General features: G+C 32.2%; 8 protein-coding genes across 12 annotated transcripts; 4 read left to right on the top strand and 4 right to left on the bottom strand.

Moving 5' to 3' along the window:
- The first annotated feature begins 7,111 nt into the window (after positions 1-7,111).
- On the top strand, positions 7,112-13,421 carry LOC106771684 (probable serine incorporator). Of its 3 annotated transcripts, none has more exons than XM_022784870.1 (13): positions 7,112-7,287; positions 7,625-7,863; positions 8,438-8,514; positions 8,765-8,924; positions 9,279-9,303; positions 9,383-9,472; positions 9,759-9,936; positions 10,528-10,601; positions 10,955-11,024; positions 11,387-11,458; positions 11,898-12,031; positions 12,153-12,226; positions 13,165-13,421. In XM_022784870.1, the coding sequence occupies exons 2-13, from the start codon at positions 7,626-7,628 to the stop codon at positions 13,254-13,256; spliced, it is 1,284 nt and encodes a 427-aa protein (XP_022640591.1). In that variant the 5' UTR covers positions 7,112-7,287; position 7,625; the 3' UTR covers positions 13,257-13,421. The 3 variants fall into 3 exon arrangements, with proteins under 3 accessions (XP_022640591.1, XP_014513175.1, XP_022640592.1); XM_014657689.2 differs by having other exon boundaries at positions 9,765-9,936; XM_022784871.1 differs by lacking the exon at positions 7,112-7,287 and having other exon boundaries at positions 7,852-7,863; positions 8,438-8,570.
- A 1,260-nt stretch (positions 13,422-14,681) lies between these two features.
- On the top strand, positions 14,682-15,843 carry LOC106771605 (dirigent protein 16). Its single transcript, XM_014657600.2, has one exon. The coding sequence runs from the start codon at positions 14,925-14,927 to the stop codon at positions 15,660-15,662; it is 738 nt and encodes a 245-aa protein (XP_014513086.1). The 5' UTR covers positions 14,682-14,924; the 3' UTR covers positions 15,663-15,843.
- A 1,427-nt stretch (positions 15,844-17,270) lies between these two features.
- LOC106771515 (dirigent protein 16) lies at positions 17,271-18,618 on the top strand. The gene has a single exon (XM_014657508.2). The coding sequence runs from the start codon at positions 17,687-17,689 to the stop codon at positions 18,482-18,484; it is 798 nt and encodes a 265-aa protein (XP_014512994.1). The 5' UTR covers positions 17,271-17,686; the 3' UTR covers positions 18,485-18,618.
- Positions 18,617-22,637, bottom strand: LOC106771309 (hydroxyethylthiazole kinase). 2 transcript variants are annotated; one of them, XR_002669131.1, is made up of 4 exons: positions 22,088-22,637; positions 19,332-19,751; positions 18,943-19,034; positions 18,617-18,834 (listed from the first exon to the last, which is right to left on the bottom strand). XR_002669131.1 is itself a non-coding variant. In XM_014657263.2 (3 exons), the coding sequence occupies exons 1-2, from the start codon at positions 22,529-22,531 to the stop codon at positions 19,359-19,361; spliced, it is 837 nt and encodes a 278-aa protein (XP_014512749.1). In that variant the 5' UTR covers positions 22,532-22,637; the 3' UTR covers positions 18,885-19,034; positions 19,332-19,358. The 2 variants fall into 2 exon arrangements, 1 of the variants encoding a protein (XP_014512749.1); XM_014657263.2 differs by lacking the exon at positions 18,617-18,834 and having other exon boundaries at positions 18,885-19,034.
- An 8,661-nt stretch (positions 22,638-31,298) lies between these two features.
- LOC106771350 (RHOMBOID-like protein 2) lies at positions 31,299-36,386 on the bottom strand. Of its 2 annotated transcripts, none has more exons than XM_022784987.1 (3): positions 35,379-36,378; positions 35,214-35,282; positions 31,299-31,636 (listed from the first exon to the last, which is right to left on the bottom strand). In XM_022784987.1, exons 1-3 carry the CDS (start codon positions 35,466-35,468, stop codon positions 31,469-31,471), a joined length of 327 nt encoding a protein of 108 aa, XP_022640708.1. In that variant the 5' UTR covers positions 35,469-36,378; the 3' UTR covers positions 31,299-31,468. The 2 variants fall into 2 exon arrangements, with proteins under 2 accessions (XP_022640708.1, XP_022640707.1); XM_022784986.1 differs by lacking the exon at positions 31,299-31,636 and adding an exon at positions 31,643-35,046 and having other exon boundaries at positions 35,379-36,386.
- A 1,987-nt stretch (positions 36,387-38,373) lies between these two features.
- Positions 38,374-41,374, bottom strand: LOC106771090. Its single transcript, XM_014656991.2, has 3 exons — positions 41,138-41,374; positions 39,556-39,944; positions 38,374-39,420 (listed from the first exon to the last, which is right to left on the bottom strand). Exons 1-3 carry the CDS (start codon positions 41,170-41,172, stop codon positions 38,525-38,527), a joined length of 1,320 nt encoding a protein of 439 aa, XP_014512477.1. The 5' UTR covers positions 41,173-41,374; the 3' UTR covers positions 38,374-38,524.
- A 4,253-nt stretch (positions 41,375-45,627) lies between these two features.
- On the top strand, positions 45,628-50,040 carry LOC106769798 (beta-glucuronosyltransferase GlcAT14B). The gene is made up of 4 exons (XM_014655561.2): positions 45,628-46,546; positions 47,447-47,522; positions 47,656-47,771; positions 49,181-50,040. Exons 1-4 carry the CDS (start codon positions 45,937-45,939, stop codon positions 49,690-49,692), a joined length of 1,314 nt encoding a protein of 437 aa, XP_014511047.1. The 5' UTR covers positions 45,628-45,936; the 3' UTR covers positions 49,693-50,040.
- A 1,076-nt stretch (positions 50,041-51,116) lies between these two features.
- On the bottom strand, positions 51,117-57,508 carry LOC106772739 (protein PAM71-homolog, chloroplastic). The gene is made up of 10 exons (XM_014659315.2): positions 57,219-57,508; positions 56,514-56,676; positions 55,645-55,828; positions 54,683-54,730; positions 54,092-54,188; positions 52,479-52,642; positions 52,220-52,285; positions 51,874-51,924; positions 51,678-51,782; positions 51,117-51,598 (listed from the first exon to the last, which is right to left on the bottom strand). The coding sequence occupies exons 1-10, from the start codon at positions 57,337-57,339 to the stop codon at positions 51,533-51,535; spliced, it is 1,065 nt and encodes a 354-aa protein (XP_014514801.1). The 5' UTR covers positions 57,340-57,508; the 3' UTR covers positions 51,117-51,532.
- Between the last annotated feature and the right edge of the window lie 6,572 nt (positions 57,509-64,080).

A 64,080-nucleotide genomic window follows, 5' to 3' on the forward strand; every position in this document is an offset into this window, starting at 1 on the left:
ATGACGTTTGGACAAATGTTGCTCAACTTCCTATCTGGGATGATGCTGTCAAAGTCCACTTAGGACTTGAAGACTTTAACAGATGCTAACTTTTCAATCCTTTCTGCGACATCCTGAGAGGCAAACAAGTAGAAGACAACTACTGGTTGGAGGTTTCAAGGTTGAAGAGAGGATGATCCACTACTTGATTGTCTGGATTCTCTGTCCTAGAGCAACCAACCATGCTCAATGTTCTGAGCAGAATTTACTTCTCCTGTATGGGATTTTAAATCACATACACATCGACTGGCCTGCTCTCATTGCTGATACCATGGTAAAAGCTAAGAAATCTCATTCTTATCAATTTCCTTATGCTCTTCTCGTTTCTAGGATTTTAGAATATAAAGGAGTACCTGTTGAAGGAGAACTTGTTCAAGCCATTGAAGCAGTGGGTTCAGAAATTGGAGATACTACCTTTCGACAGATGGGATTCATTACCAGGGGACGTGTNCTTATTCACAAAGATGATGACCATCCTGATGATGATGAAGATGGTGATATGGATACTCATATGGATACCCTCTTCTTCCTCAACTTCTATGGAAGAACACTTTGCAAGGCTATCTAAACAGTTAGAGGATATGACTATAGCCCAGAAAACTCATTTTGATGACATTCATGAGTGGCAGAAATCTCTTGATGAGTATCTTGTTGATCAATTTCTTGAGCTTGATGTTCGCATCCATAACATTGAGTCTCATCTAAAAATTCCACCTATTGAACGTTCTCCTAGTCCTGAATTCTAGTGTTGTTTTAGGATTCTAAATTTAATTGTTATTGTTTGTAGAATTTAGACTTAATCTTTATGCATTTTCATGTACTTTCCTTTATCTTTAATATAATGAGCTTATTTTGGACATTTGATGCCTTTGTTGAGGGGGAGCTCATTTTAAGGGGGAGATTTTTTTTTCTTTCATTATTCTTTTTGATTCTGATCAAAAAAGGGGGAGAAGAAATTTATTAAGGGGAATAAACTTGAACAGGTACTGCTAACTTTGTGGCTGTTTTTAGTTTGTATGTATTGCAAGTAAAACTGAGTTGCTTTTAAAAGAGGATTTTTGATCATCATCAAAAAGGGGGAGATTGTTACCAATAAGGGAGTACGGGTAACAGTTAGTGTTAGGCTGGATTGTAGAGGCTTGTGAGGAATAAATTTGTAGAATTCATATTCTGTAAAATTATGTAGACTCTCTAGATTAGTATATTCTTAGAAAATGTGCACTGAAATATTTAAGCGTAGGATAAACCAAGAAGGGGGGGTGAATTGGTTTAAGTTAAAAATCGTTTACTTTGAACACTTTTTTGCTTTTAAAAATTTCTTTGGTAAAATTGAAAACTCGCGTTCTTCAAAAGCAAACAATTAAAGTAGATAAGGGAGAAGAAGGATTACACAAGTAATTTTATACTGGTTCGAATTAAAAGAGTCCGTTGTTAATCTCTTTAAAAGAGGGATTAACTTTTCCACTAAATGTAAAACAGTTTACAAAAGGATAATAAGAATGAGATTAGAAAACACCACTCTTAAGAGATAAGAGATGACCAACACCTTCTTTTGACCCACAAAAGAATGAACAACTTGATTCTGGTCAGTAGAAAAACACACCACCAACTTAAACTCACTAAGTAGCAACTTCTCCTTCTTCAAGCATTGAAACAATCAAGCTAGCTTAAACACATAAAGTATTTCAGACTAATCTTTATGATAAGTAACCTCCAAAGAACTTTGAAACACTATTTATAACCCAAGGTTTTAGCTAGGTCAAAAGCTAAATATACAGTTCCCAACTACCAGAGATAATCAATTATCTTAGACCGTTAAAAATAGTTTTATTCGGTAATAATCAATTATCCCAAGTGATAATTGATTATGTGCGAACCTTGATTATTCATGCTTTCAAAAAGTAGATACAAAACTTCTTTAAGTTACATTTGAAAATCTAAAGCTTACTATTTTTTTAGTTACATTTAAATATTCACCTTACTATTTTTTTTAGTTTAGACAGTATTTTGAATAGTAGCTTTTTTATCATAAAAAGATAACAAAATGTTATTGACAAAAAATATTTGTCAGGAGTTGAATATAAAATTATATAATTTAGATGATTTATCAGAGATCAAAATATACTAAATACTACAATTTTTAACAAAAAATTTCTTAAAATTAAATTAATTTTTATGTATGTTTTAGTGAAAAATAAATTTGATACAATGTTTATGTTTTCAATTTTTTTATCAAAAGTGAAAGAGTGAATATCTTTTATAATTGATTTTCTATTTAGGTAGTAGATTTTGACATGATGATTAGTAATTGGTAGCTTCCAATAAATCTTCTCTATTCTTATACAAGTATAAAAGTTAGTGGGTCAAAGTTATGTTTAATTTATTTTTATAATTATATTTTGAGTAAATTATTTATTTTTATTATATATAATAATAATTATAATAAATTTGTCTCATATTTCAATTAATTGTTTTGAAAAATAATAACAATAATATAATACACACATGTACCATTTTTGTTAGTCTAACATATTATCTATTAAATTTTTATAAAATAAATTATTATCATTAATTTAACGAGAAAAATTATATTAACTCGATTTAACAAAGGAAAAGTATGATGGAATAGAATAATATTAATAATAATAATAATAATAATAATAATAATAATAATAATAAATTATTTAAATTTATTTAGAAAGTGTTGTATATAACTAACTATCTTTCATTAAAATTTAAGATTTATTGATTATTTTTATTATAGTCAATACGAGTTAAAGTTATAATTTAAGTAAAGAAAAATAAATAAAAAATTATAATTTAAGTAAAAATAGATAAAAATAATAACACCTAAGAAAAGATTAATGATTTCATCTTGGTTTTCTTCCTTCTTATTTTAATTAATCAAAACACTTGTTAACTTTGGACTTTTTCTATATCCGAAACATATTTTGAAATTAATTCTTATCAACCTTCACCAAACATACTCTGCCTGGTTTCACAAATAAATCCCTCAGTTACAAGTTTTCTGACTCATACCTAACCTCATCATATATTCAAATTCTTTACAAATAAGTTAATTGTGTTGAAGAATTAGGGCAAAGTATACTGCAAGGAAACTTATAAGTTTTTATGCAAATAAAAAAAAAAATACAATCTTAATTTTTCGTATTGATGTTTCTATAATTATTATTTTGATTATCTTTTTCGTTTTCAATAATAGTTTTATTTCTACTTTTGTACATAAATTAAATAGACCAATTTAACCATGAGAACAACTCAGGTATGTTCATGTCATTGTAAACTAAATTCACGCTTAAGAAAAAGTATAAATTAATTTATTCATGAATTAAAACAATATTTAAATTATTCTTAACATTGAGAATCTAGAAAAGAGAATAAAGAATAATAGATATAATTTTAAAAGATGATACTAGATTATTTTTTATTAAAATTATGAAATATAAATAATTTTCTAATAATTAAGTTCCATTTTAAAATATCATTCCATTTTTTTAAAAAATTTCTTAAAATCTTCTCTACCTTTTCTCTAGGTTTCAGACCCAATCAATCATTCATCTTTTAACCATTAGGAATCATCAATAGAGTCCGTAGAGAGTTTTTCAAAATTGAAAACATGGTAATTAATTTATTTTTATTCTATTTTTACAGACATTTTAGTGTTTTGAAGTACATTTAGCTATAATGACCATGCATGTGCCTTAAATATACTCAAAGTGAATCTCGGTTGAATTTTGATTATAATGATATGTTTAGCTTTATTTTTTTTTTTTTAATTTTTTTTTATTTGACATATGCGTAGGTTGTTAGAGGATTTATGTGATTTTAAGGCTTGAGGAGCATCTATAGAGAAATTTTCTACAACATATAAGAAAAATTAGTTTTAAATTAAATTATAATGAGGATTGATTATTTGTTATGAATTGGGTGTTTGAAATCTGTTTTAAAATGATAAATTATGTGTATGAAGAGTCTTGTTAAATTGATTGATTGGTCTGTGATTTTGCAAATAATAATTTATAATAAAAACCATTTTTCAGTTTTATTATTTTAGTAACTACTTTTTAAATTCAAATAATTACTATTGTAAAAGAATTATTTATTCTTTTATGAATCACTTTTTCAAATTTAAATAATAACTCTAGTAAAAAAATTATTTACACAATATTATTTATAACATTTTTCATAATATCTATAACAATATATAAAGCGGACACACCTCTTTTGAGTTCTCTTTTGTTTTTCCAATTTGAGTTTTCTTTTGTTTTTCCAATTTTACTCTCTTAATTACTGTTTTTTAAATTTATATAATAATTCATAATAAAAAACTATTTTTCAATTTTATTATTTTAGTACTATTGTTTTTGATATTTAACATTGTCTATACAAGCGTGTATCTTTAGGCTAGTTTGATTACTTATTTCATTTTTCTTTCATCCCATCATTTATATTGTGTTCACTTGGTGGAGATGATTTGGAGGAGAGTGAGTACATGAAATTTGAAGACAATTTTCTTTTATTGTTTATTTAAGTGAATTTGGAAATAAAATTTATGAGAATTAATTTGATTGATGTGATAGATAAAAAAATTTGATTGATTGATATAAATTAAAAATTACTAAAATGTCCATAATTATTAAAATAATATAAAATGATAATTGTTAATTTAGTATTTAATTTTAAAAATATTTATAGGGAGAAAAAAAATTAAATGTAAAAAAAAAGGTAATTTAGTAAATTGAAATAGAAATAATAATAATAATAATAATAATTATTATTATTATTATTGTTATTATTTTATTATTAATATTATTATTATTATATTTAATATTATAATTATTATATTTATTATTATTATTATTATTATTATTATTAAAGATGAGAACTTCTCATAAATCTCTCCAAATCACACCTCTCATGGGATGATTCAAGAAAAATGTAATCCTGCATTTTCTCGCTCTTATTTCCTTACAAATCAATCAAAACAAACACTACTTTCTTTCTAAATCTGTCTTCGTAAATCGGTGTAATTCCGCAGAAGCGAACATACCCTTATATTTTAGAGAAAGATGGAAATGGATCTTTTCATTTTAAATGTTGGAATGTTTATTATGGGTTCCTACAAGTACTTTATTTTTTCTCTAATTAGCCAAGTTTATGAAATAATGCACTATTATTATTCACTTAAAATTTTATCACTTTTCTTTTACACTTTTAATATAATTTTCATTTTTAACTTAATTAAGATTTTAATACCTTATAAATTTATAAATTTTGATGCCCAATTAAAAGTTAAACCTTTAAATTCTTTTAAAAGTTTTGTGATCATGTTAAAAATTACATAAAAGTTTAATTAATTTTTCATTTACTTTTGAAGCTTAAGAACTTAAAAAAATGGATAATGATATCTGGACAAACATTTTTTTGACAACATTTGAACATTGATTACGTGTCAATCTGTGATTGGTCAAAAATTACTTCACAATAGTGTTTATGATTATTATTATTTATTGTGGGGTAATTTTTGATCAATCATATATTGACACGTAATCAATGTTCAAATATTGTCAAAAAAATGTTATCTAAATATCATTATCCTAAAAAAATATATGTGAATGAAAGATGTGACGCGAAAGATACACTCAACGGTTACTAATCCCTATTGAATACGCGTTAGGGCGTGTTTGGATTGGGTCCATCTATTTTATTCAATCATATAGGGAATGCTGGAAAAGGTCTTCATGTGGCTACCCATTCTTGTCTTCACCTTCTTTGTCATTATTCCAATTTCTATTTTTAATCACCCAAAACTCTTTTAATTCAAACTCACTTTTTCCATCTCATTTTTTCTCCAATGTTTTCAACAAAACCCTAATCAATCAATCACCCATGTGCCACATTTCATCTAGATAACTTCAAACTTTCAAATAAATCAACACTTTAGGATTTAAATATTGAAGTGATAATTAATAAAAAAAATTGATTTAATCCATATTAAAATATATAAATTAATTTGTTAGATATTTTATTTTAAGTTCTTAAAAAATAAGTTTGAACTCAAAATAAATCTAGTTAAGATAAATTTATTATGATTTGACATGAATAAATTTTAAGTTTAATTTAATTTTATAAAATCGATTTATAAAATAAAATTTATATTTATTTATATACAGAAAATCTTTCATCTATTTACTATTTACTAATATGTTGTTCAACAAAAATAAAATAATTATTATCCTAATTTTTATTTTTTTATAGACAAATTTAATGATAATTTTTTGAATGAAATAAAGTACAAGGATAAGTATTTATTTGTCCAAACTCTTTAAATTGAAAATACTAAAAGAAAATGATGATATAGTTTTGTTCATATATTAATTATCTTAGTATGTAAGTCATATAATCTTGGGTTGCAATTTAACAACTACACAAATAAGGTGTATATCCAAAATATAGAATAAAGATTCCTGAAATCTATTTAGTGCAAAAATGATTAGATGATCATATACTATCATGATCCCTAATAATATGTACATGACACATAATTGAATGTTATTATTAACTTTAATCATAAATAAAAAATTTAAATACATGTCACATACAATTTCTTGCTACCACTACATGACATATAATTGAATGTTATTAACTTTTATCATAAACTAAATAGATGTATTGGTTAGGACCATATATAGCAGGATCATAGTTCTAAACCACCCAATACTTTATTGTTTTAGCTGCTATCAAGTTCAAAACACAGCAACTGAGTGAGTCTTACAATAGGAGTTTGAAATAGCATAAGAACTTGTGACAATTTCATCAAACAGCTGGCTTTTTCTACTTGTAGAAGGTAATTAGATTTCTTAACAATATGTTTCTTTGCTGTTTTCTCTGTAACTAAATATTATGGATAGCAGAAAATGTGAAGATTTACTGAAATGATGCAGAAGTCAAAAAGAAAAGACAAAAGAAATATTTGATGTGTAAAAGTATCACAACATGTCAAATGTGGACACCAACAACATTGCTCCTACGAATCCATTCCAACGGGTGTGAACACAAGTTTCAAGATCTTATTCATCACTCATTTTTCTTCTGTCTTCAAATACACTTCTCAACCTGCTGCTTCTGTACCTCAGACTTGCCATTTTCTTTTACAAAACACCCTTTATCTATTTCTCCATTTCTGGTTTGTCTTGCTTCTGAGACTGCACTCTTAACCAAAATAAGGTGAGAACTTTATAATTGGTTCATGCAATAACAGGCATTTCCTGCATTGAGTTCATAACTTTTGCTCCATGATCTACTTGAAATAAGAGGTTTTTTATTTATTGAATGTTTCTTGTATGAGCATCATTAAGTTGGCTTTGTTCTGCTTTAGTAGTTTGTAAGATGAACATGTTTGTTGGGTGTTTCCATCTTTTGAGCACACTTCACTATCTTTTAACTTTGTAGTCTCTAGTGCAACATTAGTACACATTTTGATAGTTGGTGATATTTGGAACACTGGTATTGTTTGATAAGTGCAGTTGATGGTGGTTGATCAAGTTGTTTGGTTTGATTGTAGAATGAGTGCCTCTGAAGTGACAACTGAAGGAACAGCAGCACATGTTAATCTAAGGGACTCAGAGAGTGTGCTTCAGGTACAAATGATTGCTTCTTTGGAGTTAAACAGGGTTCATTATGCAGAGGGAAGAAAGAAATCACTGAGAGCTCGCTATTATTTTGGCATTCTATTCCTGATAATGAATTTTATTGCCTGGTTTTTCCGTGACTATGGACAAGGTGTTCTACCATTTATTCATCGTAAGTCAATTTTCTATCAATCCATTTCCATTCTCCAAAATAATAATATGATGATTTCAACTGTGAGTCTAAGTCTTGTATGAGTCGAAATGAGAAAGTTGATCGAGGATTCATTAACTCATCGTCTTAAGGTTTGTATTGGAAATTGTATCAATCCCTTACGTGGATGATATAAGGTCTCATTTGTATTATATCTCTCCAATGAATTATCACTATGATAGAACCATGAGTGGTATTAGAGTCTGTCTCATTAAGATGAACGGCTATACGAAAGAATATTCATGATCGTGAATGTTTTCCCATGAATCCTCCCTTGAAAGTTTCATCAAATGGTTAATTCAAAGTTGATCAGGAGGGTCATGGCAAATGATTATGTATCTCCTAGAAAAATCATAAAATAAACAGACTTCTTGTTGCAAAAAGTTATATGCTCCAATTTCTTAATGATGAAGCTCTCAAAGTAGAAAGATAATCCATTAATAACTTTTCAGGAACCTGGAGATCTTGAAAGTGAAAGATGTTAGGGCCATTTTGTCACTCACTCTTGTTGTTGATACTGTTCTAATTTCTACAGATATCAAAGCTTGTGGAAAAGAAGGAGAAGACTGTTTTCATGCACTGGGAGTTCTTCGCGTGAGTTTAGGATGCTACGTATCTTTCAGTTATTAGAGTTTCTGCTCCCTGACGAATCATTATATACTGCTACTGTATCTCTGGATATAACCCTCTAAACAAAGCAATTTTCATTCATTAACTTACTATGCAGTAATCTAGCATCTTCTGTGAACAACAACATCCTTAAACTGACAACAGAATTTATAACTTTCTAATTTGGATTCCCAACAGAACATGCTAGAATGATGATTTATAACATGAACTATCTTCCTTAACAACGAAATAGATATTTTTCTCAGTTATGTTTCTCACAACAGTCAAAACAAGAAAATTACATGAAAGTTGGAATTTATGGCATTCTGGCCACTGGGAAGTGAAGTTTATTATACTGCTTGTATCAATGGCACTCCCATTCTTTTTACCTTCAGAACTTGTTCAAATATATGGTAAGTTTCTTGTTTTTTCATAATTTTAACCATTACACACTACTAAAAATAATTGGGGTTATCATTCAAGTAGCTTTGAGTAGAATATTGCCTTTTCCTTGAACATAGTTTAATAATAATCAGAATAACTCGTTTGAATCTAAGTCTCACATTGAATAGAAATAATAAGATGAAACAACTTATAAACTTAATGTTTCAAGCATATTAGATTGAAGTTACATACATATAATCTTTCTCTAATGATAAGAAAAAAGTGGTGTCAATCTTTTATTTAGTTTGAACTCATTTCACATGTTTATATAATTTTTCTCTAATGAATCTCAAAAGAATGTTAACACACCCTCAATCTTGCAGGAGAGGTTGCTCGTATTGGTGCAGGGTAAGCTTCAAATATTTCACCTTTTCGTTTTACCAATACAAGGTTGTTATTTACATGAATGGGTGGTTCATGTTCACAGAGTTTTTCTTCTTCTACAACTTGTGAGTGTCATCCAATTTATCATTTGGTGGAATAAGTACTGGATTCCAGATGAAGAAAGGAAGCAGAGGTAGCTACACATCATTATTGTTACAAAAATTCATAGCTAAACTTGAAAAATCAATGTTCACATGTTTTCAACACTTTCTACTCAGAGATTGTTGACTTAACAGAAAAAAATAATTATTAAAGAATTGTTTAGATGATTATAAAGTTATGTTTTTATTTAGTTATAGAATTAAATAAAAACGTTGCTTGAATTTGTTTTCTAAAGAATCTAACTTTTTATGATGTAATTTCATTTGGATTGTATTTTAACCATAAATGAGAGATAATGTAATATAATAGTGTGTTAGTGACAGGTGGTCCTTTGGACTTTTGATGTCAACATTGTTTTATGTTGCCTCTATGTGTGGAATTGTGTATCTGTACACAACATATGCTCCAAGAGCTTCATGTTCTCTCAATCTATTTTTCATCACATGGACAGCAATTCTACTTGCTGCAATTATGGTTGTTTCCTTACATTCAAAGGTACAATGCTACTGTTATTTCTAACCAGTCTAGATTTTCAATTTGGTTTTTTTACAGTCTTCTGTTGAATATTAAAAATACACTGATGCTGACATCAAAATCATTATCTATCAATGTATTTTGAAAACAAAAAAAAAAAAAACAGCAGAGATTCCAAATTCCTTTCTAAAAATCTGCTTTAGCAGGAAAAGTATAGAATAATGATATTTAGACAACATTTTTTTGACAATATTCGAACATTGATTACGTGTCAATATGTGATTGGTGAAAAATTACTCCATAATAATATTTATGATTATTATTATTGATTGTGGAGTAATTTTTGACCAATTACATATTGACATGTAATCAATATTCAAATGTTGTCAAAGAAATGTTGTCTAAATATCATTATTCAAAAGTATATGACTTTTCATGTTTCTAATTTCTCTCTTTATTCTTGAGAGGATATTAGTTGGACTAAAACATGTTTTTAATGTTTGTATATAGAATGAGAAATTTATGTGTGATAGAAAGCTGTCCTGATATCTTAATTTTCATCAAAATAATTAAAATGTATGGTTTTATCATTTATATGTTTAACTATTACAGGTTAATAGAGGTCTTTTATCTTCTGGGATTATGGCTTCTTACATTGTTTTTCTTTGTTGGTGTGCATTGAGAAGGTAAAGATTCTGAAACATACTCTATAACTGTTCTTTGTGTAATTTTGGACATTACAATCATGTATATTTTGAATAGCTTTCAGTTTTTCACATCAAAAAGTGGATTTTTAGATTTCAAAAGTCCAACCAAACACACTATAATATCAATTTAACTCAAATATTCCTTTATTGATCTATAAAATAAAGTCAAATTTTTTTTCCATAATGATCATTGCTTTGATTTTGCTAAAGAGGGTTCAATTTGATTATATATATGTGATAGCTTGATTCAGTGTGAACTTCAAATCACATGTTTTATTTGGAAATTCCTTCTAGAGATGGTATACTTATAGATCTCCATCATGGAGTTTCAGTGAGCCTGCAACTGCAAGATGTCAGACAAAGAATCAAGATAAAGGAAACAGTGATTGGATAACTATAATTGTAAGTGTTTCAGTGCATCTTTATGTTAAATTTCAAAAAACAGAAACTTTGTTTACTTCCTCTTCATTTCCCTGGAGTCCAAAACTCCTGAGCATTCATTCTTTCTTCAGTCTTTTATAGGTAATTATTGAGGTTAGAAAAAGCAGATTTTCTGTTTCAGTTTTGGCTGATTTGGCAGAATGTTTATTATGATATTAAAATCTTTTTTAATAATGTTTGTTTAGTTCATTGTGCCATACTTATTTTGTTTTTCTTTTTCTTTTATTATAATTAAAATGCAGATTTTCTCCTACTATGATGCTTGTTAACATGTATGTTTCAGTCACCATGTATTTTTACATCATATATTATTTTCTTAACAGGGCTTCCTTATTGCCATATTTGCAATTGTGATAGCAGCCTTTTCCACAGGCATTGATTCCAAATCTTTTCAGGTGAATCATATTTTCAACCGTATATCTATATCTGGTTAAGAAGTAAATTTTAAACCTAATTCAATTTCATAAAATTGATTGATAAGATAAGGTTTGGATATTACTTATATACTTTAAATTAATTTTATGATCTAAGACTTTTAAAAAAAAAAACTCAATATCCATTCTTTGATGTAGTAAGACAACTGAAGCATGCTCTGCAAGTTGAATAAAATTTTATGTACAAAGTCAGGAGAAAAATATCCCTCTATAAAAAGTTAGATCATAATCTTTTCATGGCTTTTTCAATATCCAAAACAGCATTAATGTTTAATCAAAGCAAAGCCACTTCCTTATTATGACAGATAGAAAAGGTCAGTGTGATTGTGATGATAAAATCGTAAAAATAGTGTGTTTTTTTTTTTTACATATTGAAGTGATTTTTTTTGGTCCCTTTCAGTTTTCAGAAGACAAAGTTGAACAAGAAGATGATATTCCTTACAGTTATGGATTTTTTCATTTGGTATTCTCCTTAGGAGCAATGTACTTTGCAATGTTATTCATCAGTTGGGATCTGAATAACTCAGCTAGAAAGTGAGGAACCTAATTCATCTTATAGTCATTCTATGCTTTGTGTATAATCATGATATGATTTATGACATCTTAATTATATCTTCTTTCACCTTTATGAATCATGCACATATCAAACCACCAGGTGGAGCATTGATGTTGGCTGGATGAGTGCATGGGTGAGAGTTATCAATGAGTGGTTTGCTGCAACAATTTACAGTAAGTCAATCTATGTTATGTACACATGCACAAAAAAAAAGAAAAGTGTTTTCCAAATTTTCACCAGATTCATTCATATTAACAATACAACAAATGTTTTGTTTATGGATCATGATATGTTAACAACATTTTTTAACAATTTTTTGACAATAAATTATGTGTCATTATTTTATTGGTAAATATATTTAAATTAGACCAATAACAAGTTACTGTATAAGCGGTTGTAAAAAGTTGTCAAAAAAAGTTGTTAAAAAGACTTTTTCCTTTGTCTATATATACCCACGTAATAAAAAAAATAATCTCTTCAAAAGTTCAACACAACTAAGAATATAAATTTAAATAAAATTATACAATAAATTTTATGTGATTTAGCACTTCATGTCTATATCCACAAATATTATTCTATTAGGTCTATAGAAGAGGTGATTTATTAGAAAGATACAATATCAACGAGAATTAAATCCAACCAATAAAATATTGATACTATCTTTTATCCAAAATTTTAAGATAATAGATTAAGGATCCTGATATTTTAACAACACTTTTTAACAATTTTTTGACAATAGGACATATGTCACCATTTTATTCGTCTGTTTGAATTTATTTTTAAAAAAAATATTTGAAACGAACTAATGATAAACTACCACGTATGCGTTGTGAAAAAATTGTTAAAAAAGAGTTATTAAAGGAACTATTTTCATAGATTAATGACTTTTCATCTTTTATATAAGTTTTACTTTTTTATTTTTATCTGAAATGGAAACTTCTAATAATTTTTTTTTTTTACAAAAACAGTAAACTTTCATACCTTCTTTTTTTTTTTTTACAAAACTGGAACCCTTATCGCAGAATCTCCTATATTTCTAGTAAACAATTCATTATTCACATACTTTTCCAGTTCATATATTAATTGTTTTCTTTTTATTTGATTGTAACAGTATGGATGCTGATTTCACCAATTGTGAGAGAGAACAAAGTCATGAATAATGGTAGAACTGTGCAGGAGACAGTTGACTCGGTTATGCCATGATTAACAAACACAAAAATCATCAACATTCTTACAAGAAAAAGGAAAATTCTTCCCTTTAAAATTTTTCTGTTCCTTAGTATATTTTACTCTTCAACTCGCTTTTTCTTTAATGGTTGAAAGGCAAAAAAGTGGAAAATGAAATAAAACGATAATATATTTGCTTTACGTCGTAGACCTGACTGAAATATATTTTCAAATGTAGTATATAATCATGGTTCTGATACTCAGTTTGTTCTTATAGCCACATTAATTAAATTCAAATAATGGTTAAGGTTATGATATGATGTAATGTTATAAAAGTTGTGATTGGTTTAGCTGTTGGACCACAGAATTAATGGTTTAGTTGGCAGCAATTTGTGTTAAGTGATTGTTGACTTCATTATTTAAATTTACATTAGGACTATGTTAAAATAAAGAGAAATGATTATTTGAGATATTTAAATTTTTTATATTAATTTAAAACTACTTTTATTTATCTTTTATTTTCTTTTTTTTAAAAAAAATTATAAAATTTTATATTTTTAAACTATTTTATCTTTGTATTACGTGTCAAATAAATATAAAAGTGTGTGATAATATTATTACTCGTTGACAACTTCTTCTTATATAAATTCTCCCATCAATTACGCTTTCATATAGATTATAAATAAAAGGTATTTATTTACTTGGTAACAATATGTATGGAACTTTTTTTCCTTCAAAGTAAAAGTTTATTCAATTTTAAAAGCATAAATGACTTTTGGATTAAAATGTATAAGTGATATTCTTTTTTAATACACAGGTTAGTAATAAATTATAAAATTTTAACTTAAATTCTTGATAAGAAATATTTATTTATATTTTGTTTTTGTTGTTGGCTCTTCCAATGATATAAATTATTTTAAAAATTTTGTTTTGGTTACTGAACTTCATTTTTATCATAACCACTATTACTATTGATGACATAAGTAAAAGAAGAAACTAAATACATATAATTTTTCAGTATTTCAGATAATTAACAATTATTTCAATTTAATAAACACGTGAAATGATAATATCGTATATTTAAAAATCATAATTTATAATTTCTTAATTATCCAACTTAAAAAAAACAGTACTAAAAAATTGGGAATGAAGTCATTTGAGTGAAGTTTAAATTTATCTGAGGATTAAAGTTGCGAATCATGTACATATATTTTGCATAAACATAAAAAGTTTAAAATATGGCTTATGAGTTTATTACAACGTATAAATTAACCACAAACTCATACACATTTTTTAAAGCCTAAAACATTGAAAGTTTCCGTGTAAAATTTAAAAAATTATATAAAAGTGACATTAACTTAACCTTCATATAACTTTTAATTTAAGATTTCAAAGCATTAAGCTTATGAATTTTGTTTTTCTTATATAATATTTAACTTTGTTATTCCTGTATTCCTATCTAATTTAGAAGAATCACTCAAAAGTGCAACCAATCTAAAATTGGCTCATCCAAATTTGCTCAAGGCACAACTAATCTGTCATAGTATTAACAACTTCATTACCACTATTTCTCAGAACTACTCCAACACAAACAGACACAAGGCAGTAATTCCTTAGTATATAAGACCAAGAGTTGAATTCCATTTCAGTCAATCCAAAATAAACCATTTCATTCTCCTAAAACAAACAAATTAAGCACAAAACATGTCTTTGGGATCATCCACAGCAGGTTTTTGTGTTGCAATGTTGTTTGCCTTTGCACTTATGGCAGTGCCAATTTGCATGGCAGGCACAGAACCTGTGATGGAGTTGTACATGCATGACATTCTTGGGGGCAGTAACCCTACAGCACGGCCTGTGACAGGGTTGCTAGGCAGCATATACAGTGGTCAAGTGCCATTTGCCACCCCAGTAGGGTTCAATACTCCACAGGGTGGAATTCCCATTCCTAATGCAAATGGTGCCATTCCCACAGTGAATGGAGTCACTGGCATTCCACTGGGCACTGGCTTGGCTGGCACCCTCTTTGCACCAAACAACAACAACAACCAAAACAATGCACAATTGGAACTAGGACCTGATGGATTAGGACTTGGTTTTGGCACAGTAACTGTGATTGATGATGTGTTAACCTCTCAACCTGAGTTGGGGTCACAACTGGTTGGGAAGGCTCAAGGGGTGTATGTGGCTAGTTCAGCAGATGGGAGCAGACAGATGATGGCATTCACAGCACTTTTTGAAGGAGGGGAGTATGGTGATAGCTTGAACTTTTATGGCTTGTACAAGATAGGAAGCACCATGTCAAAACTGTCTGTGATAGGAGGCACAGGGAAGTTCAAGAGTGCAAGAGGGTTTGCTGAACTGAGATCTCTTATCCCACCAGGGCAAGTTTCCACTGATGGTGCTGAGACATTGCTCAGAATCACTGTTCATTTGAATTGAAAACTATAGTGATGTGGATGCATATGTTATTAGTGTTGGTCTTGTTTTTTGTCAATGTATTTGAAGTAGTAGTCCCATGAAAAAACCTTTTGATTGAGTTGTTCCTTGAGAATTTGTAACTTCTAGGTTGGTTGGCTATGGATCATAGTATGATTGATTAATGGCATGACTTATTGATCAATATTAAATCTTCTCCTTTACTTTGAAGATGGGTTGATATGTTGGTGAATAATAGTTTCTCTAGAAATGTATCGTTCCACCAATTTTCAAATGACATATATTTAAGTTTATAAACTTAAGATAAAATAATTAATTACTTTGATTGAGATAAGTGAATTTGGGATGTTAAAAAAACTAAACTGCACTAAAAAAAAAAAAAGGAGTAGCTAATTGAACTATACTAAACTAAATAATAATAAAATTGAACTATTTTCTGTTGAAAAGTTTAGTTCACTTTTTTAAAATTTAACTTTCAGTACATTATCTAGACTAATGTAAGAATTATAGAAGTGTCTGCATATAATATCTGCTATCTGTTATTGTGATTAAACCTAATAATTATATTGTTCTATACCATAAAAATGACTATAGTTAGTTTATTTCCATGTAAATACTAAATTAATTTATTATATACAATCTAAAATTGGAGGCTATAGATATTGCCCACTAAAGACAAAACCTATTACTCCTGCTACTATTGCTAGAGGTAGATATTTCCAAGTTAGGAAGCTATTAATGGAGGGAAAATGTGGTTTAACTAGAATAGTATCTGAAACTGGTTTTGGTAGTCCTTACATAAGGAGAACTAACTCCACAGAAGTTGAAATATTGAAGGAAACCAGCCAATGACGTCCTTTTGTTGCCTAAACTAACAATAAACATGATTAATTTTAATGAAAATAATTCCAACTCTTTTGTTTGAACCAAACTATCTTATGAATAGTTTTTATTGTTAATTGGTCAAAAATCTTTTAGGTTGAGTATACAGGTTAACTTCATTGATAAAGTGGCCAGTTCAGGGGAGGATGGTAGTGTTGGTGTTTGAAGTTTGATTTCTGAATAAGCACTGCATCCGAACATTCACTTACCTGCCTGACATGTTGGTAAATCAATTTCTTAATGCCATCCTCCCAAGAGGCTTAGGTCTGATTGCGTTATTTCCCATTACTACAAATAGGTAAGTTTGAATTGTTTCTATGCTTAAAAGGTACCAAGGTTTTAACATTTTATGGTGACATTTTGTTATAAGCTGTGTTATTGTCCTGCTACTTGGTAAGATCAAACCATCAGATATCTCTTAAAATAGTGTTCTTGGCCATAGTACTTTAAAAGATATGCTCCCAACTAAGAATAAATAATTATGAATAATAAAATCTAGTTCAATTTGATATTATTCTTTTTCAAGGGAGGAATATAACTATAAATCAGAGACAATCTACAGTAGTATGTTTGTTACAGGTGCTCTTTTGCACTTTTATGTCAAAGGTATACTGCTACTGGTATTTCTAACAGTTTGCATTAGCAGGAAAAATCTGACTCTTAATATTTCTGATTTCTTTCTTTATCTCTGAGATGATATAAGTTAGGTTTAAATATGTATTTAATCTTTATATTTAGAATGAGTTTTTTTTTTTTTTTTTTTTGTAACAGAAAGCTATCCTAATATTTTGATTTCCAGTAAACTAATTAAAATATATGGTTTGTCATTTTTATGTCTAATATTACATGTTAAAGGGTGATTGTGACACAGCACACTATTAATTTTCTTCCATAGAAAACTACACAATGAACCTCAGAGCACAGGCACTTTCTTTCTTTACATCTAAACTATGCCATTGAACACAAATGTTGACTGATTTGGTTGAGTATAAGGCACAACTAATCTACTTTCCTGTTAAGCTCAACAACTTCATTATCACCTATGTCTCAACCACTCCAACACATTGTGTGTTCCCTCCTATATAACACTAAGACATGCGTTGTACTTCACATCCTCTCATAAAACTCAATACCATATAGAAGAAATGGCGTCTACCTACGAAACACTTAGAAATAAGATGCCTATGGGATCACTAACTGCAGCTTACCTTGCAATTTTGCTTGCCTGTGCAAATTTGGCAATAACTGTTGCAGCAGTTGACCCCATTGCAGCCACCGGGAAAGAACCTGTTATTGAGCTATATATGCACGACATTCTGGGGGGTAGTAACCCAACAGCTCGACCAGTGACCGGCTTGCTCGGAAGCATATACAGTGGTCAAGTACCCTTTGCAACGCCAGTAGGATTCAACACACCTCAAGGTGCGATTCCCATCCCCAATGCCAACGGCGCTAACCCCACTGTCAATGGAGTTTTTGGTATTCCACTAGGAACTGGATTGGCGGGTACTTCATTTGCACCAAACTCAGGTAACAACAACAACAACCAAAACATTGCCCAGCTGCAGTTAGGACCTGATGGACTGGGACTAGGCTTTGGTACAATTACTGTTATTGATGATATGCTGACCTCTCAACCTGAAGGAGGGTCCCAACTAGTTGGGAAGGCTCAAGGAGTATATGTGGCAAGTTCAGCTGATGGGACTAGACAGATGATGGTTTTTACAGCCCTGTTTGAAGGAGGGGAATATGGTGATAGCTTGAACTTTTATGGCCTGTATAAGATAGGAAGCACCATGTCAAGAATATCTGTGCTAGGGGGGACAGGGAAGTACAAGAATGCAAGGGGTTTTGCAGAACTGAGAGCTCTTATCCCACCGGGACAGATTTCCACTGATGGTGCAGAGACGCTGCTGAGGATCACTGTCTATTTGAAATACTAAAACTGGGTGCTGTTTGATCACTGATGACTGAGATTGGTCTTGTATATTGTCAGTTTGATACCGTTTGCAGAATGTATTTGAAATCTTAGTTGTGTTCCCAAAAAAAGAGATATGCTGATTTGCTGCTGCTTCTTTTTTTTTTTTTTTTTTTTTTTTTACAGAAAATGATACACTATGGCGCTTTAAGTATTTGTGGTCGGATTTTTATATTTTAATACAAGCAGTAGCAATAAATGCCTCAAACTCAGTCAATGGCAGTTTACAAGTAAAACTAAAAAATGAAGCAAATCAGTAATAAGCTATCATTTTGTGTTCTAAAGGCATTAGCTATTGTATGGTGTCAACATAAACTGCAAAGAAAAAAAAAAAGCAAAGCATGATGAAAGATAATCAAGAAAAATTCAGACAATGAAAGAGAGTTTACTGCATATGAATCGTGAAATGGAAGAAAATGTTACTTATTAGTTCATATTCATACACTAGTCTACCAGTTGACAATATGATTAACAACGCAGCAGCAGTTCATAAGCGTCTTCCACCAAATCAAATCCTATACATGAAACAAATTACGAGTTAAATCTGAACAGGAAAACCTATACATACAAAATGATGACCATACTCCTGATAAAGGGTTGAAATCGTGAGTTATTTTAAACCATATGAAGATTCTATCGTTACTAAGTAGCTACCAGTGATTGTTGTCATAGGGATCTCTACTGCACCATGTCATCGAATTAACAATCCACATTCATGTTCAATCAATGGATACCATTGATAGGAAATCGAGAGATGTACATGAAAATTTTTCCTAGAAAATTATGGCACATAAGGATTTTATGATAATTACCATTTCAAATGCAGGATCTTCATATTTTTAACACAGACTGGTGATATTAACATGAGAATTCAAGGCAGCTTCATCAAGTCCATAGAGTGCATCGATCAAGTGCATTCGCAACGATGCTGGACCTTTGGCCATCTTCATTCCTAGCTCACCAGCGACGCCAAATACTGCTAATGCTGACACTGCCGCATCCAAAGCATGACTCTTGTCAACAGCAACAAAGGCAGCAATCAGTGCAGTGACTGAACACCCAGTTGCTGTTACTTTCTGCATCATGGCCACCCCATTGTGAGCACCAACAACTCGATTTCCATCCGTCACAATGTCAGTGGCTCCTGACACTGCAACTACGGCACCACTTGTCTGAGCTAAGAGCTTTGCTGCTTCAACTGCATCCATTGAATCGTGAACACTGTCCACACCCTTGACAATGGAGCTATATTACATAGTGTAATAACAAATTTTCTCAGATTTAAGGGAGAGAAAAAATCGTAAATGTTTAGTTGAATTTTTAGTGAGACTCAAGCATCTCTTTCTTTTCCCTTTTTTTTTCTTGAAGACACATTGGACCACTAGTCATAACTCATTTACAACCATTCTAATAATGTTTATTGCAAGAAAATCATTCGAAGAATAAGTAAAACATCAATTTAATCTACGAATCTGGTTCCACCCACCAATCCCTTGACAATATCTGGTATTAACATTGGACAAAGCAAATTTACCCATGAGTTGTGAAAATTCAAGTACTATATTTTCTTTTTTATACCATTAGGGACAAAATTGACTAATGGTGCCAATGTTTTTTGAGACCAAATTGATGTTTTACTCCCACAAAAAGGTTATTAGATAATCTATGAGATACAGCCTATTAGAAATGCAGCGTGCAATAGTAAATTATCTCGTTCAGCCACAACAACAGCTTACCCTCGTGATTCAATCGTGGCTTCTAAACCCCAAAAATAATCACCCAGAAGAAACAATCACCCTCAAAACAAATCCCACGAACCCTTTCACCAGTTACATTTTACATAAATCAAGTGGTTATTTAGACGATTTGAAAATAAAGAACAATTATAATACATAATATTTGTAAAAATAAAGAATAGAATATTTTGTTTATGCTTACTTTTGAATATTTTTTTTATAAATAATGGAATTTAATATGTTTATTAATTCATACGACAAACTTTGAGCCAACAAAATTTGTCAACTGTTGTCTTTATAAATTAAAAAAAAAATGAAAATATAAAAATAGAGTTTAGTTTTCATGTACTGCAGTGTAAAAATTAACCATAACAAACAATAACAAATTACATAAATTATAAAAAAGCTACACACTAAATTTTTTTTTTAAGAAAATTAGTTTATATTTCAATGATTCAAAACTATTATCATTAACTACTTAAAATCCATGAAAACAAAACAATAATTTTTACAGGTTAAAAGTGCAAACATAGGACTCGTAAACTGTAAAAAACCGGTTTACACTAATTAGAGAATCTTTAACAAAACCATGAATATCCTTTTAAGATTCAATATCTTAAATTTTTCTCATTCGAGCAATTTACACGTTGAGTTTCTTAGAAATGAGTTTTATATTTTCTATAGAAACAATTTTTTAATTTTTTTAGACATGAAGTACAAGTAAAAATGTATGAATTACTTAATCTCCATGAAACAAACTTATATATGGATTACTCAAATATCGATAAATTGTTAAGGTTTAATATATAATGATAAAAAGTGGGTTTCTTATATGAATAACCTTTTAAATTGTTAATATAGCATAAGATAAAATATCCAACTGATCTATTAAAATATTTTTTATTATAATTATTTCCATTAACACTTTAATTTTTTTCTTTTAAAATTAAAATGTTATCATAAATATACAAAATATGCTTAAATTAATTGACTCACCGACTCATAAGGGCACAAAATAATGGTGTCAATTTGTATGGTCGTCACAAACGTATTTAAATCGTACTTCATTTTTAAAAATATTTTTTGTTAATTTAAGTTTAAAAATATTTCCTAGTCTCCAAATTTAAAAGACTTTTAAATCTTCCAATTTGAAAATAATCGACTTTAATTAAAAATTTGTTTAGTGTTTGAAATGCTTTTATTTGTTATTTTTTTCTCAGTTTTTTTTTTCTTTTAATTATCAATGATAAAATATAATGATAAAATAGTTATAAAAGTGTAAATATTTTTATATTTTATAAAAAAGAATAAAAAGTAAGAATAATGTAAAATGATGTAAAAATTTTAGTTACATGAAAGAATACTTTTCTATAATTATTGTGGAATGAGTGTATTTATACTACATATCAATGCAGTTTCATTTTATCTTCCATCTTTCTTGTTTTTTGTTACATAATACTAAAATGTTCATTTAAGCTTTTATTTTAAAAATAAAATATAATGATGAGATGAGACTAACCACATAAACCTATTCATGCTATAAATAAATTATTTTAAATTAAAAATTCGACCTCAAATATTTAAATCAGACATGTTAATTCTAAATAATGAATCCACGTCAACTAAAACATAGTATTTCAAAGATTCATTCCTTTAAGATTTAAATATTTTTGATTTAGGAAATTAAGATTTTAAATTTGAAAAGACTAAAAAAAATATTCAAGTTTAAATAAAATGACACATAATTTTCTACCATCTACTTCAATAATAATAATAATTTACTGTTATTTATTATTATTTAAAGAAATTAAATTGTTGTATTGATTAATTACCTTGGAAGCACTGGCGTTCGGTTCCGCGGAAGCGAGTGAGAGCGCGATGATCTCAGAGGCGTTTCCTCTGACGACGGTGGGCTTGAGACGGAGCAGTTCCCGGCAGGCTTCGAAGCGGAAGGCGGAGGCGGAGGCGGCGACGGGGTCCAGGACCCAGGGCGTGTGGAGCGTGTTGCAGATTTGGGCGGCGGTGGTCATGGCGGGAAGCCAGGAGGGGGAGAGAGTGCCGACGTTGACGTAGAGGGCGGCGGCGCGGGGAGTGAAGTCAGGGAGCTCCTCGACGGCGTGGAGCATGGCGGGGGAGGCGCCGGCGGAGAGGAGGGTGTTGGCGACGATGTCCATGGAGACGAAGTTGGTGATGCATTGGATGAGAGGGGATTGAGCACGAAGCAGAGAGAGAAGATGCCATGCCTTGGAACCCCACTGGTTTTGGTTAGAGTCCATTGACAAAGATAGAGAAGGTGTGTGGAAGAATTGAAGAAAAGGCAGAAATTGCTACACAATACAAAATGTGAATAGGTGGTTTTCTCTTGAATGAACTGAAAGTCCAAGAGTCGTTTTTGTCTAATATTAAAAGAAATTAAAAATCATAAAAGAAGAAAATAATAAATATTTAATTAACTCTTTTAACCCTATTTCGATTACAAAAACTCGTTCTGTAAACTTTTTTAAATAACTTCTAATTTTATTTTGTTTTTATAAGATCAAGTAGATAAATTATTCAAAAAACGTCTCAAAATAAAAATATATATATTTAAATTGTTTTTTATTTTAATTTTTAAACGTAAAAGATATTTAAATTATTTTTAGTCAATACATTATACATATGTTAACATTCTTCAATTCATTTCTTCTAAATGGTTGGTTAACATTATTTCATATGAGAAAATAGTAAATTGACATAGGATTAAAACAAGTATTTTAAACATTCAATTAAATCAACCAAAATTTAATTAAATTTGTAAAATACTTAATATTTAATTAAATCAATAAATTATACACCATTATAGATGCATGTTAGTTTAATGTAACAAATGGTGAATTTTTGAACAAAATTTAAGAAAATTTTAACGATAGTAATATCGAACAGTCACATGGGTCGATTCATAAGTTTGTAAGAAAAAACATAAGATACACTTAGTATTTTAGTATAGTGACTTATTTAGGCAAGTAAAAATTTAGAAAATAATATTTTAGAATTGATACTGGTTTAAAAATAGTGAGACTCGATTATTTTAATATTTGAAGGTTTTAGTATAAATAGTTTTGTTATAAAGTGAGTTTCATTACTTTAAAACACACCATCTCTTTAGAAACAACTTTTCTAAAATTATCTAACTTGATAGAAGTTCTCCCTCTCTGTTAATCTGTTTGAAGATTTAAGATTGTTGGAGTGATTCTTACAGCGAGCTCTTCAAGTTAGACCGATCAGTTTCTCTATTAGTTTTCTACCCCTTTTCTCTCAGTCCAATCTGTTTTGTCTTTGTATGCGGTCTTTCTTTTGGTTGCATGTGTCGTTTATGTCACCAATATGAGTTTCTGCTAATCAATTATCATAATGGCATTTTTTTTTATTGTTCTGATGATGTTTTTATATGTAGATAGAGTATCATGTGGAGTTACATGCATTTTAGAGCCATTTGAGCTAGGCCACTGGTGAGGAAAGCTAATTGTAGTGTTTTTAAGCTGTAGATATCTTAAAATTTCTAATCGTATGAATGTACTATGAATTGCCTAAATGATTGAGTTGTGTGATGAATATGACCCGTTGAAATGAGACTAAGTTTCTAAACTTACTTAATTCAAGTTGTACAATGGAATTTAGGAATATTTCCAATCTTTCTCCCATTGTCTGAAGCACCCTTTTCTTCTTCAGAGTTTTCTTCCTTTTGTTTTCCTTCTCTCCATCTTGCTCCAAAATTGAACCGTTAATTTGTTGATCAGAGGCTGCATAGGCGATTCTAGCATCGTGGGCTTCGAAATCAACCGATCAATTTGGGTGTTCTTCATCAGGTAGGTTTTCCCCCAAATTCTTTCCGTGCCTTTTAAACCATGATCATGCATCAAATTCTGATTGCATGTAAAATGGTGCTTCTGCATTTCTTTTCTGGTTTCAATTAAGTTCTAAAACCTGTTCTCCATCATCAAAATGGTAACCTGTAGGTAGGTCTAGCATTTCTCGAATCACAAGAGAACTATTGGGGTTTTTCGCGATACTGTGCAGTGAAATTTTGAGGTAAGGGAAGTTGGGATTTTTTTCTATTTTGTTTATGAATTGAATTATATGAGCTGAGATTGTTGTCTGAAATTTGTGAAACAATGTATATGTGAAGTGATTTGGGAAAATTGTGTCATTTGAACCGAAATTGGGTGATGAGGGTGTATGAGATCATGTGCTGCTTGATTTCCCAATTATGATTCTGTAAATTGTGACTCGTGAATTGTATGGATATGATGATATGTTGAATTGGAATGAGTGAATGAGGTAAATTCGGTTATATAGGATCCTAGGTAGAAAACTAAATGAATTTAGGTGTTTTTAGGCTATGTTAGAGGAACTAGAGTGGTAAATTTTAGGATTTGATATTGTAAATGGTCTTGGTCAGTTTAGACCACTTAGTTAAGTCAAATATGACTTATTAGAAGTGTCAAGATGAANAAAAACAGTTTTCAATTAGTAAATCTAGAATTGAGCACCTAGGTTGATAAAATGAAGGAATTTGAGTGTAGATTGATGTTAAATCACTAGAGATTTGGTTTAGGAAGTGTTAGAGTTGATTATGCAAGTTAGATTCATCATATAGATCAAGTTTTGAGTGCTAGAAATTCACCAAAAGGCCTAAAACGAAACTTAGGGGTGTGAGTTCTGCAAATTCTGCAGAAAAATCTGCATAATTCACGCCTGGGCGCCCCTGAGGGGCGCTGGGCGCCCTTCAACTTGCTGTTTGTGGGGTTCCGGATGTCCGTTTTGAATGTTCTTTAGGTCGTTCTAGGGGTTTTTGACCCTTCCGGAGCCATTGGTGAGGGTTTCCAAGCTGTTTGAAATACTTAAGTATTGATAATAAAGATTATAATAAAGATTATAATGAAATTTGAGTTAATGAGTGATGATTCTGTGAAAGTATGGAATGCTTGAGTATGTATGAGTTGTTTTTATAACATAACTAAAGGATGATTGTGTAACATGATTAAGAGTATGAGGTATTGCGTTGTGAAGTATAGTTTGAAAGCATATATGTTTAGAGTATGATTATTGGAAGTAATTCCATGATCCTCAAGGGAGGTTACATGGTGGTGCCCTGTAGTTGTTGTGATTGACCGTATGAATGGCCGGAGTTCCTGATGGGGTTTATCCTAACATTCTAATGATCATCCAAGCTCAAGTAGAGAGTGATGAGTCATGTGGTGAGAATAGTAGGAGGTCCTAGGATAGGTGCTTCTTGGAAGGCCTATACCGCTGTAAAGGGCTTACATTTGTGTGTGGTCGGGTGAAACCCCTCGGCAATGGCTTTGCAAAGCAGTAGGGCCACCACAAGTGCACAAACTCCTGGAACTCGACATTTCATACTAGTCTAGATGGTCAAATCACATGGTCGGTTATTGGTAACAGAACAATGTATTCGGTCTCAGTCTATGTTGTAATATTGTCCTTTGCATGCTATGTGTGATTGAAGACGAGTCTAATGAGTCATAACATGATAGAATAATTTATTTAATCACTGGTATGCACATGCATTTCTATTTTTAACTATTGTATGATGACTTACATGTTTTTTTTTAAAAACCTAGCTTACCCTTACTCTTGTGTGTGTTGTATGTGGTTGCCTTCTTCCTTGCGATGATCATCCAATCCTTTGGATGTGAGCAGAAGCTGATGATGTGCCCTGGAATAAGCATTTGAGACTGAAGAAGACCTAGTTCCTAGTGTATAGGATTACTCTTAGGTCTTTTCTATTATTTCGAGATACCCCTGATGTACTTAAAGTTTTAATTTTATAGCCTCTCTGGATGACTGTAAATATTATGACTTTAGGTACTTCCTTAAACTGCTTTACCATTTATAATGTTATGTCCTCATATATTATATTCAGTATATAATTTTTGGGATGTTACAGAGGTGAATAGTCATTCTTTTCCGCCATATAGACATCAGATCCCTCCACCCCCGATGTCTATATACGATTATAGATGTCGACCACCCTGTAACCGACGTCTATAAGTTCAATTAGACATTGGTGCCCCTAGTAACCGACATCTATATGCCCTGCGAATATTAACTTTTAAATTATAAAGACGTCATATTAGTGAGGGCCCCGACGTCTATACTAATATAGGCGTCGGTCCAGGCCAGCACCCGAGGTCTATAGGCTCTTATATTGGAAAACGTGAACCTGCGAGCAGTTACGCTCACTAGTCATTGTCTTCCTCCTCGCGTTTTCTCTCTTCGGCATTGCATTTCTAGGTGCGTTTTCTCTCTTTTGGACCGTTTAAATTTAATTTTACTCCGATTAAATTAGTCTTTGATGAAATATCTTCCATTTGAACAGATTAAAATTCGTTTTCATTGCGTTTTGGTACAGTTTGTGGCGAGTTCTTGGGTGACGTTTTTGACCCTTTTTTGCCTAGGTTTTTGGTCGTGCAATCCTCTATTTCCGTCCATTGCTTTCTTAATCTGCTAAAAAGGTTAGCTTCTTTGTTGAAACATTTTATTGTATGCGTGTTATTGTCTTTTGTGTATGCATGTTATATTGGCTTTTGCGTTTGCATGTTTTTGGCTTTTAAGTATGCATGTGTTATTGGCTTTTGAATATGCATGTGATAAAGTTTAGTTGTGTTATTATAATTGGCATGTTAGATTATAAGTATCAAATCATTGAGTGAAACTTAGTTCCTGTTTGAAATTTAACACAAACAATTAATCTTTTCAACTTGTAGAGGTGTTACAAGGAAGCCGACAGGAACTAGGGCGGACCATTTCTTAGTCGGTCGACCGCTACTTTTACTCGGGCCACCACTACTTTTAGTCAGGCCACCGCTACTTTCCGTTTTCCGTTTTGACAGATGCCAGTATCATCATCTTGTACGGTTGATAACGGTTGATTTAACGTGTTTGTGTGTGTATATTTTGAGAACAAATCAACTCCTTCATAGCTTTTACCTTGTTTTATCCTCACGTTTAGTGTGTTTTATAGTTTTCTTGTGTTTTATTTAGTATATATTTGTTTTTACCTCTAATCTCTATGTTTGAGTGTGTGAAATAAATGAATAGGAAGTCATTCTAGTGGAGGAAAACAAGCAAAAACTCAAGGGAACATGTTTTGGGACAATAAAAGATCAATTTGAAGCAAATACCCATGTTGGACGCCTTTGGAATCGCGCAAGAGCTTGAATTTTAGAATGCTGTCAAAGCTGTCACGCCCGGGCGCCCCCAAAAGGGCGCGCGAGCGCCACAGAATGGCGCCCGGGCGCCCCAAAAGGGCGCTGGGCGCGACTTTCCGCTAATGTGTCAAAATGGGTTATTTAAACATGGGTCTCGCGATTTTTGGGGCATTCTTCTCCTCCTACACTTCATTCTTCACCTAGAGAGATTGGGAGAGGCCCTTGGAGGCTATTTGGGGTGTTGGGAAGCTCTCCCACTCCTCCTTGGGTCTTCAAGCTTCATCAATNGTGATTTTGCCCCTTTTGGGTTGAGGAAGAANATGGGTCACAAATTGGAGATAGAGATGCGAAGGGGAGGCGCAAATGGAGCATGGAGCAGCTGCCAAGAACCTTGGGAAAGGCTTTGCATCTTCTCGTTGGTTCCAATTTCTTCCCTATCTCTTCAATTTGTAGAACCCTAAGTTCTCCACCATGGAGGGCTTTTCCTATTTGTTGATATTAGTTGTAAAACATGGAATTCTTATGTATTTTGTGATGTTAATGATATATGTTTTTCCATTTTAATGTTAGTATTTGATTTCTATACTTAATGCTTGTTGTGGCTTGATCACCCATGGCTTGAATTGTAGTTCTTGATGTATTGAAAAATATGACTTGAACTTAGAACTGAAATTGAACACCTAATTGATGGAATTGAGTTGTTTGTAAATGCATGAGAATGAAGTGGATGAACTCTAGTCTTGACAAATTGTAAATACACTATGTTAAATTTCTTGCACACCAACTGTTTGATAAAATACCAAAAAGAGTTTGTTGTGTTTTTTTGTGCACTTTGATGTCTAATTGAGTTAAAAAAGGAAGAGTTGTCATGTGTTACACAAGTCCCTTGGGAGAGAACGATATTTATCACTTGCTACGCTGCGACCGGTGCACTTGCCGTTGGTTTTGCATCCAACAACGGTCTCCGATGATTGTAAGGTTAGAAGGCCATATACATCTGAATGAGAAAAACACATAAGATAGAGGGGCAACAAAAGTTGCAAAGGTACGAGTTAGTAGTCAAGTTACTACGTAGCAAATAAGAGGGTAATGACTTATTTCACAAACTTCAGACCACAAAAATTCTTGCTTTGCTCCATTCTAGCAAATAAGAAGATCTCAACTCATCTCATCAATTAGAAAAACAACTGACCCACCACACAATAAGAAAAAAATAGAAGAAATATACAAAACATGAGCCATCACTGGCCTCTTAGTAGTACTCACCCTCACACAAGAAGAAGTGTGAAGGAAGAAAGTCCACCACCAAATAATAAAAGTCGTGAACCATTTTGGTTGGAGTAAATGTTGAACAATGTAGGGGCTCGTGATACTCATGGAGGAAAAGTATCAACTATGACTAAGTAAACTGAGACAAATAGAAGGGCTTTTACGTAGGAAAAAAATTGAAATACTTAGACTATAGCCAATGGAAACAATACCAAAATAAAATCAATTAAAAAAACCAGGTTAAAAGATGAATGAGAAAAATAACAGAGCAGGGTTGAAAAAGGCCTGAGAATTAAACTGTAAAATAATTCTAGAGTGCTTGATTGATCCCTTTTATAATCTTCTATTTATAAAAATAAATTGATACAAGAGTACATGATAATTAGGGTAACCTTAGACACAATATAATCATGATAATTAGAGTAACCCTAGATACAATGTAATCATGATAAATAAGGTAACCCTAGATACAATATAATCATGATAATTAGAGTAACCCTAGACACAATATAATCATGATAAATATTTCTATGTGGACATAAAGCATTATGTGGAGTTAGATGTGTTTTAGAGCCATTTGAGCTAGGTCACAAGTTAGGGAAGCTAATTGCACTATTTTTAAGCTCTAGATATGTTAAAATTGCTAATTATATGATTGTACTATAAATTGCCTAAATGATTGAGTTGTGTGATGAATACGACCTATTTAAATGAGATTAAGTTTATAAATTTACTTAATTCAACTTGTAGACGGAATTTGGAAATATTGTCTAAATGGTATAGCAAAGTGATGAATTGAGTTTGTGAATGTTGTGTAATTCAAATTTGGTGACTCTGTATGTGGTATTGGCGGAATTGACAGGGTTGAAATAATATAAATTTGTATAATTATGTTCTACAAAATTATGCAGACTTGTTGTGGTGAGGAACTGTGTCGTTGGTGAGGCCAAGGCTAGAGAATCACTAACTTGATAGTCGCTAGGCGAGGATATTCTCGCTAAGCGACTTTAAAGTCAAAGAGTTCATTGACTTTGTGGTTGTTGAGCGTGACAACTTTTTGTTGGAAGAATTATGAGTGATTTAATCTCTGAGTTTCAGTGCTTGTGTCACTAGTCGAGTGGGCCTTCAAGCACTACTCGTTATGCAAGTGGGTGATCTCGTTAAGCGAAATTAATAGAATTATTCAATCTTCTATGTTCATTGTTTTGTATATTTAATGTAATCTTATAAGTTGTTAAAGAATTATATGTATGTGATATGTATGAGGATGGTTGGTACTCGTCCAAAAAAGGATTAGGATTTGGTTTCATTATTTTATGTATTGATATGAGAGTCCATATATTAGAGGTTATCCTGACACTATAATAACCATTTAGACTCAGGTATAGTAGAATTGAGTATGTGGTATGTGGTAAGATGAAACTCATTGGCTATCACAACTGCAAGACCTCACAAGATTCAACATAAAGGCTTGTATCATCTGGATAATGGAATTTTTGTAGCATTGTCTTGTGAATTGTTTGTATTGACGAATGATTGATAAAATTTTATAACTTGAATTATATGTTCTATGTAGGATACTCTTTTTATAAATTAATTTACCTCTCTTGTTTGTTTGTATGTCATGTGTTATATTCTTCTTTTTGCAATGATTACCTTATTAGTGTGAATATAAAAGAAGATGTAGGTGTAGAGACACCTCTTATGGTTCAGGAGTTAGTTATTTGGACGATTAAACAATATTAGATCTTATTAGATATAATCTTATAGTGACTTCAGAATATAAATATATATAGGTAATATTATTATAGTCCTATCTTGTAAGAGTGTATTAATTTACTATATACATACGATTATTTGCTTTTTAGATTTATAATAAAATATTAGGTTAGTAGTGTGTCACGCTGTAATGTTAGAAACTCTCTTTCTCTCCACAACAATCACCACCTCCGCTTCTTTTTATCCTCTGTCAGTAATGACGCCATCAATTCTTTTTTCCCTCCCTCTGTCACCAAACCTCCTTTTTCTTCCTTCCATCGAAAAAAGTGTCGCTACATCGACGTCCCGCCAGAAAAAGTGCCGCTACATTGGCGGCACAAGACATTCTTCATGCACCGCTTTCTTACTATAAAAACAATCATTTATGTTTGATTTATATGGTCAAATTTATTGTTTCACCAAATCAAATACAAAATGACACCAAAAAACAATGAAACATTCACATGTGGTTAGAACTAGAAAAAGAATACCAAAAAAGCAACCAAGATGAAGTTGGACAAATATTATATTTAATTAGAAAAACACAAGCACTTCCCCCTTTTTGTGCGTAAAACAAACCTATAAAATTAATATATAAATCAACACCAAATTTCGTGACTAAATAATATATGTTTTTTTTCACCTTTTTTACTTTATTTTATTTTATGTCTTTTTATCATGTTAATTTTGTTTTATTATTTTATTTCGTTTTATATTTTTTATTTTATTTTTTTATTTTTTATGATTAGTTTTCCTTTTAATTTTATTTTATTTTATTCTTTTTCACGTTAGTTTCTTTTTGTTGTTTAATTTTGTTTTTATCTTTTTATGTTAAACGTTAAAAAAACAACAATAAAACAAAAAAATCTAAAAAAACAAAAAAGAAAAAAAAAATCACAAAAGTTAACTATGCGTTTTTGCACGCTATCTCCTCCTTTTGGGGTGCAAATATTTTGCTCAGCCATGCACACAGACCTACATTCTTTGGCTGATTACTAGAAGTGGAAATTTCGTCTCTGGTAATGAGAGCAAGTAACAGGTGGCTCGATTGCAGAGTAAAATTGTAGGAATGGCTGGAGCAGGAAGCAATGGAGTGTCAAGAGGCTGCGCTGCCCTCTGAGTTCTCACGCAAGGTTTAATAGACTGAAAAGAAATCAGGGGATTAAAAAAGAAACAATCCATCGTTCATTCAGACTATGCAACTCTCGTTATTCCCTCTCTACTGACTCTCCCCTTTGGCTTTAGCTCACCCGTGACCACCCCAACGACATCTTCACCTCTACCAGATCCATGATTCCTTAACAAAGAAGGAACACCTCACCAACACAGCTTGAACATTGGAGACTCACTACCAACACCGAACGTCACAGCTTGGGAGAGAGCTCTTGACTCTTGAACCTCCAACAACAGCTTCATTCATTGATAGGTTCTTTTAATCAAGAACCTATGAAAAACACTCGAAACACAACACAGAACAATTCCTCTGAATTGTACAGCCTCCTTTTATTGCAAAAGAATCAAGAAAGTGGTGAATACAAGGTACTCAAATAGCTTAACCTCTCCCAAAAGAACTCCAAGAGTTCCCGCACAACAGTAAGACTCCAAAACTAACTACTCCCAAAGCACCCCAACCCCTTTTATACAGACTTCTTCCTAACTACAAGTAGTTTCCTAACATTACTCCCCTCTCCTTTAACAACCTTATCCTCAAGGTTGAACCCAGTATATTAATCCTGGATAGTCACCAGTATATAACTCCAATCCTCCCATACCCAAATGGTTGTTCCAAACGAATTCCAATGAAAAACAAACTCAACATGCTAGCAAGCAAATGCATAATTCCAGCATATAACCCCATGCAAGTGTCCAGTCTCCACCCTTGATGCCCGTTCCCAGCACTTTCCCACCCAAGGGCTCCCATCTCAGTCAATGAAAGCAACGAGTTCTCCTGCATAGCTTCAAAAGAGAACCAGTTCTCCTGCATAGGTTCGAAAGAGAATCTTCCAAGGAACTTAGCCACGCAGCCACATTGGGGACCGAAGTTATTTTTGACACAATTGTTGAGGTCCATGGAAATAACAAAAAACAACAGTATTAGCAACCACCACATAGGAACCAACCATGATGTCCAATGGGTATCAACTTCGTGAATATTCGAAGACTCATGCGCAATGTAGTTTTCCTCTGTTGAGTTGTTCTTGGGTCTCCCACCGCCAGTCTCAAGATATCTTCTAGCCATACTTCTTTTTTTCTCTATCAAACCCAATTTCCAAGTCTTGAATTTTTTTTCTGTAAACATGCTTTATATTAGGAAGTGGGGGTAAGTTTTCTCTCTCCCGAAACCCAAGATAATGGGTCTGCAACACTGATCATAATTCCACTTTCTGTTTCGTTGTCAAATCTCCCCTCCACTCACCACATTCCTCCTGCTCCACTTTGCCCCAATCCCAAACAAGTACCCATGACTCAACCTCCACTAACTTCAACAATGCCTTGGGTTCCTCCAACTGGCGGGAAAGTGTTGGATCCTCCTTTATTGTTACCTTCTTACCCTTCAACATATATTCCATGAACATTTCCCCTCAATTAATCATGACCTTCCCAAGCTTCGCTAGCCATGCAATTCCCAAGATTACATCTACTCCCGCAAGCTCAAAAACATACAGTTCTTCCTCCATTGTGGCGTCTCCCAAATGTATTCGAATTTTCTCGCATCGTCCGCTCATCACCATTTTATGTCCATCACCGAGGCTCATTGTATACGACGGTGTGACAACCACTAGCAGCTCCAATTCCTCTACCACTTTTTGAATAATGAAGTCGTGGCTATCGATGAGGACCACCACTCGACTTTCCCCAATTAATCCTGTCAATTTAATGGTTTTGGGAGGCGTCAGCCCTTCCGCCGACCACACCAACAATTCCATGGGTTTCGTCTCCTGTTCTTCCCCGTCGCCTACGTCATCTTCCTCATCTTCCATCAGAAGCTTCACGCGTAAACTCCATCTTTTCAGAAATTTTGGGTAAGGTACCATTCAGTTTCTGTTGTCCAGACCGTTCGGTCTGAGACTGGCCTTTGAGCCATTCATACCGTTCGGTCTTCCAATACCGTTCGGTCTTCCAATACCGTTCGGTCTTGCTCTACTCTCTACCAACAGCTGCTCATCCGCCACCTTCTTCGTTCGGTCCTCCAAAATCTTGGGGTCTTGTACAAACTCATCCACCGCACGCTTCCATTTGAATATCGTCGATCACTCATTGATTGTTTTGAACCTTATTACCATGGCTTCCTTCAAACCATCCCAAGAACGATTCTTGGCTTTCTCCTTCCAGACTCTGACCCAGAAACCCCCACTACCCTTCATGCTCATGCACGCGAGTCGCACTTTCTCCTCATCCGCTGCTCCTCGAAGTTCGAAAAATATCTCTGCGTGATGGATCCAGTTCAGGGGATCGATCCCCTCGAAGATGGGTAGCGTCACCTGTTTCCGCCACTGTTTCTGCCCCTCTGGTTGATTTCCGACCCCTCTTCCTCCGTCTTCCTCCTCTCCCCGCCTCTAATTCTTATTAACAGAGCTATCATCGAATTGCCTGTCGTGGTGGTTCGACTACGTCCCGAGAACCCTCATTATCTACTGCACGTCCCGTCGTATCGCAACGGTTTCAGCCTTAATCCCTTCTACCGTAATTTCAAGATTCTCCAACCTTCCCTCGGTGTTGCTCGTCATTTCCATCAACCCCCTTTCAGTCCGACAGGTCGGATCAAATGATAGGTTCTTTTAATCAAGAACCAATGAAAAACACTCGAAACACAACACAGAACAATTCCTTTGAATTGTACAGCCTCGTTTTATTGCAAAAGAATCAAGAAAGTGGTGAATACAAGGTACTCAGAGAGCTTAACCTCTCCCCAAAAAACTCCAAAAGTTCCCGCACAACAATAAGACTCTGAAACTAACTACTCCCACAGCACCCCAACCCCTTTTATACAGACTTCTTCCTAACTACAAGTAGTTTCCTAACATTCATCCTGTCACAACAATCATAGTAAGGGGGGCCCCGAGAGGTAAACGAGTAAACTTATTTCGTAATCGCTATTAGAATGTCTTTTTACTCTGCCGCTTATGTATGATTGTTGTGGAATATTACAAGTTGTTAGAATAATACCTTTGTATGCTTATGAATGGTTGTATTGAATATTCTGAGTGTTGTATGCATATCTTGGTCATCTTTCCCTATCCATTCTGTTTGACAATATACATGATTTGCTTTCACGTACTATTTGTCATTCGTGCTTCATAACAACAAAAACATGCCTTACCACAAACCTACAAACAGATACAAAACCCACATTATCCTTCATCAATCTTCGCTTATACCATGAAAACCCCTGTGACCATCCTGCTAGAGAAACGTCTAAGTAGATACATCATCTTCCCAACAAACCAAAACCCAAGTTTACTTCAGCTCTTCTTATTCCTCCATTCTCTTTCAACGCCTATAGCCCATATACATACCCCCATCAATCTTGAATTTTGCTACACGTCGTTTCCCTGCAAAGAAAAGGAACCGACCCAAACACCCTGAATCAGTCAGGGCAACTACAAACTAGATTATCAAAATATGCCCCCCCCGCCTCTGTCCATCTCCAATCATCAACAATAAAATTGAATCATTAGGATAGATGCTCAAGCACAATAAAAAAAAATAGAGTCGATACCTTCGTCTTCACCATAACCACTCCATTCACGCCTAACACCATCATCCTCAACCTCATCCTCAACTTGCACTGCAAAAAGTTACAAAAATAAGAATCAACCACTCAACACCAATCTCCATTTTAATTCAATCTACAAAGAAGCACACTCAAGAACAGAGAACCAACTTCATCTCCATTATTCTCCATAAACCCAACCAGTGCGTCATCTTCATTCCCCAACTCACACCGATTCACACAGTGTGTTCCTTTCACCATTCGATTGCGTCAATCGAAGCCAATAGCCCAACACTCCCTACACCATCAGAAAAACTCACACCCGGTCAAGAAGAGCTCGCGTTTCGGAGAGGAAGGAGATGCAGTGGTCGACAATGTGGTTGAACGGAGAACGGCGCTGGCGGCGCTGGAGAGAATGCATCTCCGGCAAGGACAGCGGCGACGTTGAACGGTGGAGCTGGCGACGGCTTGAGCGGCGGCACTGGCGATGGCTGGGGCAGCGGCACGGTGGCTGTTCGAGTGGTGGCTGAAGCGGCAACATCCTTGCGGTGGCGACCCGCGTCGCCGGCAGCACCTCCGATCGAGCTTTAACGACGTCACGACGGCTGGTCGAGGGAGAGGAAACGTGGATGGCGGAGGTGAAACCTGTAGGGTTTCTCGAAGGAGAAACTTAAATCTCTAGAACGTGCAATGTTGAAATGAGGTAGGGGAAACATAACCCCTAACCTTTCTGCTGAAGAGCCTTGGGCCTGATCCTTTAGGCTATTCTTAAAAGAAAAAAAAATAAAAATAAAAATAAAAAAGAAAAACCGAACCTCCCTTCCAGGCGCACCCCTTATTTCTCACTCTCGCACCCCCATCTCTTTGGGCTCAAGCCCATTCATTCAATAAAAAGAAAAAAAACTATGATGCACCAACTTTGTTCACATTTTCACCCCATTTCCACTTAGGCTTAGGCCTAGTCTGTCATTAAAATTAAATTGGTTTGCACACCCCTGTTTTTCATCCTCACCCGCTTTCCACTTGGGCTTTAGCCCAAAACTAAAGTTGGTTTAAACACCCCCTTTTCTTATTTAAGTACCTATGCACCCCTTTTTTTATTTACTTACTATTTTGTTGTTATTTATTTTATTTTATCTTTTTATTCTATTTTATGTTTTTTATTTTTATTTTCTCTTTTTATTATAAATATTGAAAATAAAAAAAATGTTTTAAAGGTTTAAGCACATGTGATCGTTCGCATCGTTCTTGTGCTAAAATCTTTTCTTCTTTTTTCTAAAAAAAAATAATCAAAAAACATTTGAAAGGTTTAGGCACGTATGTGATCGCTCACATCGTCCTCGTGCTGAGACATTTTCTTCTTTTATAAAAAATAAAAAAATAAAAAACATTTTAAAGGTTTAAGCGTGTGTGGGATTGTTTGCATCGTCCTCGTGCTGAGACCTTTTCTTTTTCTCACATAAAAATACGGAAAACATAAAACATCCATGATTTCAAACAAACAAACAATCTTTCAGCTAGAACTAAGTAGTCTTGATTTCTCATTTTGAGAATACGTAGGAGCAAGGTCAGTCCTTGTCGGGCACAAAAAAAATAAAAAAATTATTTTGTTTCTTTAGAGTTTTATTTTTAGGGATGATAAATCATTTTGAAAACCACATCTGATTCTCGTATTTGATTAAAGGTACTGCCTTCGGACATGCATTGTAGGGTGCTAATACCTTCCCTACACGTAACCGGGTGCTAATACCTTCCCTACACGTAACCGACTCCCGAGCCCAATCTTTGGTTTTCGTGGATTGTGCCTTATCATTTTATGTTTTTTCATTAGTTTTCCAGAATAAACTATGGTGATGACTCCGAAACTTTTTCTAAGTACGTTTCTTTTTTTATCCTCGTCCCGTCACGATTTCGGTTGTGACAAAATATATATATATATATATATATAATTAGAAAAATCGAAGACAAAAAAGAGAGAGAAACTTTACCACTCCAAATGGGACACAACTTTTCAAAGTAATTTCCTGCTTTGTCACTCTCACTCACATCTCTTTCCTTCACTCTCTCACTCTCACTTGCCGTCGGAACTCCATTTTCTGGCTCCATCCTTATCTGATTTTGGATATCTTGAGAAAACTTATTGATCAAGTACTTTCAACAATTATCATGAAGGTTTTAAAAAATGGGTAGAGGTGGGAAACTCCGATATGGTCAGACCTGAAATGTTGCAACCGATGGGACTTCCTAAAGATGTCCAAGTTATTGCGTAGGGTCTTTTCCTTGAAAGGTGAGAATAGCCATAGAAAAATATTTTTTGGCTCCTACGACGCTTCTGTATGCAAGTCTCATTGCTTTAAAAATGGTTGCCAAACAGAAATAATACCTCAAGTTATGAACGTTTTGTTTAGCAAAATTAGAACCTTTAAGCACTAGATTGATTTTTAATTGCATGTATCTTTTAGTTTGGGAACCCCCAAATCGCGAAATCCCTTTCCCTTTCGCGCGATCATGAGAACTTGCAGAAAACAAAAAAATCTCAAATTCATGAATCCTAAAATCATGTCTCTAACTTACAAAAACTAGAGAACACACTAAGTGAAGCAAAGAATGATTCAAAACACACTAGATGGACATGATCTGATACTAATGGTCATTAGGAGTTGTCTACGGGATTAATAATTGGTTAGAGAGGAATGACAAAACATTTTCACTTAAATTTCTAATTTCTAACATGGCAATACCTAAACTCAGAAAAAGAGTAAATATTTTGACAATGATTATTTGAGTAACTTTTTAAAAATAGTATCTGAAAAAAAAATTGAAGTTAAATCAAATGATTTTGTTATTATGCATAACATAATATATACTGTTCGAGAGATATTATATCTTGGAATGATAAAAAATTAATAGAAAAGATATTTTAAGTATTAATATGTAAGATAAATTACAAAATTTTAAAAATTAAAGTATACGGCCTCTTAGCACCATGAAGAGTGTTTACCCAAAAATAACTTTTCCTTTAGTTTCAATAGTGTTTCCACAATTTTAGACACTCATTATATATATATATATATATATATATATATATATATATATATCCATATTAAATCTACATAAAAATAAATGAAAAAGATATCATAAAGAAAGAAATTAAAATAAAAGGATCAGCAAAACATGTCTGCAGTTTTAACTTTGACTACACAAGTTACCACCTATGAGAAAGATGCAGACCCATTAGTTATAAATACATTACATGCATAGATGGTTATCATGCTAAAGAGTTCTTAATACAATAAAAAAACTCCACAGGTGTTTGACTAAAACGTTAACCCTCTTAAAGTCAGGAACTTTTCTTGTATCTCAGCTACAAGTCGGACATTGTTGGCTTTCTTCAGATCCCATTTTGATTTCTGGGATATTCCACACTGAATCTCATGAACCAGGCTTGAAATCGAGTTGGTAATGTTTGATAGCTCAGAACTGATCTTATGTTTATCCTTCTCCATGGTTTCAAGGACACTAGATATCCTGTTTCGTTTTGCTTCAAGTTGTCGAATTTGATCATCAATTTCTGTTATAGATAAAGCACTTATGTCCATTTCAGCCTCTCTCGACGAGAGCTTTTCCTTCAAATCGTTGTACTTTTTTTTGAGACTGGGAATTTTGAGTTTCTTTGTCATTAGCTCAGCCATGAGTTTGTCTACCTCTTCAATGCTTCCCTTGGCCTCAAGGAAGGCCTCCCCAGCTAAGGGAACTTGTTCCACCAATTTTAACTTGAAGAGTTGATCAACGGTGAGATTGGGATCTTCACGAATTTGCAATGCAAGTGTTGCAACTTCTGCAACATCATTGCTTGAGACCAATGAAGGGAAATCTAGAGCAAGAAGGGAAGAGAGCTTCTTCTTGCAAGACTCTATAAATTCAATATCTGCATTAGTAAGGTGACCCGATGACGTCGTTTCAGTAAGAGGTATGTCAAGCATGTCCTCTAAGTTATCAAGATAAATATCGAAATTTTCAACTTGTAGTGGTGTTATAAGGGAGCCAACAGGAACTAGGGCGGACAGTTTTTTAGTCGGCCGACCACTACTTTTAGTCAGGCCACTACTACTTTTAGTCAGGCCAACGCTGCTTTCCATTTTCCGTTTTGACTTTCTCAGGGTGCCAGTATAATCATGTTGTACTGTCTCCAGTGATTGTAAGGTTAGAAGGCCTTATACATAGAAAAAACACATAAGATGGAGGGCAACAAAAGTTGCAAAGGTACTAATTAGAAGTCAAAGTTACTAAATAACAAATAAACAGAACATGGTTGAAAAAGAAAATTGTAAAACTGTTTTGAGCTAACCTTTTGTGGGGGTTTGTTCAGCTGAGGGAATCGCCCAGGTAAACAAAGCAAAGAATGCTTCAGTTTTCATATTAGGAAAATTTGATTGAAGATATCTACCAACAGCAGCCTTGCTTGAAAACTCTAGCCTGCGAGAACCCTTTTGAAGAGATGCTGGAGGGATAAGGAATCTGTCCGTAAAAAATCCACCCTTGGAACACCTTGCCTTCACTTTCCAACCCCATACATCACCAGCATTAGGCCACCCTTCAGGTGCATATGGCAAACCTACACCAGAAGAGTAAGATGGCACAGGTTGAAGATCAGAGGTTTTATCCTTTGTCACATCCTTATAAGCATTGTTGCCAATTGCAGAGTCATTCTTCAAGAATTCTTTTTCATCCTTAAAACTGCAATAACAAAAGACAATGTCAACTGCTCAAGAGTCCATACAAACACACAACTGCTTACTTTTTCCTGTATATTAGAACGTTATAAATGTTTATGTACTGCCTGTAGAATAACGAAATTCCCTACAACTTAACCTTACTACTGAAGTACTCCATTGTGCAAATGTAAGTCAACTAGTGTGAAGATGATCACAAAACTATTGTGCAAATATAAGTTACAAAGATTGTAAGGGTAAAACCTTCATTGAATCTTCACATAACACACAACTTGACATGAACAACCCAATTACTGTCAACAATTGAGAAATCAACAAGGAAAACAACAAATAATCAATAACTAGGAAGAAATTTGACTGAAATTTAGTTTATTTGAGGTTTTGCTTGAATAAACTTCACAAGTTTGTGCATAAATTAGAAATCATCTTTTACTAAAACATGTCAATTAATTAACTTATACATAAAATAATTTATAGAAACATGCTTATGTTTTTTTCTTCTTAATCATTTCACCTAAAAATACTTAGGAAACCAAACAAACTGTTAATTTGAGTAAGTTTGAATTCGAAAGTAGAAGAGTTTTTGAGAATTTTCAGTAAAGATCTCTTGACTTCTCTAATTTGCATGCAGCTACTTGGGATCTCTTATATTAGCTTTTCTTTTCTTTTCTTTCTAAAAGCTGGTTTTAAGCTTTATAAAATGAATGTTTAACTTCATTCCAAAGTTAAAAGAAAAAAACATTTTCATTTTTCTACTTTTGGCTTGTTTGCACAAGTTTAACAGAAGTACTCCCAAGAGAGAAAAATAAGAAATGAAATGAATTTCTTAGAAAAGTTAAATTAAATCATGCAGATGCATGTTACAAAATAAAAATAAACATATCACATCTAATGCATTTTGTTTTTCTGATTTTCCTTCTTCCAGAAGTTTGTCTAAACCATACCATTTATTCTCTTCTCTAACAACTGCTTGTGATCTTAAGACATATATCCAAACATAACATAAAGAAAAAGCCATGCATGGCTTCTCTGATCAACCTACTTCATATTTCATAACTGCACACATTCTTTAGCAGTTAGAAAAACAAGAGCAAGCAACCCAAAATAAAAAAGATGATCTTTTTCCAAAGGATAATGAAAATAATGACAAATTAACAAGTGTGAGAGCAGAAAAGAGAAGAAGGGATGAAAAATAACCTTGCTGGGGTGACAGGTTCATCTGAGATATCCATGGATGAAAGAGAAAAAGGTGGCCAATTAATTCAGACAAATATGCAGAAATTGTAAAGGTCGGAACTAAGGGAATTGGAGGGCACACATCGGAACATGAAAGGGAAAAATACCCTCAAACAGTCGCCGTCGCCGGAGACAGTGTCAGGGAGTTTGAAGAGAAACCATTTGGGAGATGAAAAGAGATTCTTCAGTAATCAATGTTCATGTAGAAAAGGGAGTAAGAGCATCTCGAGGTTTTAAATATATTTAATTATATAATTAAATTATAAAAATAAAACAAGAGTAAGAGAAATTATAAAAATATGATTTTTATTAGATTTCATTATTGAAATAAATTTATTAGAACATCTTAAATTGTATACCATCTAATATAAAACTTTACTACAAGATGCTCTAAAATACTATAAATTAATTAATGCTCAACTCTTATCTTATTTTTGGTTTCTAGTGCAAACAAAATTATCTTATTTTTTGTTTTTTCTGGGTAAACAAAATTTGACTTAGACTTATTCCTCTGAAGTATTATTGCTTTTTCACTGCATATTTCTAGTGTGAGTTTTTATTATTAGACAGTGTGAGAAAGGTAAACTCAACATAATATATAAACATGAATAGAAAAAAACATTCATATAATATTCAGGTCTATTGGTAGGTGAATTTCTCTGATCTATGATATATGATTTTTAATTATTAGTTTATTTTCTATTATACAACTTTATTATTATAATTCTATAAAAAAAACCCTTATAGTTATTAAAAAAATCATTTAAATTATTTGAAATTTATTTTCTCCTCCTTTCTTGAAAAAATAATAATAGTTTACAATTTTTTTTCTCAACTATGGAAAATAAATATTAATAAGTAAATTGTCAAAAACTATTATTTATATATTTAGAAGACTCTTAATAAAACAGATTTATAAAACTTAAGTTTAAAGGTTTATCAAGATACACAATTTAAACGTATTATAAAAAAATGAAATTTTGTTTTATACTTGTTAATTTCAATTTTTAGGGTTTTCTAAATTTAGATTTTTTATCCATCTTATTTATATACTGAATATATCAATATACTTTTATATCATAAACTTAGAGAAAGTTATATATTTTTAAAGGAAATTAAGATTACTTTTTTGTTAATTTATAAAACTTAAGTTTAAAGGTTTATTTCAATTTGGTTTGCTTTTGGGTTTCTTATGGTTTAATTTAGTTTCAGTTGATTTTGAAGTATCAAAAGTTTAAATTAAATTAAATTAAACTATTCTGTTTTCAAAAAGGATATCTTAGTCAATAAAAAAAAGCAGATTTCAGTTTTTGGATTGTTTCTGTTCAAAACAACTGGAGCTATTATTTCAAACTCAAAGAATAGTTTAAGTAGATAGCCCAAAAAAGTGATAAGTATCAAATGTTAATATATCTTTAATCCTAATTTTTATTTATATTTGAACACTTACCATTCTTTTATAGTATGATTTTAGTTGCCTTTATTTAAATTTAATTTTTATTAATTTTATTATGATTTTTGTAATTCTTTTATTTATTTTTCATGAAAGAAGAATTATTCGCTCTCAAATAAAGCTAAATTGCTTGAAAAGAATTTACTCACTCAAATAACCTAAGTGAGTGTTATTTAATTATTTATTATTATTATTATTATTATTATTATTATTATTTACTTCTCTCTTATTCTAAAAATCCTACTTTTTTTAATTTGAAAACAATAAATCTATCGTTATTTTTTTATGAACTAACTATATTAAGTTCTTTTGGATACACTATTTGTACTCTTGTCCGTATATTACTTGCAACAGTCTGTCCCACACAATATTCAAGTTAGTAATGACATTGTTTGCGACTTGGATCATACCATCATTATATTCATTATGATATTTTTTGAAGATTTGTGGGTATTTTCAATTTTTTTCACATATTTTAAATTTATTTAGTTATTTATTCTTTTTATTTTAACTTCGGAATTTCTTATTTAATTTGAATTTTTAAATTACATCTCACTTGTTCTTTCTTTTTAGTTTAAGTGAGGTAATTTTGGAAATGCAATGGTTGAATTTCTTCTTGATCTTATGCTGGAGAAGATATAAGTAACTTAAGTTTATTTTGTTTGAATTGTGAATAAAAAATCGTTCAATCTTATTGAATGATTTATTTATTTTAGATAATTAATCAATAATCATATGTTTAAGGTTTTATAACTATAATTATAGGATTTGTTATAATTATTTTTTGACATTGCAATTGAAAATAAGGAATAAATATATTTTAATTATTAAATTTTAACACGATATTAATTTTTTTAATTCAATATTGATTTTTGACACATTTCTTTAATATCTTTATGTATTTCGTTGAGTACATCCATATAAAAAAAAATCTAGCTCACATAATCAAATTTGTTTTAACCGTGGTATTATGATAAGTACTAGATCACCTTAGAAAGGGAATTATCATCAACATTACTTCCATCACTTTTTTTTTTTAAATTATGATAAACAACTTGTTGGGCACACTTTTAAGTACAAATTTAACCCATTAAATATATAATTTTATCTATCTTAATATGTTATTATAACTTCATTAAATTTTTATCATCCACCTATTGATTGTTTTTAAATTGAACAACTTCAAAATTACTAATAATCGTGTAAAGTGAGAACATTTAGAGTACAACTTTTCTTAGAAATAGGATTTCAACGAATTATATAAATAAATTCTTTCAAAATTTTCATTACCAACATTACGTATCATGTTTTCCTAAATGACCACTCATTTATTCATCCACATATTTTATTGCTTGTGATGTCGTAGGCTTGTGTAATACTTTTCCATGTCAAGTCTAAATTATATAACTCTTAATTATGCCATTGATGAACAAATGATTATGCGTTGTGTCAAAGTCCCAGTGTATTTGATTAAAACAACGAACATATTGACAAAAATATGTCTCATTCACAGATATTGTGTGTTTTTGAGCATATTTCAAGAAATCTAAACCTCTGTTTTCATACTATTCACTGATGTAATGTTCATTCCTCTAACCTTGATCTATATAACAAATTCTATCATTATCAAATTTTTAACTATCACAAGATCGAACTCTATCCATTCAGAAAAAAATGTTTTTCATAGTTCATTAACAAGTACACTAAGAAGTCTAAAATCACAAATTTGATACAAATTCAGCAGTATTTGGCATTGGTCTCCGAAGTACATGAAATGAAAGTGATCACTCATGACTATAATCAAGTATGCATTTGTAGAATAACACAAAATAGTTTCAATCGAAATTTTATCAAATTTATGCATAAATTTCAATGTCAATGTTGTAACAAATTATAAAAAATATTTTTTCAAAGATTTAATTAGACAATTCAAAATTTAATATAAATAATTAAAACTAATCATTTATATCAAATTTCAAACGAAAATTAAAGTTTTCTTAATATTTAACTAAGAGTTATAATAAATCTTGATAAAACCAATAATGCACCTAGTATAACAATAATAATAAGAATAATAATAATAATAATATCAAAAATTTATAAAATATCAAATTATAATTATAATTACAATTAAAAGTGTAATTTAATCAGTCTCCTAAATCTTAAAACAAACTAATAAACCTAATAATTAATCAAACATCTAAATTACTTTTTATCTACTAAAAAACACCACAAAATGCCAAAAAGCCTACTAAAACAGTTTAAAAAGTTCCTAATATTGCTAAAATATATGAATAGAAAGTATTTTCATCCAAAATGCTATCAACATATAATCAATGTCATGCAATTAACATATAACCAAAATATAATGTATTTTTTATGAAAATTAACCTCGAATAGGTTTGAGGAGAGTGATTGAATGAATTTGTATATAATTTATTTTACTGTTTATTTAAATGGATATAAAAATAAGTGAGAATGAATTTAAAAATAATTCTTTTTTAATCTATCACATTAATTAAATTTTATATTTATTCTTAAAAACTTTCCTTTTAAAAATGGTTAACCGTGGAAGAAAAGTAACGAAAACAACTTCGAAAGTCAAAATCTTAATAATTAAATCCTCTTCTCACAATTTTAAAATCATATCTCTAACCGAGAAAAATTGTAATAAATTATTATTTTTTCCGTAATTTAAAACTACTGATGTAGTAATATCAGTTTTGTTAAATCTAATATATAAGATCCATTAAAAACAACGTATAAGAATCCCAAAAATGGAGAAATTCTTCTCCCTAAATACTCAACAAATATTTTCAAATTAAGACACCCTTAAAAATAATGTAATGAACCTTTTGAAATAAAAATTAATTATTTATATACAAACTACTATTAACTTATATGATTTTTTTTGTTTTTCCTTTTTTAGGTATTATTATGAATTTCTTTCATTTAAACAGACAATGTCGTAAGAATGAAGAGAGAAAGAAAGTAACTGAAGTAGGAAAGAAAGCAAAGAAGGAATCCAAAACCCACACTCAGAAGCAAACATACATTTGAGAAAAATCAGACACAATAACTGAACCATTTCATCACATGAGAAAAACACAACCGAATCAACCAACAACATTTGATTTCATCACGTTAAAATCCGCACGAAAAGAAAGAAGAGAGACTCACTTGAAAAAAAATCACAACTGAACCAACCAACCTTTGATAACATCAAAGGTGAAGAAAGGAGAGAGGTCTCACCAGAAGAACCCAAAAAGCAACCATTTTTACACACCCCACATAGAACAACCAAAAAATGCAAAACCCGACATCACCGCCACCACCAGCGCCGCCGTCATCGTCATCATTTTCCTCCACCTTCTTCAACCTAAGAGATCCAAAGCCCAAACCCACTCTCATCCTCCTCTACACCTTCCTTTTCCTCTCTCTACTCTCCCTCACCCTCATCCTCTACCTCTCCCATTCCACCATCCACACCCACTCAGGACCCGACCCCTTTCTCCACCCGACTCATGCCCACCGCCTCGTCTTTGACCCCCACAAACCCTCTCCCCCTCCGCCGCCCGCCGTCGCCTACCTCATCTCCGGTTCCCGGGGCGATGCCGCACGGATCCTTCGCCTCCTGAACGCAGTATACCACCCTCTCAATGTCTACCTCCTCCACCTCGACGCTTCCGCCCCTCATACAGAGCGCGAGCTCGTGGCCGTCACCGTGCAGTCCAACCCCATCTTTAAAGCCGCGCAGAACGTTCACGTCGTGGGGAAGCCCGATTTCTCCTACCCCAAAGGGTCCTCCCCTGTCTCGCTTCGCCTCCATGCCGCCTCCGTCTTGCTCCGCCTCTCGCGGGACTGGGACTGGTTCGTTAGCCTCAGCGCCGATGCTTATCCTCTTGTTACGCAAGATGGTAAGGGTTGTGATTGAATTCGGGTGAAATGCCATTTTGGTCACAAAGATTTGAAAGTGGTGGTTGTGGTAGTTTTGAAAGAGGAAAATGTGTATGGATTTTGTTGCCTTTGGAGACTATTTAGATGTTGAGATTAAATGATTGTATTGTATTGATGGATTTTTTAATTTTGAGGGGAGAAAATTAGTCTTTTGGCACAATGTGACTGAGGAGATGTTTAGTTAGGAGGTAAAAGTGCTTTTGACAGCTTCTCTTATGGAAACATGGAGTTGAATTGGTTTAGTTGTTTTTAGGGACTGAATTGGTGTTTGAATGTAGAGCTATAGGGGATTATAGATTGACTTTTTTAGTCTCGAGGGGTGAAAATGGAGTTTTTCAGATTTTGGAGCTTTTGGACTAATGTGACTGCCATTATATCTTTGAGTAAGCAGTGAGTGTACAGTCTAATTCAATCACAAGTTGTGTATGGGAGAAGTTTGTTCACTTTCATAATAACTATATAGTAGAGATCGTACTGACAATGTTAATGATTGATTGACGATGCAATGACGGACTTAAGAGTTAAACTCGAAAAATCTTAGTGTTAGGTACTAAACTGAGGTTTTTCTCTCTTTATGTGATATTACTGTTATTTTTTGGTAATGAAAGATTCATACTCTGTTGTAGACTTTGAAAGATGGAATCACTATTTTAGCCTGCTAAAAGATTAGAATGTGAATCAATTTAGTAATTTTAAGTGTTAAAACTTAAAGGACTATAATGGTTGAAATTTTCATTTTTCAGGGATGAAAATGATGATTTTTTTTCTTTAAGGAGCTAAAGCGATGTTTTGCTGTTCTTATATGTTGCCTATAACCATGTGTTTGGTATTTTGATGATGAATCTTTTGTGGTTTGTCAGATCTTCTCCACATTTTGTCCTTTCTGCCTAAGGATTTGAACTTTGTGAATCATTCAAGTTATATTGGATGGAAAGAGTAAGTTTGTGTTCTTGTGTGATTCTGTTGCTGTTGTTATTATTTGTTTTGCATTGGAACTGTAATGATTGGTGGTTGAAGTTATATGGTCTGCAAGAATGATATTTGTTTTCCATTTGTTTTGTTGATGTAGAGCAAGGAAATTGAAACCTATTATTGTTGATCCTGGACTGTATCTATCCGAAGGGAGTGAAATGTTTTATGCTACTCAGAAGAGAGAACTTCCCAGTGCTTACCGCCTGTTCACAGGTATTAATGTGTTTTAGAGCAATGTATATGAGTCTCTGCATATTTTTGGTTTTTCATTTTATTTAGTTAGTGTGCCAATTACAGCAATAGTGGAAATGAGCTGTAGTGGTAATATACTGATGAATGATTGACATTCATTGAAAAAAGAAGATAACACGAACATCAAATGTTTTTACTTTGTAGGAAAAAAATTGTCAATTGGGTTGTATATGTATTGAGCAGAAGATGAGAAATTTGTTTCAGGTGGGTTGGACATGTGAGTAAAACACCAGCAAAGGCTCCAATTAGAAAATTTATCAGATGAAAGATAGTCCAATTACATTAAGCAAAGGAAGACATGAGAAATAAATATTTGAAGAACAAATCACACCATTGGTTCAAACCATGCATGTAGGTAGGAGCATAAACTCAAACAAAGATAAAAGGTAGCCATGAAATAAAAAGGAAATGAAGCCTAGCTTCACAATTAGGATCCCTGAGTGATCTTGCCTGCAGTTTGATTCTATGATGCATGGTATAGGGGATTAAACTATCATTTGGACTGATTATTTTATTGTGGTTTTTGTATAACTATTCTTATACTTTTCTGTTTCTGTATGGAGAACACAAACAACTCTTGCATAGCATTCTTTAGGCCTCTGTAAGTTCAGATAGGAACTAGGTTGGTTCAAGTGTTCTCACTAAGATTTTGTATCCACAAATACGTAGATACGAACCCCCTCCTGGTTAAAATCTTGAGTAGTTGTCATCCTTCCCTAAGGTGATCTTTTGGCATCCAAGGGCCATATGTCAGTAACCTCCATTTGGGAAAATCCTTAAAGTGAGTCCCCTGAAATATTGTTACCTGATAATGCAAATGCAATGCACTGTAGTACAAGAACAGGTACATTATTTGTTACTTTCTCTAATATATGGTACTTGGGAGATTATTTAGTTGATTTGCTATTTATATTTTAAAAAATTTCAAAAAAATTGAGAACTTCGTATGCATGCGCTGTGTAGAGGAGATTATCTGTTGAAACAGTATTTTATGTGAGAAAGAGAGGAGCAACTCTTATCTGTACAATCCTACCTTGATGATCAAGAGTAGAACGAACTTAAGGTCTCACGAACACTTAAAAAGTGACAACTTTTTTTAAAAAATTCCTGGCTTAACTTTTTTCTTTTATTTTATAAACTCATGTTAGTCACGGATTTAATGTTTCAATTAGGACCATTCGTAGTAATTTATACTGATGAGTATTTATTTGTCTCTCTCAGTCTAACATAAAAAAAGGCTTTTTATCTGATACTACTGATGAACGTCAGTTGGTCGAGGTGAAAATCTGAAATGTGTGCTAGGCTGTGGAATGTCAGAATGAACTGTTACCAACCAGGTCGTGAAAACCTCTGTTGTCTTTTTTGTGCAGGTTCATCTTTTTCTATCTTAAGTCGGCGTTTCATGGAATTCTGCATCTTGGGAGAAGACAACCTCCCAAGGATTCTACTGATGTATTTTGCAAACACACCTTCATCCTTGTCCAACTATTTCCCCACAGTTCTCTGCAATTCTCGACAGTTTAACAGGACAGTGATAAATAAAAACTTATTATATTCTGTCCAAGACAGCCACAGGAACGATGTTCGACCACTTAACTCCACTGATTTTGATGACATGATTCAGAGTGGAGCTATCTTTGGTGAAAAGTTCCAGAAAGACGATCCGGTGCTTGATCTGATCGACCGAAATCTTCTGGGTCGAACTCCTAGATCGGTTGTTCCCGGTGGATGGTGCTTAGGTGAGCCTGGGAACAACACTTGTTTAACTTGGGGTGATGCCAAGATCTTGAGACCAGGTGCAGGTTCTCAACGGCTGGAAAAGGCCATCGTTGAATTGCTAGCAAATGGCATTTTCCGATCACGGCAGTGCATATATGAATGAACCTGACTCCACCCTCACATCTCAACACTGTAAGAATGGATTTTTGGCATGATTAAGATTTTTGCCTATGATTTAACATGGATGCCAATATAGCATGTACCTTCACATTTGGTTGCTGGATATATTATACACAAAATTCCAAGTTCCTTGCAGCTAAATCTCGTCTTACATAATAGTTAGTTTTCTAGGATTGAGCTTAAGTTTGGTCTAATGTAAGTTTTGCAGGAATGAGTTAAGTTTGTTCTAAGTTACGATATTACATTAACTACTACATCATTCCTAATCGGAGAAAAATCATAGCCAAAGTGCTGTATATAACATTGAGTGAAAATGTTGTGCTCAGTGAGACATATATACATTGCATTTATGTGCTTTTTATTTTTAAGAATTGATTTAAATTTTGAAGGAAAAATAAATATTTGTGGAGTATTTTTTATTTAAACTAGCAGTGTCAAATATTTTTAAATATATTAATTTTTTTATAAATTAATCGAACTCTCATCTAAAAAATACACTAAGTCGATACCATATATTTGTAAAACTAAATTAAATGCATCAATTCGTTTATTTTATGAATATGAAAAAAAAAAAATAGTCATTGTTATACATAAGTAAAATTTTCAATTGATTAACTTTCATTTATGTATAAAATTGATTATGATCAAAGTTTCAAATGCGATTTTGAATAAAAGGGTCATTGAAAGAAAAATATGCCAAAATCGAGAAGCTTTCAAAACAAATAAATAATAAATCATAAAACATTGAAATAAACAAGCAAGAGAATCTATCAAGTGTAAATTGCAATGAAACTAAATGGGAGAACTCACGAAAGGAAAATATAAATTTGTGAAAGAAATTATAAAATTCCATGATTAAGAATATCATTCCTAATTTTTAATTGTTATTTTCAGTTATTGGTATTATAATATTTCTCATTACAAAGCAACTTTTGACTACCTTATATACTTTTAAGTCATCTATTACTTATCCATTTTTTAATTATCCCGTGTTTCGTCATCTCACATAATCAAATCATGCATTTATTGCACAATAATCATTTTATTACTTTTGACAATGCTTGAAAATCCCTCCATAAACAAAAATATTTAACAATTAACACAAGTAAAAATTCAATAATTAAGCTTCATTTATTAAGTGGCAACAAATTAACCACATGATTCACCATGTAATAATTAATTATATAACTTATAAAATCCCTCTTCATCCTTCTCTTCAATTTGACCTTTGCCAAACCCTTGAATTGTTCTTATTCTTGTAACTTCTCAATCTAGCAAAACAATTGATTAATCAAACATTTTCTTCCAACTAAAACATTTATTTTTCTTCTTCTCCAATAATTAAAGTATATATCTTGGACATCAATGAGACAAATTTTGCTCCCATCTTGAGCTTAGAAGAGGAAATAAAAAACATATGGTAAACTTAAATATTAATATCTTACTCCTCTTTTGACCACCAATATGCTTTCTTGGTGGATGTGATTCAAAAAAATAAAAGTAAATGTGATGTAGTTTTATTAATACAACAAATCAGCACACTCCTACTATTTTTATTAATACAACAAATAAGCACAACCCCACAAAAGGTAGTCTCCAGAAAGAATTGCACAAGTTTCTCTTCGTACCTCACTCTAATGGCACATTTCATGCTTCTTATTCTCTAACAATGTCAGCAATTTGCTCCTAATGTCTGCTAAAGAAATTTAACAAAGTTAAGATATGAGCTTTTCTCAGTTCTCTCAGCAATCTTTCTGTGTTATGAGTATGTGTTATTCCTTCCAACTCCATAAATGATAGATTACACACCGCAAAGCAATGAATCAGAAAACCCCAAAAAAGGTGGCCACAGCAAAAATTAGAAACAGCCCTCCACCCAAGTAGCCAACCTGATGAAAGTAAATTACACTATTAGATATCAAACTACAAATTCAAGCATTCCACGTTCAATCAAGTTATGACTTTTACCAGTTTTTCAGATATGTAGTTAGCAAGGAAGGCTCCTCCAAGAATGGCAATAGTTGTTGCGACTAGGTGTCCAGCAATGGCTCCACTTGCCACACCCCAAGGAGACTGAAACAAATAAGATATTATTGAACTTAATATACACACACATATATATAAAGCAGAAAGTGTTGAGTCATCACAGAATTTAAAAGTGCACCTGAGCAGCTCCTAGTGCAATAGTTGCAAGCATAGAGCGATCTCCCCATTCCTACATAATCCCAGCAACTAAATTAAAATTTATGCTGGATAACACAATTGCTTCCAGCTATAAATTAAGTGTTGATTAATCACTACCTAGTGTCAACAACATATAGACTCGTAATTCAGGCGTAAAAAGTAACAAGTAATTTCAGGTTAATCAGGGGGAACATTTTGAGCAAATGCAACATAAGTAAGATTTTCACAATGTATTAACACAATTGTTTCATTATAGTGGTGATTTTACAATAAAAAAAATTATGCTAAATTGTTCCTCGATAAAACAGGATAAAGAGGAGCCTTACAGCAAAGAATACGAGGCTGAATGACTTCCATATAATCTCTAGAGGATTTGAAAGTTTTTTTGATACCTGAAGATAATTCAGAAAGATAAGGTTAAAGGGTATAAATGACAGTTGAATTGCAAACTTGAAGGTAGAATATTGTAACCACATATGTTGCCGGCCTTGGATATGTTACTGAGCTGTGTAGCATAAAAACTTAACCAAAATGTTTACATATGCACAAATATTCAGGACTGTTAGCCATGCTTTCTATTCTAACCTTCTCTTTCACAAGCTCCTCTGCTTCGGCAAGTTCATCAAGTTCGGGAGTGCTGCTATCACCCTTCTTAACCACATTAGATGGAAGATCCCATGCATCTTTTATTGATTTTAGGCCGAAAAACAAAAGAAGGGTTACTGCTGCATATTCTCCAATTGGCACGGCTGTAGGTAGACCACATAAAGCAGAAACATTAGTTACTAGCAATCTAGATCAACTCTCTGTCAGGGTGAAAAGAGAATTAAATACTACAGAACAGAGATTACCTGAAACTAAAAGTGTTGAATTAAAGTAGGACAAAGACGAAAGAAAATTATGAAAAACAAACTTCAGATATTTCTATCTGATGTAAAAAGTGCAGTTAATAATGAAAGCAGAGAGATACAATGCAAAAACCTGAAAGCTACTTATTGCAGATCAATAAAATTTAAGTTCTCTTGTAGTGGAACTTCAGAAGGACCAACATGGCAGGGTCTGTTTATATCAATGTTGAAGAAGGTAAGTCTCAGAAGACTTAAAACAACTTCTTATTAATATTTGTAATAACAAAAAAATTGATTATTTTCCATCAGCGTAATGTTCCCAATGGCTAATTCTACATACATTCCTAATGTTTCTGAAAGAAATTAACTGAGCCAAGTTCATTCTTGAAAGCAAGTCAAGAACAGAGGAGTACCCAAGTCTTATAGGGAATACTCTGGCCATATTAAGAGAATGTGGAAGATCTCAACAGTTTTCCGACGCTCTAATTTCTACTGCTATCATTTTCATTTCCAACATGATCCATCCAATCTCAATTGTGAAGGTAAAGTGGGTGACAGAAGTTAGCATGCATGTGGACATGGCATAATTATGTGCCAAGAGAATGCTTTCAATTTAACAATGCAAATCAAGAGGATTTCTTACTTGCCCAAGTAGATGCAAATGGAAAATTGCATCATATTTTGATTGAAATTAAGAACAGTGAAAAAGGTAGTTTTGTACTGTATCAGCAGCAATTTTCTTTTTCTTTAAAATATGTTATAATGTCAGTTTTTTACTTATTTATACGACTTGACAAAGGTACCAGAGGCTTTACAACAACTCACGCACTGCTCGACCAGTTGAACTTTACCTCCTTGAATTATAATGTCAGTTTGGAAAGAGCATTCAAAGTCATAAACAATGTGTAGTGTGCACAACCAGATGGAACTCTTTCCATGAGAAGACTAATTTCAGGAAGTTAATTACATTTGGTACTGACTGCTGTACATCAAAACAGATTTAAAACAAGAGACAAATATGTGGATATAATTGGAGAAATTAAAGCAAGCCACATCGTGAAAAAGAAAATAATAACAAAAACCACTCCCTAGTTCTAGTTAAACTATAAAACTTATGAAAATTTTCAGAAAAGCATAAGATATAATATATAGTAATTTTCTTACTCCACTTCATACACACTACCAATTCATTATGAAATTTTAATGTGTTTATCAAACAAATTACAATAAATCAGTACTTCAGAACAGAATGCATTGCCTAAAATGCTGAGTCAAATTCCTTCACCAGAAAGACATGCTAAAATGTGGTAAATCTGAAAAGTACAAGAAATACCATATGCTACAACTTACTTGTCTGAAACTGAGCAGGCACTGATTGAAAGATTCGGCCAATTACAACAGATAGGATTGACATGAGTCCAAGAGCACCCATTGAACCCAATAAGACCTGATCAATACATAAAATCTCAGTTGAAACATAAAATGTTACAAAATGTAAATTACACTGCTTGATAATCAATTAATTAGAACTACAAAGTTTGAGATGTATGGCAATCCCAAAATCAACAAATGCTATTTCAATATTAAAACTACTGAATTGACAAACAAATTAGTGTGTGTAGGAAGAAAAAGACGACTGCTACACAAGTTAAGAACTCGTATTTGAGTAAATTTGTTTGTCTAGCCTTTTACAATAAAACAGAGTAAAGAAATATGTAATAATATACCAGAAACAGAAGAATTTGTTGAACAGAGAGGAAATAAACCATAGAGAGAAGAATAACTCCAATTCTAAATATTAGGAGTATATAAGCCAGCAAAATTAAAACAATAACAAAGAAAAACTAGATAATATTATATCAATGATGGATTGGATGGCAATAAAAGCTGGGAGAGGGGGATGAGAGAGAAATTATCAAGAAAAGAAGTCAGAAGACTCACCAATCCCTTCTCAAATTGCATTGCCAAGAGTGCAGCAATAAAGAATGTCTGGTCAAAAGAATAAATGCCAACTTTAGGTTCATGAATACATATACAAGGATAACGAATGTTTAATAAAAGACTAGAACACTACTAAACCTGTACTTGTCATGATTATAGAAATTTATAGGGTAAAAAGCAAGGCAATAATAATAAAAAATCTGAACAAAGTTGATACAGGAGGTGGGTATGAATGCAACACAGGTAACGAAACACACACAAAGCAAGATACATTCTCTAATCGATGTTAGACTTTCAACGACACAGTATATATACATTCTAAATTTTCGATGACACAATGTATATTGTTTATCTTACAAAAATATTTTTTTTATTTGTTATTAAAAACATAATATTCTCTCGCTTTATATTATAAAAAAAGTATTCTTAGTTACTACAAATATGAATATATAAGATAATAATTGTTTAACAAAAAATATTAATTTATTTAAATAAGTATTTTATCTTTAAAAAGTTGAAACGTTTGACCATCTCTATTAATTAACTTCAATTATCTTTTTCAATTCCTTTTGCTTCATATTCACTTAATATTTTTTCCATTTTTTTTATTCAATAAAAAATTTAGATTAAAAAAACATCGTAAATATAAAAAAAATACCTTCAATATTTTCAACTAATTAATAAAAGCCATTTTCAATAGTTATACGAAAATTATAATATTAAAACTAATAAAATCTAAAACAAAATAATATCTCAGAAAAATAGCTTTTATCTATAACATTAATAAAGATTTTCTCCTATGAGTACAAATTCTTACCATTTTACTATTAAAGTAACCGTTTTATTTAAAACTAAAATAAATCCCTATAATAAAATAAATACCTACAAACTAAATAAAACCTACCTACAATACATTTATAAAAACTATTTATAGTTATTTTATAACAGTGATAGTTAAATACCTTGTCACCAATCTCAGAAACAAAAATTAATGTAAATGCAGCAGTGAATCCAGACTTTGCAATTGCTGCTAAAATTGATGAAGGTCCTCCTTTGACAAAGGCAATTAGTGAAAAGACAAAAGCACATCCAAACAGCACAAAAGCTATAGAGAGAGGATAAGGGATCTGATTAGGAGGCTTCACACTGCCAAACCATAAAATATATGTACATTAGAATTGTCAGATACATGAACAATCACATAAACAGTATACTTAAAAGAGCAAAAGGAAATATTTCAGTGACATGTTAATTCACTCAACAAAACTAAACAGTGGATGTAGACTCTAATGTCAATCTGCTATATAAACTGGAGAATTTTTTCCCTTTGAAAGCAACCACATGCCTGACTTAAATAACTAATCTTTTAAATGATGATATGAATACTGCCAATTTTCTCTTCAAACTTTAACCTAATTTAGTACAAATATTTTAAATCTCATCTGCAAGTGGAATATATTTCGTACTTTAATAGACTCATCAGGCTAAGTAAGTATGAACATTCGAGAAGTGTTATACTACACAAAGGAATGCAATTTCCTCAAAAAAAAAGGAATGAAATTTGATGCAATATGAAGCAGAGGATCATCTAATTCGAACAAAACTTATTTCTGTATGACAAGTTTACAACCTAATTTCACATATAGAAGCTGAGATTTCAAGGGAGAACACAATCATAAAAGCAAATGAACATTACACCACTGAAAGTTCTAAGACTAAAATTACCTTGTGCTAAGTTCCTAGAGCTACCTTTCATCTCATGGTGTGATGGTCTAAATGGCCATCTGTTGCATATCAAATGAAATCAATCAAGTGGAACTGTGGAACTCACACTTTAGAAGAACTGTCGTCTATGGCATTCTTTTCAAAGACATTGTGACCATCTTTCTCATTATTGCTTCCATAATCTCCTGGTTCAACACCACTAATATTGGATGCTAGGGCTCGAATTGTGCCACGGGCAAAGCTCAACCCTGATTTCTGTCTGCGTCTTACTACATATAATTCAGGCATAATGTCACTCGCTAAACCAAAAAACATAAGCACAAACAATATAATCTGCATAAAAAGCTCTAAGTAGCTAACCGTTGTCTAATAAAAGTTAGAGAGCACAAAATCCACTCATAAGATTTGATTCAGACTTCAAGGATCAGAATAAAGGTAAACGTATGAATACAACTACAACTACAACTACTTTCACTAAGCAATAATCTCACCAATTTCACCACCAAAAGTAATAGCATTGAAGACAAGGCAACATCATTTCAAACTACAACACAAAACGTAAAATCCACAGGTTAAAATCTTAAATTTGTTATCATAATTACTTGAAAAAACATGGTTTTCTTATCAAACGCCCAAAGGGATAAAATCTTGGAACTGACCCACCGAATTGGACTTGACCAAATTCTTTTCATTGTCACATAAAGAAAACCCATTCAACAAGTACCACCAGAAAAAAAGAGAATAATTCATAAAAATGAAAACTTTTGAAATGGGGTGTAAGAAAACAACTTAGATGTTGATTAGAACTTACATGGGTATAGCGTGGTGGTTCTAGTGAAATGAGAAGAGGAAGGCAACGCATCCACCACTACCAAGGAAGGAGGAGGCTTTCCCCTTGAAACCAAAGGGACATGAGGTCCTAACCCTCTCATGTTTTCTGTGAAAGTGCTTCTACAATTTCATTTCTGGGTTGAGTGGGTTCTGCAAAACTCGAATTTTGAAGGAATCAAGTTGAGCTAAGGCTGGTACATGAAAGAGAGTTCTTGAAGGTTGCCACGTATACAATGCAACTGGGAGAGAAATTATGGATGAAGTAGACACGCAGTCAATCAATCCTTTTATCTTCACCATCTAGCATTGGACTTGTGGAATGCACGCGATTTATCATTTCACTATTTAATATTTAATTGCAATAATAAATTTTAAGTTATATCAAATTTTGATTAATTATATTTAAATTAGAATACTAATAAAATTTATAAAAATAATAAGAATAAAAAATAATTGCAATTGAATTTTTTAGAATTATTTGATATATAAAATATGTTGTTTTTTACACATATTGAATAAAAAATTATTTGGATAAAATCATTATATTAGTTACAATAAACAATCCTTTATTATTTTTATCATGGGATGTATAAAAAATTATTTACATATTTTTTATAAAAGTATAATTATCCAATGGTTAAATACGTTGTTAGTTTGTAATTTTGATTCAAAATTAGAATTTGTTATTTTTCAAATTTTAATACATTTTAATTTTTAAATTTAAAAAATAATAGATATAGTCTTTTTAATATAATTTTATTAACTTTTTTATATTTCAAATATATTTTATATGATATTTGAATTATTTATATCGTTTTAAAATATATAAGTTTAAATGTTATCCCATAAAACACTATCTAATAAATCCAAAAAAAAGTAATATTATTAAATTAAAAAAATTATATTTATTATTTTTTAAATTTAGATACCAAAATATATAAAGACAAGTTTCAGTTTCAAATGTAAATTCGTATAAAAAATTATTTAACATTTATTTCAAACATTTAATCATTGACTCAACCAAAATGAATAATTTAAATATAGAAGAAGCAACTATTAATAATCCCACGGGTTTTCAGAATAATTAATCAAGTATTCTATTTTAGTAGATGAAAAAAAAGTTGGTTCTACGATCTTTAAAATAAATTTAATAGCTAATTGAAAAATATTCATTATATGTAACAGTGGTTGTGTTATTGGAATATAAATAAAATTATAATAATAATTGAATGACTTTAATGGTATCTTCAAATTTTTTTAATAGAAAAGAAAATGCTTAATAGCACTAATGATCCCTATTTTGGTTGACAAAATTCGAATTGGTCTCCATTTATTTTTTTTGTTCAATTTAGTTTTAAAGTATGAAAATTTTGTTCAATTTGGTCCTTTTCACAGACGCCGTTTAAATTGTTAACTGAAGACTCTCCAACAGTGTCAAACAGTGTTGATGTGGCATTTGTCAGCCCATGTGGAGTCTGTAAAAGCACTGAGATGAATTTATTGATTTTGAAAGAAATGCATATTATTTATTGTACCCCAATTTATGAGCAGAGAATGAAATTAGGTTTAGGGTTCTTCTTTTTGCAATAGCTCCCAATTCTCATCCGAGGTCGTGGCAAATTTGCATCTCCAAGCTAATTGAAATTAGATTTAGGGTTCTTCTTCTAAAACCAATTCCCAAACGACACATCTCTGCACGCTATTTCTCCAAAGCAAATTAATCTAAAAGAAACACAAGATATGGATGCCAGCTGCACCGTGAGCACACTTCTTCTCGTCTAAACAACAATTAAATTTATGAAATAAAAGGCTGCTGGATGCGACACCGTGACCGTGATCAGCTTCCAAGAATTCTACACCGCTTGCTTGGTTTTTTAACAGAAACTCAATATACGAGGGAGGCGGCTGCTGGAGCAAAGTGGAGTCAGCCTTTCCATTCCATTTGCTTCACAAAATAAAATGGAATCCGTAACTTTTCCCAACAAAGAAAACAAGGAATGCGCGTGCTGCAACTCCTAAACTTTCATCACCAAATCTTCTCATTCCAAAAATTGCATTAACGTTCAAGGGCTTCCATTAGAAAAAGTTCAAAAGAACCCTTAAATTTTTTTTTCAGAAATGCAATCCCTAATTATCTTTCAAATTGGAATTTCAAAATCAATAAATTCATCTCAGTGTACCTTTACAAACTCCACATGGACAGATAAATGCCACATCAACACTGTTTAACACTGTTGGAGGGTCTTCCGTTAACAATTTAAACGACGTCTGTGAAAAAGGACCATATTGAACACAATATTCATTCTTTAGGACTAAATTGAATAAAAAAAAAATGGGGACCAATTCGAATTTTGCCAACCAAAATAGGAACCATTAGTGCTATTAAGCCAAAAGAAAATGATTAATTTAAATTATAATTGAATAAATTATACACTTTATTCAAATATATAATTTAGAATCCACTCGTTTAAACATGAATTTAGTTTCACATCAATTAGAATTACTTCAAATAATATGAAAAATATTTTTTTTTATCAAAAACATTAAGAAAGAACAACAAAATAACATGGACTAATTCCTTAACAAATAAAAACTTATATGTAAAAAAAAAACATTTTTCTCTTTTCTTTTTTCTCTATAAAAAACTACATATAGTTTATTAGTTATGCATATATAACGTTAAGAAAAATAAAGTTCGTTTACTCTTATTTATTTTCATTACAAAAACATAAATATATGGAGAATGGTCTTGTTTCAAACTTGAATGATGACCTTAAATAAAAAAAAAATCAAATCCAATTTTGGTATACATATTTTGTCATAAGTATTTTTATCCGTAATTATATAAGTAAAAGTAATATATTTAATTATTTATGTGAGTTGGTCATTAGGTCAAATAGATTGGTCATTCAATCAAATTAATAGGTAGATTAGTCATTCAATCAAACTTATAGGTAGATTGACCATTCGATCGATTTTGTATGTGAATTGGCCCATCGATTAAGGTAGTAGATGAATTGGCCATTCAACCGAACTCACAGGTAGATTGGTTATTCAATCGAGCTTGTAAATGAATTGGCCATTTGGCCGAGCTCGTAGGTAGACTCGCAATTCGGCCGACTTCATAGGTAGACTAGCAATTCGATCAAGTTCGTACATAGACTGACCATTCGACAAAGCTCGTAGGTAGACTAGCCATTCGACCAAGGTCGTAAGTATACTAGCCATTCGACTGAGCTCGTAGGTAGACTGGTCATTCGGTCTAACTCATAAGCCAAGTTACTTGAAAGTTGTTGTGTAATAATATTCCTATCGACTTGTATTACTGACTTTAGGCAGGCTTTTCGATAGGCTGTCGGCTTGGGTAGACTCTATTATGTGTTATTATGTGTTGCTAACTTTAGGAAGTCTTTGCTTAGTGCTGACATCTTTAGGCAAACTTTGTTTTGATGTCGCCGATTTCGGTCAGGTTTCACTTTGATGTTGTCGTCTTCGTGTAGGCTTTACTCTGCTGCTACTGACTTCAAGCAGGCTTCACTTTAATGCTGCCGACTTTAGGCAAGTTTCAATTTGATGTTGTTGTCTTCGGCGAGGCTCTACTTTAATGTTGTTGACTTCTGACAGGCTTTGTTGTGATATTGCTGACTTCAGAAAAATTTCACTTTCATCTTGCCATCTTCGGACAGGCTTCGATATGATGATGCTAACATCCAGTAGGTTTCGCCTTGATGTTGCCAACTTCAGACAAGTTTCACTTTGATGTTGTTGTCTTTGGGCAAGCTTCACTTTGATGTTGCCAACTTCATTCTTCATCAAGCATCCGACTTTGTTGCTCGTTTTGGTCGAGCTAATGAATACTTTAAACTTGTTTTTATATTAAACTTCGTTATTCATCGAGCATCCTATTCGTCATTCTTTGATTTTTCTTCATCTTTGTCCTCGTGTTTCTTGTGTTTTCTTTCGAATTCACTTGCTATTGAAGGAAGTGAAGGTGGCCGAGGTAAAGGCCGAGAAGAACGACTTGGTCGTCTTGTATATGGAGGTCAGCCAAAAGTTGACGAGCAAAGACCTAAAGGTGACCTAGCTGGAGGGGACCGAGGAAGAGTTTGAGGCTTTTCGAGTAAAGGCAGCCAAGGTGAAGATGGCAACCTGGGTGGCTTCTGTACTGAAGTCAATCAAAAGCTATCAAACAAAGACCTGAAGTTGGCCAAAGTTCCAATTGTGTTGTTTAGCTGACCTCTAAATTTAAGTAACCAAAGGATGAGAGGGTGGCCTTGAAAATAAAGGTCCAGAAGGCCGAGACGAGTGTCACCTTGAGGCTAATGTTGGTCGTCCAAGTTCAGGATAGTGCCACCTTCAAAACTGGCAGGCTGCTCTGGAAATCTTTCTCCAAGTTTGTTGGGCTCTTTCTTGTGCTACTCGGGCTTGCTAAGTTTCTCTTCTATTGCTCAAATATATCGAGGTACTCCTTTGTTGTCCAAACTTTCCAAGTTTTTCCTCTATTTCTTGAGTATGTTGAGCTTCCCTATTTTCTGTACATTCTTCAGTTGTCTTTTCCTTTCGATGTATCTCTTCTAGTAATTCTTTGTGTTCCTATTTAATAAAAGAAGTTAACTTTCCTTTTTCCCCCTTCCCTTATTTCTTACAGGTTATTTCTATTTCGTAATCTGCATCCTCTTTTGTATCACAGATTAAACTTGTTCTGACTCTTTTAGTTAACTAATGTACTCGGGTATTGTCAGGCCAAGTCATCTCTATATTTGGGTACTAGGTTGTCAAGTTACTCGTGTGCTAAATATCGTCATGCCAAGCTATTTTTTTGTTTCTATACTTGGGTTAATTTGATTATTGATAACTCCCAAATTTTCCCTCTTTTCTTGTATTTAGAAGTCAATTTTAGTTTCTTATTGTTTAGAATTAGACTAGTTTTAGAATTTTTCTATAAATTTATAGTTTTGTGAATTTTTAGTTAAAAATAGGTTTTTAGATATAATTTTTAGTCTTTGATAATAATTAGAAAATTAGTATTTTTCTGAAATTCTTTCAATAAAAATATTTTGTTTTTAATTAGGTTTTAGTCTCATGATTTTTCTTCTTATTTACATTTTAACCCTTTAATTCATTTTCTTTTAGATTTGGATTTGATTGGGCTTGGAGGTTAGCAGAATTACATTGCACATATTAGGCCTGCATTTTTAAGTTGGACCGCGTCATTAATTTGCTACTGTCACTTGGAGTTAAATGTTGTCTGATGCAAAAGGGGTGTTGCTCCCTACACCTCCCCAAGTGGGACCTGCACCTCCCCACTATTTTAATTTATTTCAAAAATATTCTACAATTCCTCATTATTTTCTTTTATTCCAAAAATACCCTATACCTCCCTACTATCCTTAATCATTTTTCTCTTTCTCTCTGATGAGTCGATATTTTATCGACTTCACTTAGTTTATTGTGCTAGAATTAATCAGGGAATTGCGCTTAATTTTCCAGTATTTTCCCGTTTTTCCTAAATATGCTTAATTTGACCGGAAATTCTAATTTTAANTAATTTGAATTTTTTGAGCTAATTATTTGCATTATTAATTGCAGGAAAAATATTGGAGACATATTTTGGAGCATTAGGATGGAGACAAAATAAATCAAGACTCTTCCATAAGCGTTTCAGAATTAGTTGTATTTTAATTTAGTAGTTTAGAATTTTTAAACAAACTTTGACATTATGGACCAATTTTTGGTATTTGTGGTTGAGCCCAATAGTAAAAAAATGAACACTTGGCACCTAGGGTTTTGGGGTGGACCCCACCCCATTATTTTTAGACACTTGGCCTAGGGATTAAAGAAGAGTATCAGCCGTCATTTTTGTTGGAGAAGTTGGCTGGAACGGTGCAGAGGGACTCTCTCGGCTGAACCAATTTTTCTTGAAAAGAAAGCAATGTTTGTAATATTTGATTGTGGATGAAAGGTTGCAACATTTTCTCTGAAGGGGGGTGCCGCCACTTGCTGACTATGTTTCGATTTATATATATATATATATATATATATATATAGAGAGAGAGAGAGAGAGAGAGAGAGAGAGAGAGAGAAAAGCTTGTAAACGTTATGAAGGGGTTGTAACATTTTCTTTATTTGAAATCTGCCACCGTGATTTACTACTTGCTTCTTTTATTTAGCTTTATTATTTTAGCAAATCCCAACGTTGCCTTCATTTTGCTGCATTAGTTTTAATGATTGGAGAAAGTTGCTGGAGGCATACACTTTGGTATAGGTGCGGTCATTTCATTCAGATTTTTGGAGAATTTTTCTTTCAGTTTCTTTAGCAATAGTGCTAGGCATACGGAGAATTTGCTTCCACTTTTTAATTGGTGGTGTGAATTCCAAGAAGAAGGTGCGTTGATTTCAGCTGCTGGTCACGCACATGGATGTTACGAGAACGTGAAGTATGTTATGGCCTTGTATGGAAGCAACTCGGTCAAGTGGATGATTCATCTTTGGAGTTAAGCAAGAAACGGTGATTAAATGGAAGTGCAGCAATGCGGTGATGAATTATAGTGATGAGTCAATTTTATTTTTAAGCCTATGGTCAAACTACTGCATGTCACGGCCAAGAGGATATTTTACAGCATTGCAAATTTAATTTCATTAGGAGATGTATTGGTTATATAAATTGTTAGTAGGAGTTTGTGTTGTTTATTTCTTGTGTTTTAAATTAATTTGCATTGTAGGATTAGTTGTTTTTAATTTCTTTAATTTAGTTTTGCATTTAATTTAATTTAACTGTGTTTAGATATTTGTTTAGTCTAGTATTGGGTTTAGCATTTTCACTCTCTGGACTCGATTTTAAA

The sequence above is a fragment of the Vigna radiata genome, chromosome 8 (genome assembly GCF_000741045.1).
Source record: "Vigna radiata var. radiata cultivar VC1973A chromosome 8, Vradiata_ver6, whole genome shotgun sequence".
Lineage (NCBI taxonomy): Eukaryota > Viridiplantae > Streptophyta > Magnoliopsida > Fabales > Fabaceae > Vigna > Vigna radiata.

What these genes read in the sequence shown, in the direction of transcription:
- LOC106771090 (XM_014656991.2), bottom strand. Translation starts at nt 41,172, where the DNA reads ATGGATATCTCAGATGAACCTGTCACCCCAGCAAG. An exon ending in GAACCTGTCACCCCAGCAAG is followed by an intron (nt 39,945 to 41,137) that starts GTTATTTTTCAT and finishes TTGTTATTGCAG; the next exon opens with TTTTAAGGATGAAAAAGAAT. An exon ending in TGAACAAACCCCCACAAAAG is followed by an intron (nt 39,421 to 39,555) that starts GTTAGCTCAAAA and finishes TCTATGTATAAG; the next exon opens with GCCTTCTAACCTTACAATCA.
- LOC106771515 (XM_014657508.2), top strand. Translation starts at nt 17,687, where the DNA reads ATGGCGTCTACCTACGAAACACTTAGAAATAAGATGCCTATGGGATCA.
- LOC106769798 (XM_014655561.2), top strand. Translation starts at nt 45,937, where the DNA reads ATGCAAAACCCGACATCACCGCCACCACCAGCGCCGCCGTCATCGTCA. An exon ending in AGTTATATTGGATGGAAAGA is followed by an intron (nt 47,523 to 47,655) that starts GTAAGTTTGTGT and finishes TTGTTGATGTAG; the next exon opens with AGCAAGGAAATTGAAACCTA. An exon ending in TGCTTACCGCCTGTTCACAG is followed by an intron (nt 47,772 to 49,180) that starts GTATTAATGTGT and finishes TTTTTTGTGCAG; the next exon opens with GTTCATCTTTTTCTATCTTA.
- LOC106771309 (XM_014657263.2), bottom strand. Translation starts at nt 22,531, where the DNA reads ATGGACTCTAACCAAAACCAGTGGGGTTCCAAGGCATGGCATCTTCTC. An exon ending in CGAACGCCAGTGCTTCCAAG is followed by an intron (nt 19,752 to 22,087) that starts GTAATTAATCAA and finishes TCCATTGTCAAG; the next exon opens with GGTGTGGACAGTGTTCACGA.
- LOC106772739 (XM_014659315.2), bottom strand. Translation starts at nt 57,339, where the DNA reads ATGAGAGGGTTAGGACCTCATGTCCCTTTGGTTTCAAGGGGAAAGCCT. An exon ending in TCAGCCTCGTATTCTTTGCT is followed by an intron (nt 51,925 to 52,219) that starts GTAAGGCTCCTC and finishes GGGATTATGTAG; the next exon opens with GAATGGGGAGATCGCTCTAT. An exon ending in TTGCACTAGGAGCTGCTCAG is followed by an intron (nt 51,783 to 51,873) that starts GTGCACTTTTAA and finishes TATTTGTTTCAG; the next exon opens with TCTCCTTGGGGTGTGGCAAG.
- LOC106771684 (XM_022784870.1), top strand. Translation starts at nt 7,626, where the DNA reads ATGAGTGCCTCTGAAGTGACAACTGAAGGAACAGCAGCACATGTTAAT. An exon ending in AGAACTTGTTCAAATATATG is followed by an intron (nt 8,925 to 9,278) that starts GTAAGTTTCTTG and finishes TCAATCTTGCAG; the next exon opens with GAGAGGTTGCTCGTATTGGT. An exon ending in CTGAATAACTCAGCTAGAAA is followed by an intron (nt 12,032 to 12,152) that starts GTGAGGAACCTA and finishes TCAAACCACCAG; the next exon opens with GTGGAGCATTGATGTTGGCT.
- LOC106771605 (XM_014657600.2), top strand. Translation starts at nt 14,925, where the DNA reads ATGTCTTTGGGATCATCCACAGCAGGTTTTTGTGTTGCAATGTTGTTT.
- LOC106771350 (XM_022784986.1), bottom strand. Translation starts at nt 32,792, where the DNA reads ATGTTTACAGAAAAAAAATTCAAGACTTGGAAATTGGGTTTGATAGAG.